The 72089-nt window shown below is 40.0% G+C and overlaps 1 protein-coding gene across 1 annotated transcript; it reads right to left on the bottom strand.

Moving 5' to 3' along the window:
* Window positions 1-13143: 13143 nt before the first annotated feature.
* SPPL3 (signal peptide peptidase like 3) lies at window positions 13144-71127 on the bottom strand. Its single transcript, XM_063454572.1, has 11 exons — window positions 70823-71127; window positions 23899-23976; window positions 23194-23282; window positions 21461-21580; window positions 21289-21367; window positions 19857-19969; window positions 19333-19439; window positions 17394-17557; window positions 15101-15300; window positions 14881-14990; window positions 13144-14378 (listed from the first exon to the last, which is right to left on the bottom strand). The coding sequence occupies exons 1-11, from the start codon at window positions 70843-70845 to the stop codon at window positions 14307-14309; spliced, it is 1155 nt and encodes a 384-aa protein (XP_063310642.1). The 5' UTR covers window positions 70846-71127; the 3' UTR covers window positions 13144-14306.
* Between the last annotated feature and the right edge of the window lie 962 nt (window positions 71128-72089).

The following is a 72089-nucleotide window of genomic DNA, read 5'->3' as shown; positions in this document are numbered from 1 at the left end:
TGCACAACAAAAATAAAGAATTTATAAAAGAAAAAAAAAAACTGCTGTCAATTTGCTCAATTTTTTGTCAACCAGATAATGAGCAACAAATACTGATGCACAATGTTTGGGACCCTAACTGAAAACAGGAAGGACAAAAAGGCTCAGCATTAGGGTGCACGTAGGAACAGCTAGTATGCCTGACACACCTCTGTTATCAAGATGTGAATAAGTAACTGCTGTCAAAACTAGCTTTTTATGGCCATATTCCACAACAGTTTTTTTTGTTTGTTTTTACATAACTTTTTTACCGTTTTTGCTCATACGCAAAGATTGTTTAATAAAACATTAATGGGAAGTTTATTTGGCATACACCTGTTAGTTACAATGTTCAGCTTTCTTTAGCATGTCTGAGACAGAGATATGCAATTAGAGAAGGAAGGTGGGACACTTCAATAACGATGCCAATACCCTTTGTGCTATTTTTACAGAGCCATTTGTGTTCTCAAAGAGAAATCTATAGGATTCACTAGGTAAACTCTTGCTGTTGTTTATGAAGCTGGGAAATGCGTTGGTTTAGTTAGGCTAGCTTAACAAAACTAGAGAAATTCTCCATTTTCTCCGCTCATTTATTCTGGCTTTCAATTTGCAATACCCCTGTCAATTCTCCAGAAATCCTGGTTTAGTGAATATCTGTCTAAAAACAAATGATAAACTTGATTTCACTTTTATTGCATTCTAAAGTTTTAATAGACAACCGTCTCTGTCAAGAAAATCGGATTAAATCCCCGTCTCACCACTTCATATAGATATATCAGAATACAGCTTCTTGTCTGCCACAATATCAATGTAATGCTTGATGATAGAGAGAAGGTCTACCACTGGACCAAGGAGTTTGAGCCCTTAAATTAAGAGAATTGAGCAAGTGTGGGGTTGATCCTAGATGATTAAAATATAACTTTTATTATGATTTGATCTAAAAAGGGAATAATTTATACAACTGCCACGTAAAGTTCATCTGTTTTATATCAATGCAGATGAACCACCTTAGAGAAAAATATTAATAATAATAATAACACAGTACTCAAAAGAGAAAAGAAAAAAGTACATAATCAGGTCAAGGACATGAAAATAAGGTTTAAGACTTAATAATAGAAATAATAATGATCCCAAGGCACACCAAGGTTTGCACATAAAAAAAGGGTTTATTCATGCTTGAGAAAATACATCAATAAGTTTTGACAGAAAGAAAATGCATAGAGTAGTGCATATCCAATCTATAATACCAAAACCACAATAACAATAAAGTGCTAAATGCAAACACCCATTAACCACTTAAGGGCACAACTTCTGGAATAAAAGGGAATCATGACGGAATATTTCCTTCATCTGTCCTTAAGGGCTTAAAAAGGTATACTGACCAAGAGCAGGAGAAATGAAAACCCCAATGTTTTGGCTCTGAAGCCTACCTCTGGGGGACCTCTCTTAAGACTTATTAAGACTTGTTAATTCAATAATCTAAACCTGATATTCAAGATAAATCAAGATTAGTGTAGTCCTTACATTGGCTTCCTGTATCCTATAGGAGTCCATACAAAATGCTAACCAATACCTATAAAGCACTGAACAATTCTAGCCCTTCTTATATTTCTTAGCAGATCCATAGGTATGCCCCTTCTCGGTTTCTCCGCTCTGCCCGTGACCTTCGCACCTGTACGGCCAACTCACGCTTGCAGGACTTCTAACGGGCGGCTTCCTTCCTATGGAATAACCTGCCTTCCGCCATCAGACTCTCCCCTAGTCTTCAATCGTTTACGAAGTGCACTAAAACCCATGTTTTTAGGAAAGCTTATGGCCTCCCAGAGTAACTTCTACCTCACATACCTGTCTCTTGCTCTCTCCTAAAGGGCAGCACTTCACTCTCACCTTATTGGATTGCTATTTCCTGTCCTAATGTGTTTTATACCCCACCTCCTATAGACTGTAAGCTCGTTTGAGCAGGGTTCTCTTCAACCTATTGTTACTGTACGTTTTCTTGTCCTATTTATAGCTAAATCCCTCCTCTTATAATACGGTAAAGCGCTACGGAATCTGTTGGCGCTATATAAATGGCAATAATAATAATTAATATTTTTTTTATTAATCACACGGGGCATACAAGAAAACACAGGTACCCTCACTTACAAAGAGGCTTACACATTCATATCACTGAAAGCAATACGAACTCCCTCTGAACTCGCAGAGCCAATGGTTTTTATTGTTATTGAGAAATGTTTAACTGTTTTCCACTGTTTATATAAAATATTAAAAAGTTGACTGCATACACTTAAGCAACGCCATACCTCTGAGCAATGCATGACTGTTATGTATAATCTCCTCATTATGTACAATCATTTGTGTGACACCTTGCTCAATTTAGGCTTCTGCGCAAGCCTCGTTGTACTCCACTGGCTAACTCTTTTGTCACCGCATAACAAAAGATTTAAAAAATAATAATAATAATGGATTTATAGAATGTGACGGCAGATAAGAACCATTCGGCCCATCTAGTCTGCCCAATTTTCTAAATACTTTCATTAATTTTTCCACCAGGACCACATTTGGCTACTGATATTGCTTTAATATTACCCTTTAGCCGTCCTCTTTTAGCTGACCTGTTCTAAAGTGACAGGTTGGAATCCATAGTTTTCACTGTTTAATTAAATATTTACTTGCATTTCTGTTGAGCACTGTTTTGTTCTTGTTTGTAATCATAAAATCATAAAATTCTAAATAAAGAATAAAAGCTGTTTATAACCCGAAGACAAGAGAACGCTTGGCATTTTAACTAGGTAGCAAACGTACTTCCTAATTTACTCGTACTATGAAATACTCATAAATTCTGTTGTAATTCCAACTCTGTCAAAATATATATAAAAAAAGTAGTAGCTAGTCTTATGTATAAGAAAAAGAAGGGCTTTGTCTTGTGTGGATCTACCTTTTGTCAAGTGGCAGCGCTCTATGGAGGATCTCACAGTCTCACGGTATCTAACCTAGACATCAGTGTTACACTCTCACGCCCTGTGCCAACGTTTGCCCCCTAACAGATGAAGCGCCAAAAGCAGAGAACCTTAATTAAATAGATGGCGGCAGGCACGAGGGACAGGTTCAAGTAAGTAAAAACTACCTTCGGATGCTCTCCATGGCCACTGGAATACAAGAGGAGCAGTCACCATTTGGGGTCTGGGCAAAATATTCAAAGAAGATGACAGAGCCATTTTAAGTACAGACAGGGTCCTTTAGTATAAATCTTATATTAAGATTTGGGGGGGGTGGGGGGGGGGGGGGTGGGGGGGGGGGGTGGGGACCAGAATTACAGTGAATCAAAAACTGAACGGAAATGAATTTAGACTAAGATAGCCAAGCTGTGACCATAATAACTAAAGTTGGAGAATTTTTCAAAATCACTTATTTTGGCCACATTTTGCAATCTGATTTTTAATTTATGGCTATTAAACCCTCTAGTGTAAAGTACATTTGTGCACAATCGAGCTTCAACTGCTACAGACAAATAAAACGCCCTTGGATGTGGGCAGAAATGATCCGATCTGGGATTTGTTTGTGGAGTCCTATTCATTGAATGAACAAGAAACCAAACATGTGGCATGGTTCAGATACTGTAAACTCGTTTGATACTACATCCTGAAGTAAATGGTATAAAAAGAAAGAAAAAAAAAAAAAACGCAAAGAAACAGGATAGGACAGACTTTGCTTTCACTCACTGGGTTATACACTAAAGTGACAAATGTTGGAAATACAAAGTAAAATTCTAATTTAAGGCGAAAACAGATGAACTGAAAACATAATTAGCTTTGATCATTTTTCCAGCTCCACTAATTCGGCCTACTTTTCAAACTCACTTTGAATTCCTACAATCCTCACTTTAGTAAATAATACTGTATGTTTATTCATAAAACACTGAATCATAGTGAGTGTTTAATGACCTGAAGTTCAAACCACGGGCTTAGTGTTTCAGCCAAGACGAAACTTGCAAGTACAGTGTTTGGCTATGAGAGCCAAAGAATCATTTTTGGCATTCTTGCAGGCAAATTTGTCCTCACAGTGTACCTAAAGGAAAATCAGGCGATTGCATGTTTACATTTTCATAAACATTTGATCAGGAGTCTATATTTGGTAAGCTATAACCTGGGCTGATTACAGAGAATGGTGCACTGTGACTCTTCAGAGTACCCATACATCAGAATGTCAGATCACAGATTTCCTTGCAGAAGAGCTATCAGTTGACATGGTGCCAAACTTTAAAAAAAATATTATTTTGGTTTCCGGTCTAGCAACGGACGACGACAGTCGCATGTCCGCAGAGCTCCCGACCTCAAACCTGATCAATTGCGGCAAAAGACACCCGACTACATTCCAACCCCCCCCCAGAGTACCCCACGACTTACCCGACCCTCATGGGCAGAAAAGCCAAAAAAACAAAAACCGGACAAGCCCCGTCTGGGCATGAACATTGGGGATATGTGGAAGCAGGCCCATGAAATGGCTGGAGCATCAATGGCGTCCTTGCACGGGGGATGTTCCGACTTCTCGGAGGGCACATCAGATGACGGGGAGGAGAGCTTCATGCCGACCAAAACCCCTCCGCCGCCTGTCAGGCCACGTGTACCCACACCAGCTCCCACACCGGTGTCTATGGAGGCTATTACAGAGCTCATGGCTGCCCATCACAGTAAAATATCAGCAGAAGTGGCCACGATACGAGACGACCTGAAAGGCCTCTCAACTCGATTTGGACAAGTGGAATACACCGCTAGCGATCATACGCGCCAGATAGGAGAGCTACAAGCAGCAATCCGCGATCTGCAGCAACAAACATCCCTCCATGACCAACAAATAGCTGCACAAGAAGACAAGCGACGGCAACTCAACATAAAACTAAGAGGGGCCCCGGACTCTATACCGGAGGCCGAGCTTCCGCACTATACCAGGCGGCTACTCACCGCGCTCCTCACACCGAAAGTGGCCAAATCCGTCCTGCTGGAAGGCATCTTCCGTATACCACGTCCACCTACGGCACCACCAGCAGCCACAGGGGACATTGTCCTCCGATTCCATAACATGAGGGACAAGAGGGCCGTCCTAGAGGCCACCAAGGGCCAGCTGGCCTACACGTTTGAGGACTCGACATTGTCATTTTACGCAGACCTCTCCAATGGAACGCTGAACTGGAGAAGATCTCTCAAACAGCTCACGTCCTTCCTGCTGCAGAAAAAGATCAGATACCGCTGGGGCCCGGGCCGTGCCCTACATATAGAGGGCGCGAACGGCCCGTTGGTGGTGTGGAACGTACAAGAAGCCACAAAGACACTGGAGGACTTTAGACTACCACTAATGGCATTGGACGCCGCAACACCACCGGCTGGAACCACAAGCAGCCTGGGGAAGAATGCGGTCAGGGCACCGATCTTTGTGCCGCGACACCCTCCCGCAGGACCGCACACAGCTGCCGCAACATGAGGTGGGAATCTAACCACTGGGACGCTCTCCTGCTTTCTCCGCTTACCGGGCACAAGCCAAGCCCACTACTCAACGAACGCAAATACCTTACAACAACGAGAGCACTCAACACTGTCCGACAGCAAAATCTTGCATGTTCCTTTTTTATTTTTTATTTTGTGTTCTCTACCTGATGTTTAGTTTTAGTTGTTTAATGATGCCGACTCGTGTTAATTGACACACCACGAATGCACAGGCACCCACGACCACAACAGGTATTTAAATACAAGGCCCGTACCAACCCCATAAGCAACATCTGCATGAGGTTACACAAGGCTATTCATACTAAATCCCCAGCTTGTGCTTATTAAGACACCAGTATTTCTTACATTATACCTCAGCCTGCACTTATTAGGCCCCTAGCATATGAACAGGTGACAAGTACCCACTCGATCTGGCTGACAAGCACTCCAGGGGGGCCCCACACCTACCACTACTCACACATGTGAGGTTCGTTTTATACTAACACAGTACATCTCACCAGGCAATGTGTTGAAAAAGTTTATTGTATATAGTAGATTTTAACTCTAATATACGCAGAGTACTAGCTATACCACTGTTAGGTTTGTCTAGTTTTGTTATTCTTACATTTTCGTTACTCAGGTGCAAAGCCTTAGACAGGACGTAGTCTTAAACTGTCAACTGAATGCTATGTTGTCCTGGCTGCGCCAAAGCTCGTACATTATATTATCTACGATTGTGTGATCTTCGATGTGACATAGCCTATATAGCCTAGCTTATTTAATCAAATTTAACTGATATGTTAAGCCTGTCTCCGACGAAAATAATAATAATATGCATATACTCCTGCCACGGATTTACCGTGCTTACCTCTATGTACGCTGTTGTGGCGTTTTGCTTCTGCTTTGTACTCACCTGCATACCAAAAATAAAGAATTAAAAAAAAATATATATATATTATTTTGAAGATAGTAGATAAATTAAACATACTACCAGGGGTGGATCCAGAACCAAATCTCGGGTGGGGCACTGGTGGCGGGGTGAAAAGGGCTTTGGCGAAAGGTTAGGGGGCATATATAGAAAAACAGATAATGTTTTTACCATCCTGATGAAAGCCCAAATATGGGGCTGAAACGTTGATTTGATTTATTTTGAACATTAAAAGTAAAGTTTTAGTGATATTTACAAGTTCCTGAGTGCGGTCATTCTCTGTTTTTCTATGCTATTTGCCTGACCAGCACTGGGCACATTATTTACCTGTTCCAGGAGTGCAAGCAATTTTTGTATTTTTTGTATATATATATGTGTGTTATTTACTTTTTCACTGACACACATATGTACACATGCACCGTCACACAGATACACACTGGCACACACAAATTTGCAATTTACATTTGCTAACCACCCACTGCTTCCATACCTTTTTGTTGCAGGTGGTGACTTCCTGGGGCTGGCTGATGCTGATGGGAGTCAGCTGCCGAACTCTCCCTCCTCTCACAGCTCTTCCTCAGTGTCCTCCCAGCCGGCGCGCTCTGTAAGCTGGGAGGAAGATACAGTTACTTCCTCCCAACAACATTAAAGGGGCCCAGTCTGCCAAAGGACTGCAGCACCTGTGCGGCCCCTGATGAGGTAGTTTCCCCTATGAGTGCTGCACTATTATTATTATAATGCAGGCATAGGCAACCTTCGGCAGTCCAGATGTTTTGGACTACACCTCTCATGATGCTGTGCCAGCATTATGGGTGTGAGAGCATTATGGGAGATGTAGTCCAAAACATCTGGAGTGTCGCAGGTTGCCTATCCCTGCTATAATGTATATAGTATCCCATTTTGTATGCCTGAAAGGCATGATATTATAAGGTATCTCTCCCCTGCTTGTCCATTTCTAGGGCACATTTGCTATTCCCCAACATTATCAAGATAGTCATGAAGTACAAGATACAATGGAAGGTTTTTCCATGATAATTTTAAGGATCCAGAATCTCCTGCAAGACTGTCATTCTATCCGCTGCTACTCAGATTATAAGATGTTAGTTTCCCATGTGTACCAAAATTCTGCAAAAGACATCTATATTTGAAAGCACCTAGAAATACGGTAAATGTATTTCACATCACAGTACATCCCAGAGTATAATTAATACAGCATTTAACACGGACAGTGTACACAGCTCATTTTGGTAATATATACACATGTAACCCCCCCTCCTGTTCAATTCTTTGAAGGTCCACTTTCCCTGTCATCCTAGTGAGGTGGGTACAGCTGGTATCACTGATATGGTGGATCAGTACACCAACTGCTTACAGTGTTTATGAAGCCTAAATGGGGCTATTATGCCATCAGAAAGCAGTTTACGCGAGTCCTGTGTTCATGTTTAAGCTTGTCTGCAAAAGTACTTATCATACACTATCTGCAAGCTTTCAAGGCATGGTACTTCCATTTTCAAACCACTCCTTTTGAAAGATTACACTCACACACTTCTCCATAAAGGATCAATCCTCAAAAAAAAAATTCTGTTTTGTTAAAACAGTTTTTTTTTTTTCTTTTATTGAAGCAGCCATAGCTGGCACAGATTTCCCTTTAAAAATAAATAAAAACAGATCCCTTCATAAGGTTGGGGAAGTGAAGGTGGAAAAACCCCTTCTGGATAACAAGTTGTTCCTTTGTATAAAATCCTTACAAATTCAAAGTCACCTGCATCATATTTACTCAACTTCTTTGGCATTATGTGCTAGCACAGTCTGATACAATCTTTCCAGACAGAAGTCTATGTATATACAACTATATCTCTAGGGTCTGTTTTAACCCCTTCACCATTGTGGGTGGCTCCACAGCATTCTAAAAATATCAATTAAAGGGACACTATAGTCATCAGAACAAATACAGCTTATTGAATTTTTTCTGGTGAGTATGGTCAGTCTCTTCAGGCTTTTTGCAGTAAACAATGGTCAGAGAAAAGACATTACAGCCTAGGGATACCTCCTCGATGTCTGTAATCGTCAATGTGTGTGTGTCTCTGTGCATCAGTGTGTGATTTAATAATGGGCACACTTGCTTTAATATTTATTAATGTGCAACGTACAGTGGTATTAATAAATATCACAGTAAGTTTGCTAATTAATAAATACCTCAGTAAGTTTGCCCATTAATAAATGCGCAAACGTCTTGTGGCATTTATTAATGGGCAAACTTAGGAAGGTATTTATTAATTGGAAAATCTACTGTGATTAATGGGCACCTGGCTTGATTTAAGCTTTTAACCTTAAGGTTTAATGGGCAAATTGACTGTGGCGAGTTTTGTAGGGCAAAATGACACTGTTCTGTGTTTGCACTTTATTACTCCTTTTTTGGTTTGTTTGAATACATTTTTGCTTGTGGTCGTGGAATGTTGTAAAGAGCTTTGGTGAACCTTGGGTGAGAAAAGGTTGAGAAGCTCTGCTGTAGACTATATATATATATATATATATATTCACTCTACTAGATGCAGATGATGTTTCAATGCAATACAATGTAGCAGATGATCACTCAACATGTAACAGCTAGCATCTGAGGGCTCCTGCCACTAATAAAGCTGAAGTCACCGCAAGAAATGCTGATATTTTAGTACCTAAAAATGGAGCCCACAATTAAACCCTCCTGGATGATTCAATTGTTTGCATGTCAGCTAACCACCAATAATTTTGCAAAAAGTTAGAAGCATGTAGTAATGCGGGATGTGTAAAGACACTTGTATCACCTCTACTCCTTCACTTTTAGCCAGCAAGGAGGGAGTTCGGGACAGCTTTACTTGCTGTAAGTGCTGTGTGCGTTCCACTGTGGATACCTTCTACGTTCCACTGCAGCCTCTCTGCTGTACAATTGTAAGTCCTTTGTGAACAGCCTAGCTCATTTCAAGATTAAAATCACTTCCTTAGAGGCTCACAACTGTTATAAGGATTTGTTTCTTGAGGCCGTGGACAGGGGGCTCAATTTAGCAGTTGAGCTAAGGGTGCAGTTTTGTGGGTTTTTTTTGTTTTGTGTTTTTTTTCCCTAAGCCTTTTGGGATTAGAGATTGTTTGTATTTCTTTTCCCATATCTTGCTGATAATACCCAAACCTCCTCTGCCCTTTTGTCTGTAATCCACCCCTTACTCTCTTTGCCCTCCCTGAACAAATTACAGATATTTCAACACTATCAATTTTGCATTAAGATTAGTACAAAACAAAGCATCCTTTATTACATGTTCTATGTAGTATGTTTGTATTTTGTAAGATTAATAAAATGTTGAGTAACCAAAAAGCTGCAGCAATTTCTAATCAAAGAGTTGAGGTTGAATTGGTTTGAATCTGAATGTCCTTACGCATATACCTTAGACTTTTAGAAGGCCTAGTCTCAAATGGCAGGGATGGAGCTGCAGGTATTTCTAGAAATTATTACAATTATAACCAAAAGGCAATAGGGAAAGAGGGACATGGAACCATTACCTACACAAGGATCAGTTTTCAATCTCCATATAAGCATTTCCTTTCATGTCCAATTTTTTCCAGTTGTGTCAGCCACGCGTGGAACCGTATAGAACACTTAAGCAAAATAAAAAAAATAAAAAAACTTTTTACTGAAACACACTGATCTATATCTTGTTTTGAAAATTAGGTAACCTCAGACGTTCATAAAACACACATCAACTTTCATGCTAATGAGGTTATAAAAGTTAATACCAGAACTTTTCACTTAATTGCCCTTTAACTAATTTCCTTATTACATATGTGACGCAAAAGGGTTTAGTTTCAAAGTTGTAAGATATATATATATTTTTTATTTATTTATTTTTTATTTTTTTTTTTTATTTTTTTTTAAGGTACGGGCAAATCTGCTTTTCTGTTGGCAACATGCAGAAAACCTCAGTTTTTGTCAAGATATTAGAAAATGGTTTATCAGAAAAACCAACATTGCTACCGACTCCTTGAATCATAATCTCAACAATAAGCTGCAGTTGTTATGACACATTAAGTTTTAAAGGAACAGTATGTGTATTCCTAAGGCTATAGTGGCCTGTTAAATGTTTAGGTCCACTGCCCACCTTGTAAGGAGGTAAAATTAAATTTGAAATGACCTTTTCTCCCACATGGCACCAGACTCCACACTGTTGCCTCAAATCCTTGGTTGAGGACATGGAACCATTACCTACACAAGGATCAGTTTTTAATCTCCATATACGTATTTCCCTTTATGTCCAATTTTTTCCAATGGTGTCAGCCACGCGTGGAACCGTATAAAACACTTTAGCAAAAAACAAACAAACCAAAAAAAAAAACTTTTACTGAAACAAACTGATCAACGATCTCCGTTAATCCAATATTTTCCCATAGGAAAGCATTGGGAGGCCAGTGCACATGTACAGCAAATGCACGCTGCTCCAATCAGATGCTCTCTGTGCAGAAGACTCTAGAGACATTTAAACCCCAGAATGTTTTCAGTTGCAGGCTCGAACAAAACAGGGACATGTTTCTTTAAGTTTATTTGCTTTTGTTTTGCATCAGCTAAAACAAAAACAATTTGATCAGTGGTGGTTTTAGAATTGTAAAGAAAAGAAAATTTTTTTTTACATAAAATGTCTTTCAGCTCCTGATAATATACCAAAAGAATTTACCAGTTTAGGACTTCATTTTTAGCATGTGTACTTTGGAATAACTCTTTGTAAACAAATATAATAGTTCAGTGATTAAATACATGAGCTCTAAAATACTAGATCTGATTTCTCATAATACCAGGCTTGTATTAGGTCGTTTTCAAATATATGTGTTCATTTGTAGCAAAATAAAGCAGTCTTGACAATCACCTAAGCATTACGATTTCAACCTTGCCGAATTCTATGAGCAGATAATCCCACTGGCTCATTTTGTAGTATAACGCTCTGGTATAGTTCATAGAAGAAAAAAAAAGGAAACAGTTTAAAGGGACACTATAGTCACCATAAAAACTTAATGAAGCCATTTTGGTGTATGGACCATGCTCCTGTAGTCTCACTACTCAATTATCTGCCATTTAGAAGTTAAATTACTTTGTTTATACAGTCCTAGTAACATCTCCCTGCATGGGAGTTTAAAAAAAGTCTTCCAAAACATTCCCTGTAAAGAGTAATCTAATGTTTACACTTCCTTTATTTCACATTCTGTTTAATTTAGAATTTCTTATCCCCCCCCTGCTGTGTTAATGCTGTTAGACCCTCTAAGGCAGGCTTCCCCAAACTACGCCCATCCAGATGTTGCTGAACTTCAACTCCCATGATTCTATGAATGAAATAGATAGGCTGAGAATCATGGGAGTTGTAGTTCAGCAACATCTGGAGGGCCAGAATTTGGGGAAGCCTGCTCTAGGGGCCTCTTATGGTCTTAAAGTTCAATTTACAGGAAATAAAAACTTTTGAAGTTAACATCTGTATGAAAATGAAACCATTTTGTTTCCATGCAGGCTGTGTCAGTCACAGCCAGGGGATTTGTGGCTAGGGCTGCATGAACCAAAACATTTTTGTTTTTTTGGCAGAGATTTGGGCAGTAAGACTTCAGAGGCATGATTTGTACACAAAAAAACTGCTTTAATAAGTTTAATATGTTTTGGTGACCATCGTGTCTTTTTAAGAAAGAAAAAAAATTGTAATTTGGCAATATTGGCATCATCCATGACTGCAAAAAATAACTGAATTCATGTGTATATTACAGATAAATATTTTATCATATATATGTTCTATGTAAAGATGTCATTTTTATAGCAAGAAGCTTGCAGGTGTTTGCCAAGGTGGCACTAAACCATATGACTAGTAGCATATGTACCAAATTCTAAATGAATAGTTATCGGAGGTTAGTCACCTGTTTCCAGATGGGTATAATGTTTCACTAGAGCAAATGCAAGGAACCCTCTGGTGCCAGGAGTCCCTGGTGCTGGATTACCCTTTAGAAGCTAAACCGTTCCGAAAAGTTTGACCACAGTCTTCTCTCCATCACAGTTTAGCTGGTGTCTTCAACCAGGAGGCTCAAACCTGGAGGCTTCAGGCATAAAAATGTCTTATAAGTTTATCAAGGCATTTCATGAATAGGGAACTACTGATTGGCTTAGAGTGTAGCGTCAGCTGATTTAAAGGGTGCCGGAGAGAAAACGGTGGGGTTAAACTGTTTCTGTACATTTTTCAAGTAGCTCTGTGGTAGACCTTCAAGTATTACTTCTAAATAAAACAAATACATTGTATATTAGACAAAATAAATAAAAATATAAACCTTAGATTATCCTTGCTTAAAGAATAAGCATCAAATCTGAATTATGTTAACTTATATTGCTGTTTAAGCAGGTGCCACGGTTACATGCTATACATGCAGTTTTCTACATTGATGAGATAATGCATTTAAATATGGACCACAACTGACTAGTGTTAAGGAGCATAAATCACTAGGTTTACATAGCATGTTTTATAAAAGTGTGCTTAAATGCACCATTCTCATGAAGGTACATAATATGTACATGTAATTACCTACCACCTTTTCAAAAAGTGAAATTAAGATTTCCCACACCATACAACCTCCACCCTTTGTGATATCTGAATAACACCAGTTTTGGAAAATATAGAAAGTAAGCTTGAGGGCTTGATAAATAAGAAGCAAAAGGACTACAACACCAAGAATGGAGTAGTTTTTTTTTTTTTTGTAGGGTTTTGTTTCCATTGGAAGGAGTCACATGAGAGGTTCAGAAATACAGCAGACAAAATGAAACAATACTAAAATACCAAAAAAAAAAAAAAAAGTAAAATAAAAAAGAAAATGAACAAAAAAATGTATTTACAAGAAGATAACATTATGATGATGGAGGGAGCAATGAGCGCAGCAAGTCAGACATGCAAAAGTCCAGGGGGAACCGCTAAAAATGCTGCGCGCAGATGAAAAGACAAAGGGTTTGGAACATTCCATCTGCCCTAGATCACTACATTGATCAGAACCAAATACAGTCACTAAACAGCCCATGAATACATCAGAACGAGCACACAATACACTGGTTTGGAACTGAGGCTTCACTTTTGCTGGGATGGATTAGTCATATAAAGCCGAAGATGAAAGTGCAGGACATGCGACGGATCACAGTAGGCCTGACCCAAACTGGCCTCTTCTGTGAATATTTATACTATCCATAGAAAATATATATCATCTCAGTCTTGCCCTCTGCAACATGAAATGGGAGTGAAATGAAATTAAATACAACAGACTATGTATATACTGCGAGTAACTCACACTGGCTGAGATCTAAAAAGTCACTTCACACCACAAAAGATATTTAACTAAAAAAAAAAAAAAAAAAAAAAATAAAAAGAATCAATAACAGGAGGGGTTAGCTGGTTAGAGGGCAATGCCATTCCCCATGTGGTCTGGTTCCTCAGGATTTAAGGGATTTGAGTCCATATCAGAGAGGCCTTTAATGTCCATGCTACAAAGGCTGTGGGCCAGTCAGATCTCAAAAGATTCAGTATTTTATCCTTTGTATGGTTTTTCTGGCTTCCTGGCTCCCATATTAAAGTTAGGTTTGTCTTCCCCATGAGTCCAGAATGCGATATTGAGAGTATTGTGAAGGGTGGTGACACTATGGCCATATAGTGAAGGGAAAAGCCCCAAAACCCTTTTCGATGAATGTGTTTTCTTTTTTGATATTTTTCTTTTTTTTCTTTTTTACACAAAATCCATTTGTTCGAGGTCCATCAGCTGTAGCTCTGTGTTACATACTGAGTTCTGCAGAGGTGATAAAGCCAAAGAAAACAAATCCTGCCAAGTTTGGCCTCATATGTCCTCTACTCCCATCATACCTCCAGGAAGCGGGAGCTGCTGGCCTTGGCATGGAATGGCTCGGACCACATTCGACGAAGGTCACCCTGAAAGAGAACAGTATATAATGAGCAAATACGGAATTCAACAAATCCAGACTCTGTAGAGTCAACACCACAGGGATTATAAAATCGTAGACATATGCAACAAAATCACAACATCCTAATCTAGTGGTCGGAGCATGTTTTCGCTTTTCTTGGACAATGTGAAAGATTTCTGTTCTCAGAAATGGCAGTTAACATTTGGCCGCATAACATGCCTCCAGTGGCTCTCCAAAAGTTTTTGGTCAGTTGCACTGGATAGCAGCATATGTCACTCATGCACTGTAGGTCTGCAATGCTTCCCTATAAAAAAAAAATCACTGGATTGGACCAGAGAAAATGATTAAAGTTCTCACTGGAAGATCAGGCTGCAAAGAGGATTGATTCTCAGGACTGGATTACAAGTTGAACTGCTTTCTGACATTTTTTTTACTAAACTTAAGGGACAAATCCGATTTAAAATAAACATTCAATATTTTTATAAAAAACAAAACAAAACAACTCATACCTTTAGATAGGCCATAGTAAGTAGCGGTAATAAAGTAAATGGGACCAAATAGAGCAAGGCAGGCTGGGCAGCTCTGTGAATACGCGAGGCCACTGTTGCTGTTAACAGTCCTGTTAAGTAACAAAAAAGTTCATGGATTATTAATATACGTTAAACTGCTCACAAAATATGTTGTTTATAGTTTCAAAAAATGTTCAAGAGTTCAAAATTATCTACTCACCTACAAAGTACCCAATTAGTGTGCAGTGGAAGTAGGAAACCTTCTGCATGCGCCCAGAGATATTGGGGATCCCTTGGGCATTGCAGGCATCACTGGTTGCCTGCTTTTTGTAGTTATCATAACGTAGGACGAAACATAGTAGTAGACCAGGCATCACAATGTCTCCAATCCCGAGCATTGAGAAGTGACTCCCTGTGGAACTGTAAAAACACTAGTGTTACAATTTGACAGCTAGCCCATTCACACACGTGTACTAGACATAATGAAGAGTCAAGGGTTAGAAAGTCAAAAGTCCTGCACCAGCTCATATCTGTCTGCATATTAAACAATCAAAGTATAGACAATTCTGTTTGAGAGGGTGTTAATTTTTTATTTTTTTTGCTGTCTGTTTTCAATTCTTTATTTTTTTCAAATTCTTTATTTTTGCGAGTTTTTGCATATGATACAACATATTTCGGGGAGCAACAGGTTAAAAAATAATAACATTACTTGTATGCAAACGTCACCCAGCTGGGTCAACTCCTTTTTATGTTTTGTAGGGGCTTGCGCTCCCAGGCTCATCTATGGGTGGTCCTAGGACGAGTGGTTTGGGGGTGCTGGGGTCGGGTCGCATGCGCCTTATGGCTGATCTGTGGTGCTCCTTGTCCTGTGAGCTATACTAGGGCACGTATTTATGGTGTGCGTGGGTATTGAGATACGCTAGTCTGGGTCTGCGTGTTCACTCGATATTGCTGGTCCTATAGCTTTGGGTCATGTGCTGTGTAGTCTGGGGTCTGCTGTTTTTGCGCACTGGTGTCGCTTAATAACCATGTGCTGCGTAGGGGGGGGTCTTGGTATCTTAGTGTTAGAGCTACTCCTAAGGCTTTCGGAGCCGGCAACTGTACAACATAGGCATTATTTATAAACAGTATTCAACAATGCTAAAAATTAAGTAAAAAACGATATTTGTAGAACTGTGTAAGGAACATCTTGTGTAATATGATGTATAGGTAAGTTCAGTCCCCAAATTCAGGGTGGCAGGTCCTCTGCCGTCGGTGCTTCCCCTCTGTGCACAAATGGGGTGATGTTGGCTATGTTCCAAGTCGGGTGGTCCGCCGTCGGCGTCGTTGTCAGGCCAAGGGCTTGCAGGAATGTTGTCACCTCACTGGTGTGCAATATTGTGTGGGTCTTCCCTGCTTTGTCGGCGATTAATCGGCGGGGTCCCCATTTGTAGACTATGGATTTCTCCTGGAGAAGCTGGGTAATAGGCTTGAGAGATCTCCGCCAAGAAAGAGTATGTCTGGAGAAGTCCCGGAAAAAAGCTAATTGTGCTCCTTCAAAGGATACTGTAGGGGTGTCTCTCACTGCTCCCATAATAATACCCCTGTCAGAGTCCCGCACCATTTTGAGCAGTACATCCCTGGGTACCTCTTGGGTTGCGTTGGTCGCCTTGGTGAGCCTGAAGCAGAAGTCCACCACCAGCTGTTTAGACTGTTTGGGCATGAGTAGGGTGGCTAGTAGCCTCCTGCAGTAGTGAGGGAGTTCTGCTTCCGCTACTGTCTCCGGCACCCCCTTGATTCTTAGGTTGCGTGCCCTGGCTTTGTCCTCGAGGTTAGCAAGCTGAGCCTGATGGTCGGCGCACTGCTTCTGCAGGGCACCAAGGGCTGTATCTGTGGCCGACTGTGCCAGCTTGTGGCCCGCCATATTCTCTTCCACTTTGTCCATGCGTGTGGTAAGGGTGGTGAATGCCGCTTTAATTGGCGCCAGATCTGCCATGAACATGGCTTGGATTTCTGCCTTTGTGGCTGGGGTCGAGTCGTCCAGCGCTGCAGTCTCTGCTTGCCCTGATCGCCGCCTCTGTATAGGGGCGAGGTCGGCTCTGCTGCTGTCCTCCTCCGAGGACATTGTGTAGTCAGATGCGGGCGCCATTTGGCGGGTGCGGGCTGAGCGCATATAAGCGCCGATATCTTGCGACCCCAGTCCCGGATCAGGTCGCAGCTTGTGGTTCTTCGGATCTGGGATTATTTTATCAAATTAACCCTTATTTTCTACCAAACTCAGATTCCTCCACTCAAACAACATACCTCCTAGTAGAACCAAACTTAAATTTTAGATTACCAATTAAACTTGCTAGGGGCATAATTCAATGTGATATGACTCCCTCCCTAATTAGCACTCATTAAAGTTTCTCAATTTCTAACAGATGCCCATTTTGTAATTGAAAAAGGCATAATAGATCAAAAACCTCTGTGAAAACACTTAGTTCATAGCACTCTTAAAGCATGTTCAATGTCCCAATTCTCCAATATCTCACCTGGGAAATACTAGTTTCCCTGGCAGGGAAAGCCGGGGAACATCCCTTCCAACATTGGGTCCCAAATGAAGCTTCCTAGATAATACATCCAGAGGATTGTCTGCTGGTTGCGTAGCCACTTTTACCATTACATTGCTGTTAAATATGTAGGCAGAAAAGAAAACCTAAAAAAGAAGTGGTTAAAAAATAAATTGTAGACACAAGTTATAGAAAAAAAAAAAAAACAACACACTTGGGGATGTTGATGAATATAAATGAACTAAAAGGTACAAAAGATTAACATAAAATACCTGAAAATGTGCCATCTTGCCTACATACTGTCCCAAAGATCTCATTTTAAAACACTGTCAAAGCAGATGGACACTAAATGAAAAGATAATGAAAGCTTATATCCAGGAGGGATAAGCCAAATGGCTAATGATTTAGGTAAACTAGAAAAATGGTCAGAGTTGTGGCAACTGACTTTTAATGTGGATAAGTGCAAGATAATGCATCTTGGACGTAAAAACCCAAGGACAGAGTACAGAATATTTGATAGAGTCCTAACCTCAACATCTGAGGAAAGGCATTTAGGGGTGATTATTTCTGATGACTTAAAGGTAGGCAGACAATGTAATAGAGCAGCAGGAAATGCTAGCAGAATGCTTGGTTGTATAGGGAGAGGTATTAGCAGTAGAAAGAGGGAAGTGCTCATGCCATTGTACAGAACACTGGTGAGACCTCACTTGGAGTATTGTACGCAGTACTGGAGACCGTATCTCCAGAAGGATATTGATACTTTAGAGAGAGTTCAGAGAAGGGCTACTAAACTGGTTCATGGATTGCAGGATAAAACTTACCAGGAAAGGTTAAATTGATCTTTAACATGTATAAAGGGAATCAACACAGTAAAGGAGGAGACTATTTAAAATAAGAAAAACTACCACAACAAGAGGACCATCTTAAATTGGAGGGGCAAAGGTTAAAAACCAATATCAGGAAGTATTACTTTACTGAGAGGGTAGTGGATGCATGGAATAGCCTTCCAGCTGAAGTGGTAGAGGTTAACACAGTAAAGGAGTTTAGGCATGCATGGGATTGGCATAAGGCTATCCTAACTATAAGATTATGCCAGGGACTAATGAAAGTATTTAGAAAATTGGGCAGACTAGATGGGACAGATGGTTCTTATGTGATGTCACATTCTATGTTTCTATGCAAACTGTAAGTTAATTTTTATCACTACGTTCTGTTTCCAAAACAGACTGCTGAAAAAGTCCAGGCATTAGAAATAGGCAGTTTGAGAGCTCCCCTGATTACTGCTAATACGAATTAGATAAAGTGCTTTTCACACATTTGTGTAATGAAATCTGACTGCGTGTGTGTATGTCACTTGCATTTGCTACATCCATTTCTTTGCATGGGAAAGTATTGATTTGCTGAAAAATGGCCAGTATTCTGTATTTTTTCCAGTTCAGTATTTTCAGTATGTGTTGCCTAGAATCCTTTGGCATCGTCCTTTTCCTTAATATTAAGTATTTTAATAATATTTTGATCTAAATCAAAGGACTTTCAGTGCAAAATTGACAATAATGTAGTGGTATCAATTCTGCAATATTAATGAGAATGAGATGGGGTCCCTATGCACCAAAAAAAATATATACTTATACTTCAACACAGGCAATTATAGAGTGGTGCGTCTTACCTTTTAACTACTTAAGTATTAACTATTCATGTTTCAGACCTATCACAGACTATCTGGAAATAGATACAGTCAAAAACCCATATTCTAGGCAAGAAGCGAACCTGACAGGAAAGTATAAATTGTCAGGGCTTGAGGCCCTGACAATTTTTCATTCTGCATTCTTAGGATTTAAGATGTTTCGGGGCACACTGTACTAAGCTTTCATTTAAAGATGGCTTTTGCACCCATTCCTTGTTTGGGAACCCATTTACTTACCCAAAAAACATCGTATATGAGAAGCCCAGAAAGCAGCAGACAAGACACCTTCAAACTGGGCAGACGAACAAAGGCAATCATTGCCACACACAGTCCCATGGCCAAGGCTGTAATAAGTAAAATGAATAAATACATTTAAAAAGAGTGCTAAATCCCTTTAATATAAACATAAGATCCAGCATCCCACCAAAGAAATTGCACAAACACTTATCAAATTATTCTAGAAATTAAACGGTAAATTACAAAATTGCATGCACAGCTACCAACTTTGTAGAGCAATTGCATACAATACGGATTCAGTCATCCCTGGTTTAAATAATCAAATCCCATTCATGGAACTAACTTTACAATCCACCCATCAACTACACAATTAGCTTAATGACTGATATGACCAAGATTCCCGAGGTATGATGAATAAGATTTGACCAAAGCAAACATTGAGGACCCACATTATGTGTGCCAATACAGAGGCTACAAAACCATTGACTAAGATTTTTCTGACCGCTTTCCCAGATGTTACTCACCATCCATGAGCAGCCAGTGACCTGTGAGCACCCAAATAAGGACAAGCATCACAGAAAGGGAGAATGACAACAGCTCAGCAACTGTGAAACGGCCGCAGCATCCAAAGGATATCCTGCAAAACACAAAGCAAGTTTCACAAAGTCCTTAAAGAACCTTTGAAGTAGTAATAATGGCTATGTTTATAAAGTGATCAGTTAAACACCTAAAGTTAAGAAAGTGCCAGTGGGTTCCTGGCAACATTCATTTTTATGATATGTTATGGTGCCCTGACTGTTCCTTTAATCAGGTATCCAGATTATTTTCTAGAGCTCTGTGGAAATTTTGGAGTGCATACAATAGTTTGCATAGGAAGAAGGTTGCTGCATTAAAGCAGTACAGTTAACCAGTGATATTACCAAGCAGGGTTTACAAAATAACAATTGTCAAGCAATCTTTTTGAAAGGTTCAGAAGGAAAAATAGCAGCACTCTTAGAAACTAAAGTAGTATTCCTAAAATAGTAGTATAATATTACAAAAATGACATGTCTCAATGATATTTGTAGTAAATTCATTCCTAGGTTTAAATGTATTTTTTTTTTTAATGCAAATGCCAAAGCTGCAAGTATCAAGTCTAAAAATGGGCATGTATAGTGATAATGTGTGTCAGACATGCTATACTTGTGGGACTTCAGTAGTTAATTGAGACATACCATTGTTATAAAGGTTTAAAATGGTTTAACATCTTTAACAAAGTCATTTCATTAATGCATTTATTGCTGCTTATTAACAACTCCTATAATTCGCAAACAGCCAGGAAGACTACAATATAGCTGGCTAAAAGCTATCCCTGTAACTGAACACTCGGCACCATGTTTGTTTTTTAAACCATTGCAAGAAAACAGATAGAAGGAATAAAATGGCCAACAGCAGGTTCAAATCTAGTACTAAAAATATCTTAAAACATACCAAACATTACTATTTAAAGCAAACACTACAATGAGACAACTATGCATCTATTTTTCACAGTAACATTATGCACTCCTTAAACATTTGCAAAGAGGACAATGCTTTTTATTTGCAATCTCGAGAAAAATAGCATATAAAAGACGTGCAGAGGGGTGGAGTGATGAAACAAGTGACTGCATTAATGCAGCAAGAAAACAATGGGGCACATTTAATACCGAACAAACACTGGGGGTGGTGAGCAAATGAAGATTACATGGCAAGGAGCAAAAAAAAATAATTAGCCGCATGTTAATAAGCAAACTGTCTGTAGACAAACAAAGGGATGACAGAGAAGGAATGGTTAGATAAAAGATGAAGGCATAAATAATATAGTAAAGGGTAGGAAAAATGTCTCAGAACAAAAAAAATAAAATAGCCTAGATACAGGATTTAATAATATGTATGTACACAGACACTAAGAATTTTGGTCTATTAACCCATACTCACTTGTTCTGAGTAGAACAGGGCCTGGTTAAATACTGGCACATTGGGAGCAGAAGGAATGCAAATGCTATTGTTGCAAGAACTGTGAAAAGAAAAAGGGGGTGGGAGAGAAAGAGAGATGAGTACCTAGTTGTTACCAAAGATTTTTACAGTTGGGTTGACCTGGAAGACTCACCAGCAGTGCAAATTGTAAAAACGACTTGTACAGAGTCAAAGAAGAAAAACATGACCAGCAGAGAGACAGATGCGCCAATGGGAAGGAACAAAGCCTGAGTTGAGTCAATAGTTTGAATACCTGAAAGAGAACAGTTTTGTTAAAAGTTTGGCAACATAAATTGTACACCCGAACGTCACTTTTCCTATATTCATAATTCATCACTTACAAAGTCTTCAGGAAAACTCATTCACAAACCAGTCAATATATATTGAAATGAGTAATCTCTAAATCCAATACTTTGTTGCTCCAAGGACAGCTCTGACAATGTAATTTAAAGGAACTTACATCACTTTGAGACAGCTTAAAGGCTTTAACGTATACTTTCACACCCACTGCAAGGGAGACAATTATCTAATCAGGGTTTTATCCCTAGGAATGTAAAAGTGCATTGGGCATGCCTGCCAGCTTCACACATGTATAGTTGTAAGATCTCTTCACCTTGCAACATCCTGACATGGAGTTTGAACAATGTGATTGTGCAGAGCAGACTCCGGTGTCTGGTTTCTCTCTTCCTGTTGCTGCATAATGATGCCCAGTTTCAGTCATTAGTGGGCTGGTCTTAAATTTAGATAAGTTGGTAAGAGGAGGGGGGGAGAAGGGGGCTGCAGAAATGCCCCTAGCTGAAAAGTATGCCTAATAAAGTAATCTGATCAAGTTCATAAGCATTTATTAAGCACTTTTCACAGGTCTTCTTGCTTTATCTTTGTATATTTGTATATATAAAAAATAATTGTGAAATGATACATTTCCCTTTAACCGGGCAAGCGAAAGACTTCTACAGCATGTGAGGATCTACTTTTGTCTACCTTAAGTCAAGAAACCATAATAACAATGAGATCCGTAACCATGCTACACAAATTAGCCTGTTAAATATTTGTTATCTATGTTAATTTATGTTGCTATAAGAGGGAATGCTGCGGTCGACAAATGTGGTTCTGTTTTCTCCAGACCCTGTAAAGTAAGACATTACTTTTAAGAGCGCAGCAACACCAGAATTCTAGGTTTCATTATTAAGAGTGTGTAGGACTGCCTAAGGAAATAATTTAAATCATACGGCATTTTTGCAGTTTAATGTGGGAGAAATATAAGATTTTACTTGTCATTCAAAGTGGTTACTAAGACTATTTTTATAGATTAACCAGAAATAAATACAGAAAAAAATGAATGGATACCAACAAAACTATGTGTTATATAGCAAAATAACTTTTAGAGTATAGGTCTGAAGATAAAAATATTAACTTGGTGATGGAAAAATTAGGGGGGAAAAAAGTCTCTATACAGAACACAACATAAATAATCAGTCGTTTTGTCCTACTGTGGGGAAAAAAGGATGCTGATGTACCGGTAAATCATTTAATCACTTTATATTGTTCACAAAAGCCTGATTCAGGATGCTGGCATCCACACATATTTTGTGCTTTTATTGCAAGTATCAGTTGACAGCTAACTATAAGAATCATTTTATAGGATTGCGCACAGGATTAAGGCACCTGAACCTAATCCTACCAGGCAATGGTCAGAAATTAATTGGATTAAATGCTACATCACTGCACAATAATGATTCAAAGGTCATGTCATACGCTCAGCTTTGCAACTAACCACAGCAGACATGCAAGACACCATCTACAAAATCATTGTGTATTATAATTGTGAGCCTGTCTGGCCTGCCATCTTTTTTGGCCTCCTCTTACTATTGTTGGTGCTGTTCCCACTAAAGGTCCCAGGGGAGCTACTACCATCCTTCTCCTTGTCTTGATTTTCAAAATCCATGTTGAGAGACCTACAGAGAAGACAGAAAGATTGAAAAAAAATTGTAGTATTCACAAATATAAAGTAAGAATAATTCTGTTGTATAGTGTTGCAAAAAAGTGAAACCTTAGAACAGTGGGATTTTCCTTTTTTGTTACAATTGTAACATTTTTAAAATAGAATTACCGGTACTCTACAAGTATAAATTCCATACTGTACTTTTGAATTTACATAAATAATACATCTTGGTGGCTATAATTCTAACCATGAAGTCTGTATCGAGACACGTGTACATGTTCTGCCCATAATATAACACTGGCAGATAGTAATATCCTGCAGCAATAAAGGACTTGGAAATGAAGAGGTACACAGAGCTCCGAATGGTCCGTGATACAAAAAGCTTCTCTTTTCCTACACAATCACAGCTTCCAATGAGTAAAATACCCACTATGAGGATGGCAGTGTTCCAGTGACTACTTTACACAGTGGCTGTGTTTTGCACACAATAGCTGCATGAATCATGCATTTAGGCACAGATGCAGCAAATCCATGAAATAGGAAAGGAGACAGACGTTGATAAACTGCTCCAGATTGCGCTGTCATTCCAGTGCTTACTGCGGGTGGCATAAATGTTACCAGATACACACCTGAAGCTGCCATAGACTATAAGAAGGATTGAAATCAGGAACGTGGAGACTTGACTAGAATCCACCAAAGAATAAGCCCTAAAGGAAAGAAGAAGAAAGGCTGAGTTAATACAACATGACACACTCAATAAATATTCACTCTTTTCTTTGAGATCTACATAATAAAAAATAAAAAAAATATTAAAAGCACAATATAGTTATAGGCTGAAAAGAGACCTGTGTCCATCAACTTCAGCCTTCCTATATGTCCTGTATGTCCCCGTAGAGAAAGCTTAACACAAGCAACAGTCAAAATGATACAATCGTGAACATAACATATTGGGCAATAGCTTGATACCAACATGCAGTAGAAAAATTAGCAAAAGGTTAAGTAGGCAATAACGCACAGTATTTCGCCAGCAAACAAGGAGAGATTTTGTATGCTTGCAGTGGTAGACCTCAGAGGTTTCTCTGTCCTAAAGGTACCAATGCCAGCACAAAATGCTACAGTGTCCTAATCACCGTTCAGGTGACCCACCCAACCAAAAGGAGTAAGTATATTATTCATCTTATCTCTGATGCCGCAGTGCTAGCTACACAGTTGGCCACGCCTCCTTGGCGGAGATGCAAAATCTTTATTATCTCAATCGTTTTCCTATAGGAAAGCATTGTGAGGCTAATGTGCCTGCACAGCCAAACGCCATGCTGCACAAATCAGATTGTCTCTGAGACCACCTGATTGAAATAGCAAAGTTTTACTCCGTAATTTGCTTCAAAACAACTCTACAGACTGTCAATATGTGGGAATGACAAATTTCTCTAAAGTAGTAAGAATGTAACAAGAATTCAATCATGTGCATTTTCAGCAGCTAATGCAACTAAAAGCCTTGGGGGGGGGGTTGGTATTATGGGCTTTACCTTTATCTTAAATACACAGTGTCTATAATTCTTCTTTAACGGTTAAGCAGAAGGAGAGCAGCATCCAGCATGCAAATTCGAGGAAACGCAGGAGGAGGATAACTCACTCTTCACCACAGGAGCAGACAATGCCCCCAAAGAACAACCTTGAGTGCTTCCACCAACCATCCAGTATGATAATCTGATATACTTGGGTAACTCAGAAGTAAGAAAATGGATTTGGGACATATGTTTATGCATGAGTACTGCAACTCTCCAAAGTATACTGCACACTGCAAAACTCCCTATTTGATACAAAATATTCTGATGCCCTTCTGTTTTCCATCTTTTTACTGTGTACCATATTCTAGGCTACACTGTGGCATAATAATACTGACTTTTCGGAAACCCACAGTTTTTGCCTACTTCTCAAAAAACTAATAATAATAATAATAATAAATTAGGTATGCTTATTTGGGGAAAAATCTAACTTAGTAAACCAGAAAAGATAGCTTGATCGGAGATGAAATTGAACAGTGTTACTATAAGTAAATAAGTGTTACTATAAGGGAAATCACTATACAGTTTTTGATCATTTACTTTTAAGACTTACTGTGAGTGGTATATTATAAAGGGGGGGGGGGGGGTGTTTATGTGTATAACATTGTGGATGCTAATAATGTTACAGAAGTCTAAACAGGGAATCTGCAAGTTTTCTTGTAAGAACATCATTGAGTGTGTTAAAAACAGAATGTGGACTTCCAGTACCACATAGATGATAGCAACTCTTCCAACGATCTCCTTCTTTGATTGTGTCTCCAGTTGCTTCTTTACCATCTCTAACTGCATGTCTGCTCTCTTTTTGAAACAAACCTTTTCAAATCAGAATTTCTTCACTACTTTACTTCAATAAGCATGACCCTTTCTATGCCAATAAAATACCCAAAAAGGCTTCTTTTTTGACTGACAACTCGGTAAACAGTAAACCACCACATCCAATTGCCTTAGTTTGCCAAAAAAAAAACTCCATTTGCCATTTTCTAATTTAAAATTAATTAATACGGTTTCTTCCCCTATGAGCAGTCCTTAAAACCAAACTAAAAATGCAAACACACCAACCTCTCCATAGCTCTACACTAATTTACGTATCCTTGACATTAATTAAAAACACACTCTCACCTCTTCCAATATGCTGATGAGAAACATTGGTTGTCTCTTTTGTGAGCTTACATTCTATTTCTCGGTCATTACCCACAGATGTGGAAATCCACCATCAGGCTCCCCCCTCCACTGATCAGTTTGTTTCACATAACCTAAATTGTCTGCTCACTGAGGGTCTAAGAATTGTCATGTTCTTACTCTACTGTTCCGTAACAAACATTTACAGGAACACTGTATATGGTCGACACCTATGTAATCTTCGTTTGTGAGTATATTTTATTCACTTGCCTATCGTGTAATTAGCACCCACTCCCTTTAGCGAGTATGTTTGTTTGGTAACTGCCTTTGTCATCGTTTGCTCCTGTTTGCAATGCTTGTTTTGTCACTTACTTGTAAATCGTGACAAAAAAAGCTAAGCAAACAGCACATTTAAAAATATATATTTGCACTACATAAATACAAATGAGAGGTGATGTCAACTGAGTGGAATTTAACATTTCCCATGAACTAGAGATTCAAGAACTGTCAAAAAATGCAAAAGGATGCAATCTAACTGAGAACTGCAGTGCTAGACTATCTGTCCAATAACTTAGAAGAGCACTGCATTTTCAAGAAAAAGCAGTAATCTATAAAACCTGTGACAGGTGCATATCATAAACAAATAAACATATTAGATTTTATAATTTATGGGGACATATAAAACGTAAAACAATTCTTTAAAAAGTAACATTTGATTTAAAAAGTTATACAATCTTGATCTTCTAAAACCCCACATTTGTGTTGGCCAAGAAGTCAGCAACATTATCACAATGCAAGAATCTTAGGGCAACAGTTTAAGTGGATTTGTAAAACTATGGTTTGCAGCAACATTTGTGAAATGTGCTAAACAGCAGCATCCAACCCACACACTGTGAGCAACGCCTGCCATTCACAAATAAAAGAACCAACCAATGTTATCCCTGGTTAGGCAATTTGCAGCCCAGGGAGATTTTAATAACTGTTATGCAGTCCCAGAACTATTTGTGACTGCTTTACAAGAGAGGGTTTCCATCACAGAGCCTCTGTAGAAATGCCAGGCTGAGACACAGAGCGCTCTGTCAATGTTGTACAATGGGCACATTCTTTACGGTTAACCACAACAGCCATTCACCCCCACCACTGTCACCTTCTACAGACTGGCACACTGAAAACAGCCCTGGCTCGTAACCCCGAGCCACACAGCACATATCACACACTGGTGTCAAAAGGTACATATTCCAAAGCAACGGGTTAAACAAAACAGTTTTCTGTAAAAATGTACTGGGTGTTGTTGAGGTCCTATTTGGCATGAAAACAGATGTGAACACTGGATCCTGAGACGGTTTACAGATTTATACTAGTAGAAAACACGATCACACTTGCTGAACACCTTAGGCTAAGCAAGGTCAACCGTCCCAAGTGTATTTTAATTTGTAATTATATATCATAAGCACAAAATACTATTTAAAAAAAAAAACCACAAAGAAAATGTGGAAAATCAAGTTCTAAAACAAAGGAATTTTTTAATCAAATAGATTGTGTGCAATTGAAAACATTGGGCCTTCATAAGAAAGAAGAAAACTACCACAACAAGAGGACATAGTCTTAAATTAGAGGGGCAAAGGTCTAAAAATAATATCGGGGGGGGGAGGGGGGGGCGGAGCCAACAGCGCACCAAGACAGTTGCCATTTCTACTAGCTCCGGCCAGCCAGCGCATAAAACGGGCGATAAAAGTAATCTCACGGCCCATAGACGAAAACGGAACACGGGCACAGATTCTAGGCACCCTGCCGAACCTGCATATTATTTTTTTTCAAACGCCGGGCACTAAACACCGCGCCAAGGGAGCTGGGGCCTACAGCACACGCGACCAGAACCTCGCCAGGGAGGTCACATCGTGGCTGGGAGCAGGCTCGCATGTTGCCACTGCAGACCCCTACTTCTCGGACGACATGGGGAAGAAGTCCCACAAACCCACGCAAACGCCTCACACCAAGACATAGGCAGCATGCTGCAAAATCCCCCACCTGCACGGACCAGAGCCGCCACGGCAGTCACACTAGAGAGATCCGACGATGAGGACTCTCTGCACAGCATGCCCGCGGTTGAAACTGACAGACCGCACACTCAAACCACAGGTGACATGACCCCAGCAACTAAGCAGGACATCCAGGCAATGCTAGCTGGACTGCAAAGGAACCTCCAACAAATGTGGCAGGCAGACCTGAAGGGGCTAGCAGCGGAGGTGCAGGCGGTGTCGGCCCAGGCCACGGCACAAGACGTAAGCGGTCTGCGCCAGGACCTACTCTCGATGCAAACCAATATCGCCCAGTTGCGAACAGAACAGGCGAACAGAACAGGCAAGTCAATGTAATTGATGACAGGGGAAGGAGGAAGAATGTAAAGATTAGAGGGGTATCCGAAGCAGTACCACTAGAGGAATTACCCCACTTTATCAGGCGTCTAGTGACCTCAATAATCCCCAACAAACAAGTTTACGTAACACTTTATGTTTGACGGCATATATCGCATCGCCAAGCCGCAACAAGCACCGAAAGCGGCCCCACGGGACATTATTTTACGCTGCCAAACCCTGACGGACAAAATAGCCCTCATGACAGCCTTAAAAGGAATGACACCTTATAATTTCGAATGCACAGACTCTCCTTTTTCCAGGACCTAAGCAGGGACACGCTGTTATGGCGCAAGAGCCTGCAACCAGTAACCACCACCCTGCAAACGGCAGGACTCAAATACAGATGGGCGACCAAAGGCGAACAACATTACAAAATCACCACCATCAAAGAAGGCCCAGCCCTATTGAACACATTGGGACTTTCCAACCATACCACGGGACCAGACACACAGCACCCGGAACCTGCGACCTGAATCCTAAATTGAGCTTCAATTGTTACTGTTATTAATGTCCATGTTACCTGTTAGACATGTTTTATTTACAAACGCTAAACCACTGACACACCAATGCACCCGAGGCACCCAGCCCCGCAAACAGCAATAGAAGGCCCAAGTCGCATCATATGGGTGACTGGATTGCGCTGGGGCTCCCCCCCCCCCTCCCCCAATGCCCCGGGGTCAAGTGGCATAGCAAACAATGGAGTGTCTATCCACTCGAGACGTACTAGCCCACTGGTGCCACACAGCCCCACTTCCCAACCACAACAACAGAGCCCTGCAAAGGCACACACCCCCAAGCTCCAAAGGACAAATGGACTACACAGACAACTATTTCGCACCTAGCCCTTAACACACAATCCACAGTATGGCACATAGCAATAAGGGATAAGAGGCTGTCCAGCATCAAACCTATGCCAGTGTCACAACTTGGTGATCCTGACTTACTAACGAGACGCTAGCCTATATCCACACGCACAACCCTGACATAGGAGACCACTCGATATAACTACACAGACCATAGCAACAAAAAAGGTGCACAGATTACCCCCACCCCAGCAACAAAACGTTCTGACAAATGTTATATCTCATACAGTCGCTGTTGTGGCGTACTCATACAAGTTTGTACTATTGATAATGCACTGCAAAATAAAGAATAAAAAAAAATAATAATAATAATATCAGGAAGTATTACTTTACTAAGAGGGTAGTGGATGCATGGAATAGCCTTCCAGCTGAAGTGGTAGAGGTTAACACAGTAAAGGAGTTTAAGCATGCGTGGAATATGCATAAGGCTATCCTAACTATTAGATAAGGCCAGGGACTAATGAAAGTATTTTTTAAAAAATTGGGCAGACTAGATTGGCCGAATGGTTCTTATCTGCCATAACAGTCTATGTTTCTAAGAAGGGCAGTGCTACTTGTTCTCCCCTCAACATTTAATATTTTTTATAATTTTTACTGTAATGGCCATCATCACACAAAGCACCTGTGGTTTCAGCCACTAGCACATCATAATACTCTGTCTTATCAACATAACTGTTCTGAGCATTTTGGGAACTCATCTAAACTCCCTCCTATTACTATTCCTGATATCAACACCAGTTATAAATGGAAAAAGAGCTGTGAATCAGGAAAAGCTTGTGTGCAGTCTAGGAAAAATGTTCTCAGCAAAAAAAAAAAAAAAAAAAAAAAAAGACTAAAATCCAAGTGAGAATGTCTTTCTAAAAATATCTTAAACTGCTGAACTTTTAAAATATTCTACCAGACTGTTATTTGTGCTGTAGTGATGAAATATATATATAGTTTATTTAAGGTGACAGATTAGCTTGTTTCTTAGACGCCATCTGAGCCAGGCTGTTCATCTCTGTTTGGGACCAGGGCAGTTAGACTGCAACCTAGACACTTTGGGCAGAACCTCAGCATGAAGAGTATGTCTTCTGGGCACACAAACAGTACACACAGAGGAGAAAGTCACAGCCATAACAGCAATAACAAACATCCTTCAGGCTCAGCACGTACCAAAAAAAAAAAAAAAATTTAGGTTGAAATGCTGCTAATCTTGTAAATACATCACTTTGTTATTGTATACTTTTTCTGTAAAATTAGGCAAATAGCTTTAAATAGAAGAAAGTAGAACTTGTACCAATGATAGCTTGTTAATTTGGGAGGTTATAGATTTTATTTTTCACAGTAAATAAGATTTTCTTTTACAATCATTACATATTAAAAGAGGCACCCTAGGTTATAGGGCACTGGAAAGGTTATTCCTGGCACCACCCCAAGTTAATCTATCAGACCATTTGTAACAATGATTAAAGGGACATTATAGTCACCCAGACCACTTCAGCTCAATGAAGTGGTCTGGGTGCAATGTCCCTCAGGTTTTAACCCTGCAGATGCAAACATAGCAGTTTCAGAGAAACTGCTATGTTTACATTGCAGGGTTAAGCCAGCCAGCATTGAAAAATGCTTTCCTATTGACTGCTTGAATCCACACGCGGCACATTCGGCTCCGCTGACGTTGGCAGAGGGAGCTGACGTTGGCGGGGAGGAGAGGTCACCAGCGCCGAGGGAGCCCTGCGCTGGAAAAAGATAAGCTGCTGAAGGGGTTTTAACCCCTTCAGATCAGCGGGAGTGGGACCCTGGCACTATAGTGTCAGGAAAACCACTTTGTTTTCCTGACACTATAGTGATCCTTTAAAAGATACAGTAGACACAAAGCACTTGATAATGACATGCTTTGTGTGTCTGGAGAAATCAGCACTTTTATAAAACGTTGTTGTCAGACAACTGGGAAGGTTATCCTGTGTTTCCATTAGCCCTACAGCACCAGTGGAAGCCGTAGGCCTGCTGGGCTAGTTCGCATCTGCCTTCCCCCTGTTCAATGAGTTATGCTACAGTTCACAGAGGCCGATACAATTCCATGCACACTACTCCAGCACAGAGAATTCTCTATGGTAAGCATTTGCTTGAAAGTCTCTACCAAAAAAAAAAAAAAAACACACGCAGGAATCACTTGTTTAGCTTTGTTGGGTGTCTGATCCTTCTAGTCTGCAAATATATGCTAACGCAGATGCTGATATTTTCGCATTAGCATTCGAACTTTGGAAATGAAATTTATTGGCAAAGGTTGTCATATATAAAACATGAATTTAATAGATGAAACAATCTGTTTAAATAAAAGTCAAGATATGAAGGTCTATCTGCCACTTGTCTTGATCAAAATGGCTCTGTCATGCCCCCTCGCCCGCCAGCTGAAGTGTCAGAAGAAGAGGGCCTTGTGGAAAAAGATTGTTGTGCCTTTGCAAATTATGGTAACAGAGCCACTGTAAGTCTATAATGTGAAGAACCTTTAAATGGACATACTAGAACATGAGACTGAATCACTATCATACACGTGGGTATATGTCGTCACATAGTTTAATTGCAAGAAAGATGTGCAGAAGGATTTCATAGAGAAAGAGCCATGGGGTATCGACTGAAGGAAACAAGAGAGAGAAGGAGCTGCCATATTTTTAGAATTAGTCCAATGACCATTAGATTGTAAACTTACCTGTCACGTCAATGGTTAATAAGTAGGTAGGGATTTAGAAAAATACCTCTGTCTTTTTTTTTTATTCTTTTTTTTTTTTTACTTTACTTTAAGCTGAAAGCAACAAGGTGAATTGCTAGTGTAGGACTCACCTAAAGGGATTGCCTTGACGTGGCAGGTGAGCTTACACACTAATGGCCATTGAAGTGATACTAAAAACCTCCAGTTATTCAAATGTGCATTGGGATTTGAGATTGAGTGCAAGTAACTCTTTTCTCTGTTTTATTGTATGTAATTGAATTCAGCAAACACTGCATTTAGGAAATAAAAATCAGAGCTGTAGGGTTTGAACAATTATTTCAAGGTGAATTGACAGAGAATGAAAGCAATAGGAAAATCAGCAGGCTACCTGATTTTTTTTTTTTTAATGCTTTGGCAGCAGAAAATCAAGCAGTACCAATGCGACTTTACCATCACGCTGATATCACAATGACTAATACAAAAGGGTTCTCACCCCTAAAAGGGGAAACCCTCTAAGTCAGAACTTACAATTTCAGGTCCTAAGCTACTTGCCAGACAGTTACTCGCCAAATGTTTCAGCTTATGGCCTTGCTGTGCTATTACGCACTTGACCTTGCATATGCTTCACACGAGAAGATAGTTTGTATAGACTTTTGTTCTTGTTCTCCTACTGGCACGTTATGCATGCCAATCACGTGTGTCATCTCATAAAGGGACACTATAGGAACCCAGACACTTCAGCTCATTTAACCCCTTAACGACGCAGGACGGTTCAGGACCGTCATCGGCATTTTTGCGTTGCCGACCGACGACTGTCCTGAACCATCCTAAATTTAAGAGGTACTTACCCGATCGCCGTCGTTCCCCCGGCGGTGCTCCCGTTGTGGGGAGACTGCCTGCAGCCCAGACAGTCTCCCCATGGCGGATTAGGACCCCTGTGGCCATGTGATCGCCCAACAGGGCGACCACATGGTCACAATAGGTGTCCTAGTGTCTGCCTGCAGGGGGACTGTCTGTGCTGACAGGCAGTCTCCCTGCAAGTGTAAAATCATAAAAAAAAATAAAGTTAAAGTGAATAAAAAAAAATTATTATTATATATGTGTGTGTATGTATGTGTGTGTATATATATATATATATATATATATATATATATAGACATATATTATACGTCTATATATCATATATAATGTCATACTAAGTGTATTTTTATATTAATATGTACATATATTAATATAAAAATACACTTATAATTAAATTACACACGTATATATATATATATATATATATATAATATATACAATAACTATATATATTGTATATATATATTATAAAATACAAATAAAAAGTAATTTAAATTAAATTAAACATGTAAAAATAATAATAAAAATTTAAAAAAATTATATATCTATACGAAATTTTATTCTAACTGTATTTTGATATTAATATATATATATTTATATCAAAATACACTTAGAATGAAATTGTATATATATCTATGTATATATAAATAAATAAAAAGAATACGAACTATTCATATGTCCATATACAAAATTACATAAATAATTATATAAATATACACGTAGACTTCAAATATATAAATATGCATATATATTTAAATTCTACGTGCGTATTTATGTAATATTTTTACATAATTAAGTTATTTTATTGATTGCAATTTAAGGGACCTGCCTGCCAACCCAGGCCGAAAGTCCAGAGAATTTAATTTGCTGTCACTGTATTTTACCCTGTAACGTTCTACGACACCCTAAAACCTGTACATGGGGGGTACTGTTTTACTCGGGAGACTTTGCTGAACACAAATATTAGTGATTCAAAACAGTAAAACATATCACAGCGATGATATTGTCAGTGAAAGTGACTTTTATTGCATTTTTCACACACAAACATCACTTTTACTGATGATATAATTGTTGTGATACATTTTCCAGTTTTGAAACACTAATATTTGTGTTCAGCAAAGTCTCCTGAGTATAACAGTACCCCCCATGTACAGGTTTTATAGCGTTTTTGAAAGTTACAGGGTCAAATATATGGGTCAAATATTTTTACATTGAAAATGGCCAGGTTGGTTACGTAGCCTTTGAGAGCGTATGGTAGCCCAGGAATGAGAATTACCCCCATGATGGCATACCATTTGCAAAAGAAGACAACCCAAGGTATTGCAAAACAATGGCCAAAATTAGCGTTCAATTTAGTTTTTTACTTTTTTCACACACAAACAAATATGAACGCTAATTTTGGCCAGTGTTTGCGACTAAGTGGCTACTAAAAAAGTCTGGACATACCCCATATTGAATACCTTGGGTTGTCTACTTTAAAAAAAATATGTACATGTGGGGTGTTATTCAGCGATTTATGACAGATAATAGTGTTACAATGTCACTATTGATACATTTTTAAAATGTATGTTTTGAAACCGCAATATCCTACTTGTACTTATAGCCCTATAACATGCAAAAAAATAGCAAAAAGCATGTAAACACTGGGTATTTTTAAACTCAGGACAGAATTTTGAATCTATTTAGCAGTTTTTTTCATTCGCTTTTGTAGATGAGTAAAAGATTTTTCACATAAAAGTAAAAAAAAAAAACGTGTATTTTTTTCAATTTTTCATCATATTTTTTCATTTTTTAAAAATTAAATTACATGAGATTATATAAATAATGGTATGTAAAGAAAGCCCCTTTTGTCCTGAAAAAAACAATATATAATTTGTATGGGAACAGTAAATGAGAGAGCGGAAAATTACAGCTAAACACAAACACCACAAAAGTGTAAAAAGATGCCTGGTCGCAAATGTACAACATCGCAAAAACAGTCCGGTCCTTAAGGGGTTAAGTGATATTGGTGAACATTCCCAGGTCCCTTAACCCTGCAAAGGTAATTATTGCAGTTAATAAACTGTAATGATTACCTTTGTGGGTTAACTCCACCTCGCTGTTCATGCACAGTAAGTGAAAACTGGGATTTAAACTGAATTTCAGAACTTTAAGAAACATTTTCATTGCTTACTTGTACAGTAAAAGTACTGCATTTAAAATATTCCAAATAATAACCGATTCAATGTAGGCAGATTTTACTTGTAATTTAAGAACAAGTGCTTTTACATCTATATTCCAAGTATAAGGGATACATCTTTTATAAATTTACTGCAAGTGGAACAAATTGTGAGGTTACACAAAGCATGCAAGATTGATCAAAGTTTAATTGAAATTATATAAAATCTGTAAACTCAGAACAATTGATAGAAATGGATTTGGAAATCAAGACTAATTAACCCCTTAAGGGCTGAGCCAATTGTACAAGTTGTGATCAAATCAAAACGTAAACAAAACCTTGAATTTGCGCTGTCTGTTCAGGCGTAATTCACCTCTTTTTATATTATGTGTACCCACACTTACATATTTTGTTCAGGAGAAACAGGTCTTTCATGTCACATCAAATATTTGTATACTAAGCATAATTTAATATGAATAAAATATAAAAAAAACTAAGTGGCTACTAAAAAGACTGGACATACCCCATTTGCAATACCTTGGGTTGTCTGATCTGGTCTTGAAAAAAGTCCAGATAGGACTGAAACGTCAACACTTTTTTGTAATATTTGATGCTTCAATAAACCAGCATGATTGAATAATATTATTGAGTCCTGTGAGTTCACGTCAACAAGGTTTCATATACATAGATATACACACACACACACACACAATACCAGTAGAGAGCACTCAGGAGTCTTTCAAAGTAAATTTCATCTGTTGCTTGAGCAATTACAAATTCACACAACGTTCTAGTCAACGTTTCAGTCTGTAAAATATATATATATATATATATATATATATATATATATATATATATATATATATATATTCCAAGTACTTTTATTTACTTTATTAAACTTTAAAAACTTTTTGCAGGCATTGGGGGACTGCCTGAGAGCTCAGGCAGGCCCCCTGCAGGCCCTGCATAAGCCGGGTATTCTGGCCATGTGATCACAAGGACTCCGCAATCACATGGCCGGAAAGGGCAGAGCGGGTCTGCCTGAGCTCCCAGACAGACCCCAGGATCGCGACCCGATAAGTACAAAGGATGGTGGGGTCGTTCTACGCCGGCCGCTGGTGTTTAGTACTGCCCCAAAAAGGATAGCATAGAGCGCCCGCCGTCCTTAAGGGGTTAAGCGTTCATATACAGTAATGGGAAAAAGATAGTACACACTAAGAATTCAATGGTTTTAGATATCAGGACACAATAGCAATCTGTTCCTTAGCAGGTCTTAAAATTAGGTAAATACATCCTCAGATGAGCAACACACATTGTTACATGATTTAACAAAAATAAAGCCAAAATGGAGACGCCATGTGTACAAAAGTATACCACTACTGCTTCCATATTCCAAGTAGCAGACAGGTGCTGCTAATCAAATGCCCTTGATTAAAGGGACACTATAGGCACCCAGAAAACATCATCTCATTGAAGTGGTCTGGGGGATGCAGTGTCCCTGTCCTGTTTTTGAGAAACTGCTACGATTACTGTGCAAGACTAAGACTATCTCCAGTGGCTGACTATCGGACATCTACTATAGGCAATTCAGAAACAACGCTGAGCATCCTTGCACTCTGCATTAGGATATCCAGCAACAGTGAAGTACCAATAGATAAGCATCGAGGCAATGCTTTCCTATGTAGATAGCCTAATGCGTGAAGTGATGTATGGCCACAATGCACAGCGCCATGTTTGGCAAAAACTAAACAGCATATAAGAATAACAACAACAAAGTGTTTAACCAGGAAAGGTACATTCAGAAATTCTCTGGTTCCAAAGTACTTCCTGGGAATGTTACTTTTGACCAACATCCATGGGATATTACGATTACCCAATTTAATAGTACTCATTTTATCTACCTCGGAAGGATGAAAGACTGAGGTAACCAAGCTGGGAATTAAACCTGCAACCCCCAGGGGTTGAGCAGATACTACTGATGATGCATTATTTTACTTTGTTATCTTACTATCAGGACAAACACCTCATACTAGCTTTCAAGCATGGTGATGATTTGGGCTTATTTTGTAGCCACAGGACTTAGAAACCTTGCAGTCATTGAGTTGACCATGAACTCCTCTGTATACCAAAGTATTATAGAGTCAAATGCGAGGCCATCTGTCAGACAGCTAAAGCTTGGGCAAAATTGGGTCATGCAACATGTAGAACCAAATTCCTACTAGAGGGTACTTTAGATTCACCTGCTGTCCAACATACTACTGGGTCTTAGCAGGACAAGTCATGGTGAGCTTTGACAGGCAGCTAGCGGAGAGAAGAAATGAGCTCACACGGACAGCATGTCTGTATGCAAAATCATGTGTTCTCATCAGGGGTTTTATAGACATTTTATTCAATATATTGCAATTAGTGGAGCAAAGCTATACAATTTCATTGGCTAGTATATTTGTCTTTTCCAGCTCCATTTCATAGAGAAGGGTGTTGCTGGACTCACTATGCAACATGTAACCCTTTCTAGATGAATATAATTAACAGGACAATGATCCCAAGCACACCAGCAAATCTACAACAGAATGGCTGAAAAAGCAAAGAATGAAGGTATTAAAATAGCCCAGCTAAAGTCCAGACCTCAACCTGATTTAAAAATGCTGTGACCGTAAATGAGCTGTGCATAAACAAAACTTAATTTTTCCCATGTCTGTATATTCAGATTAAATTCATATAGTCTAAGAATTGCACATGAAATTTGGAAAAACACGAAAGAGAAAAGGAAGTGGTAAGAGATATGTTGTTGTGGAACCACTACAAAACTTTTTGGCTCTAGTAAATGCAGTCCCACCAAGCTCCTCACTATGGCATCACCACAACCTTAGCCTCCAGACCAGCGACCAGGAATTCCCACTGGCTGCGTGCAACTCTGCTTTTGGAAGATAACAATGGCCGGCTAGAACTTCAACCAGGTGGAACGCTAATTATAGAGGACAGAGAGCAGAAGAAGAATCTAAAGCTGCCCAGGACTCTGAGGTGCTCCCCACTCTGAGGCCCCAGAAACACCTTTTCCCTGACCGGGATTAAAGGACCACACCATACTTCCAACACCCCACAGTTTAGTAAATATACCTCCAATGAATACATGCATGCATATTTTTATGTATATATTCATTGCGAGTCTAAAAGTTTGAATTAGCTGCAGTTTTTATGATGGCAGCATTTGTGAACCCTCCTCTTTTTTCATGGAAAAGACTTTCAGTCTCTTCACAAAGAAATAACCAACCAGAGGTTACTCATTGAGAAGCCTCTGACTTGGTCCCCGCGTGCACATGTGCCGGTTCGTGCACATACGCATCCCGGTGCGTTTGCCCTTCTTAAGTCAAGGAGCTGGTCTGAGGTCTGTGAGGGACACTCGTATAGCGTGCCTGCCACTTCCGTAAGTTCAGAGGAGCTAACGGAAGTAGGAAGGAATCCTCCCTGCCTGTTTGAGTGAGAGCCGGTGGGGGAAGTTCCCTAGTTAATTTATAAAAGTGCTGATTTCCCATTGAAATTAGCACTTTAATTAACTGGGGTTAAACTAGGATACCCCTTATTTTGTGTTGTGGAGTGGTCAATTAAGCAACTGCACGACTGGAACTCGACCCGGTTACAATGTAAAGTGTTGTAGTTTGAGCTAGGAACCTACGATCCGGGCATTAATTGGACTGTGTGTGGGTGAGTCTGGGAGCTACCTGGCTATGTACAATATTTGGGGAATATATATTGGTAAGAAGAAGAACTAAACAGTAATTGAATCGGCCTTTGCAACCTAGACTGCTGGGGAGGGATTGTTCTATTGATTACCCCTTGCGGCTGTTCCCCCTCTATGAATACGTGCTTGTTATGCAATAAAAGTTGTACTAAGTTACGGCTAATGTATTCGGAAAGGACTATTATAACTATTACTGTATTATGTGGATAGAAGGAGAGAAAATGGAGATACTCTGGCTGAGTACTGAGCTCCGCTGCAGATGTTTCTTGCTTTTGCCAAGTGTTTGTTCCACCCAGATTTTAACACTTTCTTATTAAGTGCACCAAGACATAATACATATTGACTGGTGGGGCAAACTACTTATAGCATATAATTATTTTCATACAGGTTTTATTTGCTGCCGGAGGTAGAATAACAGATTAACGAAAGGGCACATGTCTGACTGTACGGATTGCAGAGATGGCTGTACCCATGATCACTTGTTATGACAGATTTCCAGTTGCTCTTTTTGTGAAGCCTCTATCGAGGCATTTAGTAGAGCACATTGAATGGCTGCCGTACATCTACTTTCTCAAAAACACATAAGTGGTAGAGCCAAACCCTGTACGGCAGCCATCAGAATGGAGTCAATGTTTTTGTAAAATAACAGGATTCTCTCTGAACACACCCTAACAAAATGTGCACACCTATACTACACTTTGGCATATGTTATGAGAGAAACCGGTTAGTCATGTTATATGATGCAGGCTATTTGTTAAAGTGAGAAACAAACAAAATTCCTAAATCGAAAATACTGAATTAGTGCTAAAATTAATAAACAAGAAATAGTGTATCTGAGGGGAGGAGGGGAAAAACTGGGAAAAGAAACTCTAAGAGTGTCATACAAAATACACTATAGAATACAGTGTGAGGTATCCCGGAGCTAATCAGTAGTATAGATGAATAATAAATATATGCTTAATCTTAATGAGATGTTAATAAAACACTTTGGCATCCTAACAGCAGTATAAGTTCAAAGCAATGAAGGATGAATATGTATGGTGCAGGTGCCACTAACCCTGCTTATGAGAATAATACAGGGTGGATGGCACCAATGCCAAATAATATACTTTTAAAAGGATACAAGATCAAGATAATGTCATTATGTAGTCAAGCATACCAGTATATGGAACTGGTTGCTGATAAGCAATATTAGCAATATCGCTAAAACACTAAAAAGTAAGAACAAGTGGATATATTAAAAAAACTGTTTATTAATAAAAATGTAAAAATGAAGATAAAAATAACAGCACAGTGTGATAACCAGTCTATAGGAGATGAAATAAGCAAGAAAACCTTAAAACCATACAGTGATGGATGAGGATGATGGTAAGTTTGTCCTCTGTATCCCGACTGCCGGTGAGGACGGTGTCCATGTCACAGGGCGTTCCACTACAGAACTCACATCGAGGAGTAAGCACTGTTCTCACGGGATGAAGATTGCAGTAGGTCCTTATAAAAGTATATTATTTGGCATTGGTGCCATCCACCCCGATTTATTCTCATAAGCAGGGTTAGTGGCCATACATATTCACCCTACATTGCTTTGAACTTATACTGCTGTTAGGATGACAAAGTGTTTTATTAACGTCGCATTAAGATTAAGCATATATTTATTATTCATCAATTCTACTGATTAGGTCCGGGATACCTCACACTGTATTATATAGTGTATTTTGAATTGCTTTAAAAAGGTTTTGGTGAACCCCTTTTTTCCTTTCCAGTTTCAGAGCTACTACCTTCGGTCTTAATTCCTCTTTTCTCTGTATATTCTATGTTTGAATATCAGGATATTTTGCACTCAACTTATCACCATATATAGGAAAATAAAAAAAAATAAATAAGTGTTATTAGTATATTACAAACGTGCTTCTGAACAACAGGTAAGTGGTCTAATCGGCAAAACAGAAAATTGTACGCCGTAGAGACCTACGTAGAGTATCGTACTACTGGTTGCTGTGGGGTAGCAATGCACCCTTTTAGGGAATCATGTACACGGAAACGAATACTGGTATAGATATAGCCCTGCACACGTCTATCAGGGTATATAACCGTAAGAGAGAGCACAGAAGTCCTGACCGTGAATAGCAGGAGAGGTAACCTAAACTGTTAGTATGCAGTGTATCTGAAACAGTAATTACACACTGGTGGGTTCTCTATCAGATAGAAGAAAATAGCTAATGTCCATATGCTAACTCAAATAGTAGATGGGTTAAATGTTAACTGGACAGTATGTAAAGATATTCGGTCTATACTATTGAAATAATAACTGTAAATACCCTTGGTGCTGAAGCGGCACCTAGAGTCTAGGTCTTAAAGGGACACTATAGTCGCCTGAACAACTTTAGCTTAATGAAGCAGTTTTGGTGTATAGAACATGCCCCTGCAGCCTCACTGCTCAATCCTCTGCCATTTAGGAGTTAAATCCACTCAATCTAATACACTGTCCCCTCATCCCCTAAATACACTGCCTTCCCTCCAATTTATCATACTACCCCTCCCACCACTCTAATACACTGCCCCCTCCCTCCCTACTTCAAATGAATACACTGCTCCCCCTCCCCAATTAATACACTGGCACCCTCCCTCTCCCAAATTAATACAGTGCCAACTCCCTACCCCAATTTAATACACTGGCTCCCACCCGTATCAAATCAATATACTGCCCCCTCCCTCCCTCAAATTAATACACTACACAGGAAGGTCCCCCAAGCCCCCTTCCCTTACCCCAAGAGGAGTCGCCTGTCCTCCAGTCCCAGCTTTGCTCTTCTCTGCTCAAACAGGCCAAACGCTCCTCTGGCACTGCGAGCATGAGGGAAGGGGGAGTGGCTGGCAAGCTTTGCTCTCTTGTGGACCGCAGGTTTGACATGCTTGATGTATGCAATTTACATCAATTCCCAAGACTTTAAAATAGTAAAATTCAATATAATTGTGTTGCCTAATGACATGTTCGGTCTGGAAAACAAAGTATTGTGTTTTTTGTTTCTTTCTCAATTCTTTATTTATGAGATTAATAATGCAAACAATACATGCATCAATTTAAACATGACAGGACCAGTTACTCATACACTGCTCAAAAAAATAAAGGGAACACTTAAACAACACAATGTAACTCCAAGTCAATCACACTTCTGTGAAATCAAACTGTCCACTTAGGAAGCAACACTGAGTGACAATCAATTTCACATGCTGTTGTGCAAATGGGATAGACAACAGGTGGAAATTATAGGCAATTAGCAAGACACCCCCAATAAAGGAGTGGTTTTTGCAGGTGGTGACCACAGACCACTTCTCAGTTCCTATGCTTCCTGGCTGATGTTTTGGTCACTTGAATGCTGGCGGTGCTTTCACTCTAGTGGTAGCATGAGACGGAGTTGGAGGTCCCACCTGCAACAACCCCAGGGGATTCCAGGCAGAAACCCGCAGCGCCGGTTAGGACCCAGAGAGGGACCTGGAGAGCAGGGAGAAGGAGGTGAGGAACCCGACGCAAGCTCCAACACCCCAACACTTGACCGCGGGTGAATCACCCACAGTCTCAACAGTGGCTCTCCCCAGGGTTACCCCCTAACTACTACTCTCTCATGCATACTGTACCACCTGGGAGACGGCACCGCACTGATGGGCCCCACAGTCAAAGGCAAGTCATACCCCAGATGCACACGGGACTCCCTAATACCTACCATCCAAATGCACCAAGAGCCCCAGCGACAGGAACGAGCAGGTTCAACGCCCAACGGTCAGGGACACTCACTCTCCCTACTCCTCCCAATGGCGGCTCCATCAACAGCATGACAATGAGGGCAGCAGAGGACGACCCATCAAACAGGCCGGCGGGACTGTATGGACTACTTCCTCTCAGAGTTGCCGGCCTGCCATTAACAGGCATCGGCTAAGCACCCCAGTGTGGACTCTCAACAGCAAGGCTCACTTGAATTCGCTTTTATCTTTCTTTTCTTATTTATGCAGTTGCCTTCTTTATAGCATGATTACATATATAATGTATGAATCACCTCATTGCCTGACATGTCTAGCAAGCTCCTTGTTTCACACAGGACAGCCATGTTCTAGGGATTCCTATCTCAGGTTTTTTTTTTTTGCTTTGTTAGTACCAAGCCTGTTGCCTATATATCCCAGTATTATTATTTTCTTTTAGAATCTGATTCCATAGGCTCTCAGTCATCACTGAAAATAGCAAGCTCATAGGTCTCTCGTAACAATAATGGCAGGATTTGTACCCAGTCCGAATGCGAAGAATAATTACCCATCCGCAGACATACCCTGCATAAGCATGTTTCAACAATTTAGTATTGCGCAGTAACAGCCAGTTATATCTTGCTAGCCCAACATATGTTCATTTTACTAACCAATAAGCAGAGCAGAGAATGTTATGCCTAGTGTTTATTTTATTTTCAACTCACACAAGGGAGATATGCCTTAGTTAACTAAGCTGGCACCACTAGCACCTCACGATGGGTCAGACCGCTAACCTGACGCAACACCTCGTCTTCCTTTCCTTACAAGTAACGTGCTGGTTCAACCAATGTTGAGACCACTTTAAAACTTTTATTTTATATCCAGCTAGACCTAATCTACATACCTTTTTTTTGTACCTCACTCTTACTTTATATGTGTACTACACCTTACCACGAATGCTCATAAGTTACGTTAAGCTTGTTTATGTACCAAAAAAAGTGTGCATGCACTCATGCCACTGTTTCAACTGTACACCATGTGTACGCTGTTGTGGCGTTTGATCTTGCAATGTACCTACCTGCACGACAAAAATAAAAAAATTAAAAAAACTAAAATTGCCATTACTTTCTATCAGAACATAATGACAGGCCATGCACAGATTCTAAACTCCGTTACAACTAGAATCACATTAAATAAAAAAAAAAAAAGTTTTTAAAAGGGACAAAGGGCCTCCTCAACAGAAGGCCACCAGCAGTGTCCCTTGATATTTAGTGCAGCGGTGTTAACCTTTTTGTTTTTCCCCCTCTTTAAAAATTTACTTTTCTAAGGGACTAAAGCAGTAACCCAATCTACAAGCCTGTCATGACAACTGTCTAAAACCCTGCACACTAAAAGTTCTGCACAAAGAATTTTCTCCATTTAAATCCAAAAAAACAATATATATCTGATCTGGAAAAGTTTTGCAACTCCACTGTAGTCAAACTCATTAGTGAGCCCCGGACTACAAGGGAATGATAACTAGTCTGCACCTGCCGGAGGTGAAGACCACATGCTCTCTGTCCCTACGCCAAGGCCACACCCAGGCCATGGTGTAGAAGCCCTGCCGCTAGCGCACAGCAGGACTAAAGGCGCAAGAAGAAAAAACTGCTTGCCTAGCACCTGAAACGACATGTCTCAGGCAATAGGTATTCATATTTCTAAGTTTTAGTGGTCAGCAACTGTTAAACACTGAACATATGTATTCCAAAGGGCTGAAACTGTATGTACTTTGTTTTTATTATTGTGTTTCTCCATTTCCTTGGACTACCAAGTTTAAACGTACACATTCCTGAGTCTAAGCCTCTCTCTGCACGAATACCATTAGGAAACAGGCCATGTAAACTCAGAATGGACGGGACTGTATATACTTTGACTTTTTCTCCTTTTCCCTGTACCATCAAGTCTACAACTTCATACTACTGGGCCTCCACCTTTCTCAGCGTGCATAGCCGTGTAGAGTATAAACCAATTAATGTGTACATATTTCTGCATCTGTTTTGTATTGTTAGGCCTCCTTGAGCGAACAAGTTAATACTCAACTTTTGGGTCTCCTCCTCTCTGAGCCCTAATTGTAGTGCAGTTTCTATGCGGAACTAACCAGCCATGAATATTCTTTTTTTCTTTTTCTCTCATGGACAAACAAGCTCATATTTACACACACCTCGGCATCTATCTTACAGCAGGTAAAATGCAGACTAACATGGCAGCAGACTAACATGGCTCCCGGCCCAAACAAACTAAACTGGCTCTGAAACGGCCACAGAAGGCACAAAGACCAGGTGAAATAAAGTGAAGGATAACACCAGCTTTAATAAGATACCAATTAGACCCTAAAAGAAGGCTGTGAGCACCGTAAAGGACTTTCAAGGCCTACCCACGGCCGCAAGACCAGACTCGGGTGACCATGAGTCGGTCAGAATAGGCCAATCCTCCGCGCCTGGACACAGATGACTTAAAGAAAAACAAAAGCAACTTACCCAGGCAATCCTCCCCAACCCCCCAGTATTACTAGTACCGTTATTTATAAGCAACATAAGTACACATACTCTGTTATTACAAGCACGATTGTTATGGGCTAGTAAATTGTGATTAGTCAAACCAGAACAAGTTATTTCTGTGTAGTGCACTATGCCGACATTGGTTAAACGCAACTGATCTAATAATGCCTATAAAGGTAGCCTTTTATGCCTCTGCGCAGGCGACCAAACGCAACATATGTCTATTCTCTGATTTATAATGCCTCTGCAAAGGCAACAATGCATTAATTCTTTGCATATGATCTATATCTACTACCATTTTACGTGCAAAAAAAAAAAAAGGCAGAGAGGAGTTAGCATGCAAGAGATGACACCAGAGGCAGAGCAGGAGGCTGCACAGACCGACTTCATATTGGAAACAAGGTAAGTAAAAGTTATACAATCTAAATATTAAAAACTTAGAGGGTGGGACATCAAAATAAGCCAATACAGAAAAATATACCGTATTTACTCGAACCTAATGCGCACTTTTTTGGAAAAAAAAGTTTCCAAAATTTAATTGCGCATTACAGTCGTGGCACAATTAGACATTTAACAGCAAATTGCATTCCAGTGAAGTAAAACTTAGCTTAGGTGAATTTTGTTCCTGAAGCAGGGCTTAAAAAAACTAATAAACTAAACATGTACCGTATATACTCGAGTATAAGCCGAGTTTTTCAGCACATTTTTTGTGCTGAAAAACCACAACTCGGCTTATACTCGAGTCAGAGTCTGTATTATGGCAATTTGCATTGCCATAATACAGACCGGGGGAGAGGGGGGCTGGCAGAGCTGTACTTACCTTTCCTGCAGCTCCTGTCAGCTCTCTCCTCCTCCGCGCCGTCTGTTCAGCACCTCGGTCAGCTCCCAGTGTAAGTCTCGCGAGAGCCGCGGCTCTCGCGAGACTTACACTGGGAGCTGACAGAGGGAGCTGCACAGACCGCGCGGAGGAGGAGAGAGCTGACAGGAGCTGCAGGAAAGGTAAGTACAGCTCTGCCAGCCCCCCTCTCACCCCCACTGAACTACCAATGACACTGGACCACCAGGGAAGGAGCCCCCCTCCCTGCTATGTATCAAGCAGGGAGGGGGGACGAAAAAAAAAATAATAATAACATTTTTTTTTAATAATAATTCCATTAAATAATAATAATAAAAAATATAATAATATTAAAAAAGAAAATAATTAATAAAATAATTAATAATATATCAAAATGCCCACCCCCACCAACACATACACAAACACACACTGCATCACACACACTCACACTTCATTCATATACACACTGCACTCACACACACTGCACTCACACACACACTGCACTCACACACACACTGCACTCACACACACACTGCACTCACACACACACTGCACTCACACACACACTGCACTCATACACACACACTGCACTCACACACACACTGCACTCACACACACACTGCACTCATACACGCACACTGCACTCATACACGCACACTGCACTCATACACGCACACTGCACTCATACACGCACACTGCACTCATACACGCACACTGCACTCATACACGCACACTGCATTCATTATATACACACACTGGAAATAAATATTCAATTAATATATACACACACACACACTGCACTCATACGCACACACACTGCACTCACACACACACACTGCACTCATATACACACACTGCATTCATATACACACACTGCATTCATACACGCACTGCACTCATACACGCACTGCACTCATACACTGCACTCATACGCACACACTGCATTCATTATATACACACACTGTAAATAAATATTCAATTAATATAATTTTTTTAGGATCTAATTTTATTTAGAAATTTACCAGTAGCTGCTGCATTTCCCACCCTAGTCTTATACTCGAGTCAATAAGTTTTCCCAGTTTTTTGGGGTAAAATTAGGGGTCTCGGCTTATATTCGGGTCGGCTTATACTCGAGTATATACGGTAACACTAAAATTGAAATGCCAATGTTACTATGGTATATGGCAAACATTTTCATTGTAGCACAATGTTGTATAGTAGTATCTTGTATAAATGCGCATTACATTCGGTTTCCAAAATTGTGATGCGTATTAGATTCGATGGCTCATTAGATTTGAGTAGATACGGTATTCTAGTTTAACTCTACATTAACCCCTTAAGGACCGGACTGTTTTTGCGATGTTGTACATTTGCAACCAGGCATCTTTTTACACTTTCGTGGTGTTTAGCTGTAATTTTCCGCTCTCTCATTTACTGTTCCCATACAAATTATATATTGTTTTTTTCAGGACAAAAAGGGGCTTTCTTTACATACCATTATTTATATAATCTCATGTAATTTAATTTTAAAAAAATGAAAAAATATGATGAAAAATTGAAAAAAACACGTTTTTTTTACTTTTATGTGAAAAATCTTTTACTCATCTACAAAAGCAAATGAAAAAAACTGCTAAATAGATTAAAAATGTTGTCCTGAGTTCAAAAATACCCAGTGTTTACATGCTTTTTGCTATTTTTTTTGCATGTTATAGGGCTATAAGTACAAGTAGGATATTGCGGTTTCAAAACATACATTTTTAAAATGTATCAATAGTGACATTGTAACACTATTATCTGTCATAAATCGCTAAATAACACCCCACATGTACATATTTTTTTTAAAGTAGACAACCCAAGGTATTCAATATGGGGTATGTCCAGACTTTTTTAGTAGCCACTTAGTCGCAAACACTGGCCAAAGTTAGCGTTCATATTTGTTTGTGTGTGAAAAAAGTAAAAAACTAAATTGAACGCTAATTTTGGCCAGTGTTTGTGACTAAGTGGTTACTAAAAAAGACTGGACATACCCCATTTGCAATACCTTGGGTTGTCTTCTTTTGCAAATGGTATGCCATCATGGGGGTAATTCTCATTCCTGGGCTACCATACGCTCTCAAAGGCAACGTAACCAACCTGGCCATTTTCAATGTAAAAATATTTGACCCATATATTTGACCCTGTAACTTTCAAAAACGCTATAAAACCTGTACATGGGGGGTACTGTTATACTCAGGAGACTTTGCTGAACACAAATATTAGTGTTTCAAAACTGGAAAATGTATCACAACAATTATATCATCAGTAAAAGTGATGTTTGTGTGTGAAAAATGCAATAAAAGTCACTTTCACTGACAATATCATCGCTGTGATATGTTTTACTGTTTTGAATCACTAATATTTGTGTTCAGCAAAGTCTCCCGAGTAAAACAGTACCCCCCATGTACAGGTTTTAGGGTGTCGTAGAACGTTACAGGGTAAAATACAGTGACAGCAAATTAAATTCTCTGGACTTTCGGCCTGGGTTGGCAGGCAGGTCCCTTAAATTGCAATCAATAAAATAACTTAATTATGTAAAAATATTACATAAATACGCACGTAGAATTTAAATATATATGCATATTTATATATTTGAAGTCTACGTGTATATTTATATAATTATTTATGTAATTTTGTATATGGACATATGAATAGTTCGTATTCTTTTTATTTATTTATATATACATAGATATATATACAATTTCATTCTAAGTGTATTTTGATATAAATATATATATATTAATATCAAAATACAGTTTTTTAAAAATGTTATTATTTTAACCTGTTTAAATTACTTATTTTATAATAATATATATATATACAATATATATAGTTATTATATATATTATATATATACACGTGTGTAATTTAATTATAAGTGTATTTTTATATTAATATATGTACATATTAATATAAAAATACACTTACTATGATATATATATATCTATATATATATATATATAGATATATATATATGATATATAGACATATTATATAGGTATAATATATGTCTATATATCATTTATATATATATATATATATATATATATATATACACATATATAATTGTTATTTTTTTATTAACCATTTTTATTTCTGATTTTACAGTTGCAGGGAGACTGCCTGTCAGCACAGACAGTCCCCCTGCAGGCAGACACATGGACACCTATTGTGACCATGTGGTCGCCCTGTTGAGTGATCACATGGCCACAGGGGTCCTAATCTTCCATGGGGAGACTGTCTGGGCTGCAGGCAGTCTCCCCACAACGGGAGCACCGCCGATCGCCGCCGGGGGAACGACGGCGATCGGGTAAGTAAATCTTAAAGTTAGGACGGTTCAGGACCGTCAGCAGTCGGCAATGGAAAAATGCCAATGACGGTCCTGAACCGTCCTGCGTCCTTAAGGGGTTAATAAATCAATAAGCTGGAACAGTTATCTTCCAAAAACCAAACATTAGTAGGAAACCCCATCTTGTCCTATTACAGTTCCAAAAAAAATAAAAAATAAAAAAATTAAACACACTCAAGAGGTAGCCTAATAGTTTTTGCTGAACAATCATAGCAAGACAAAGGAAATACTGCTGGAAGGCTTTTGCAGTAACAAAGGTAAAGAATAAAAAAAAAATTACATTTTTTTTTAGTTATAGATAGATATTTTTTTTCATTCCACAACTCTAATATTAAACAAGACTTTACTGCAGCTACTACTACTGGCCTCACAACTTTCTGTGTAGGCATTTTTCACACCACACATACCAGTATTTATCCAAAAGCAATATACAGGTATACACATCAAAACATGGTATCAAAAACAGATGTATTTGCATATACGGTTTATTTTTCTCTTTAGAAAACTTAAAAGTGGCAATAAAATCCCACATAATAATGTGGCTCCTAAAAATTTCAATTCTTTATTATTTACTAAACAATAACACAGATCTTACTATTTCCTTGGTTCTCAAACGCTCCCTCCAAACTGCAGCTTCTAAAGTACGATACACAGTTAAACCTTTGAAGTACTGCTATTACTTAAAATTTAAAAAAATAAACATAGGAAACAAAAAGGTACTTGCGCACTATCCTAAATCCCTACGCACATTTAAATACAGAATGAGAAATACAAAAACAAAGGAAGCAGCCCTAAAATAAACCAATACCCTCAGTGTGAAAGGCAGCAAAACCTCAAAAGTGGGTTCCCTCTAAACCCTATTAACAAAAATAGTACAAAAGACAAAGCAAAGAGAGGTTGCACCAAAACAGACAATGATTGATATGTGTGGAAAAGTCCAAAATCTGGAATATCCTAAAAAAAAACTAGAGATAAAATACCGAAACAGAGTCCTAGATTATGCCAGATGGACACCCAATGGTCTATGTAGGAAGATATTTTCTACGTGGACTGGATGGAAACAAATTCTTCGGATCCGTATGTGGAGAGGGGAGAGAATGGTGTGCAATACGTCAAGTACAGAAGGTAAATGTATAGACAACAGAGTCTATAGTATCCTACTCGCGTGTGGTAGAGTTTGGACTAGCTCTAGTATGAATGGCGTACGGCGGTACAATCCCCACTTAATTCACAGTTTATTTATGCTTTATTACCGTATATACTCGAGTATAAGCAGAGTTTTTCAGCCCATTTTTTGGGCTGAAAAACCCCAACTCGGCTTATACTCGAGTCAAGGTCTGTATTATGGCAATTTGCATTGCCATAATACAGACCGGGGGAGAGGGGGGCTGGCAGAGCTGTACTTACCTGTTCTGCAGCTCCTGTCAGCTCTCTCCTCCTCCGCGCCGTCCGTTCAGCACCTCGGTCAGCTCCCAGTGTAAGTCTCGCGAGAGCCGCGGCTCTCGCGAGACTTACAGTGTGAGCTGATAGAAGGAGCTGCACGGACGGCGCAGAGGAGGAGAGAGCTGACAGGAGCTGCAGAACAGGTAAGTACAGCTCTGCCAGCCCCCTTCTCCCCCCCACTGAACTGCCACTGGACCACCAGGGAAGGAGAGCCCCCCTCCCTGCCATATATCAAGCAGGGAGGGGGGACGAAAAAAAAATAAAATAAAAAATAATAATAATAATAAAAAAAATAATTAAAAAAAAGGGGGTATAAGGACCACTGTGGGAGGGGGGGGGGGTATAAGGACCACTATGGGAGGGAGGGGGTGGGATAAGGACCACTATGGGAGGGAGGGGGGGGTATAAGGACCGCTATGGGAGGGAGGGGGGGGTATAAGGACCGCTATGGGAGGGAGGGGGTGGGATAAGGACCACTATGGGAGGGAGGGGGGGGTATAAGGACCGCTATGGGAGGGAGGGGGGGGATAAGGACCACTATGGGAGGGAGGGGGGGGATAAGGACCACTATGGGAGGGAGGGGGGGGATAAGGACCACTATGGGAGGGAGGGGGGGGATAAGGACCACTATGGGAGGGAGGGGGGGGATAAGGACCACTATGGGAGGGAAGGGGGGGATAAGGACCACTATGGGAGGGAAGGGGGGGATAAGGACCACTATGGGAGGGGGGGGGGGATAAGGACCACTATACCACTATGGAAGGGAGGAGGGGATAAGGACCACTATCGGAGGCAGGGGGGTGGGATAAGGACCACTATGGGAGGGAGGGGGGGAGAAAAGGAACACTATGGGAGGGAGGGGGAGAAAAGGAACACTATGGGAGGGAGGGGGAGAAAAGGAACACTATGGGAGGGAGGGGGGGATAAGGACCACTATGGGAGGAAGGGAGGGGGGGGATAAGGACCACTATGGGAGGGAGGGGGATAAGGACCACTATGGGAGGGAGGGGGATAAGGACCACTATGGGAGGGAGGGGGATAAGGACCACTATGGGAGGGAGGGGGGGGATAAGGACCACTAGGGGAGGGAGGGGGGGATAAGGACTACTAGGGGAGGGGAGGGGAGGGGGAAGTAAGGACCACTAGGGGAGGGGAGGGGGAAGTAAGGACCACTAGGGGAGGGGTGAGTCAGGACCACTGGGGGAGGGGGGTGAAGGAACACGGGGGTGGGGAGGTAAGGACCACTGAGGGAGGAGGAGGGGAGGTCAGGACATATGGGGGGGCAAATATCCTTGCACCGGCCCTGCACACACTGCATTCATACACACACTGCACTCACACACACACACACACACTGCACTCATACACACACACACTGCACTCATACAGACACACACTGCACTCATACGCACACACTGCATTCATTATACACACACTGTAAATAAATATTCAATTAATATATTTTTTTTAGGATCTAATTTTATTTAGAAATTTACCAGTAGCTGCTGCATTTCCCACCCTAGTCTTATACTCGAGTCAATAAGTTTTCCCAGTTTTTTGGGGAAAAATTAGGGGCCTCGGCTTATATTCGGGTCGGCTTATACTCGAGTATATACGGTAATATTGCTTATACATCACCCTAATAAGTTAATATCCCCAATACCCTTGTCAAAGAATAGTTTATATTCCCTTTAATGTATCCCCTTCTCCCATTTTTTTTTTTATTTAAAAACCCTTACATCATTGTTCTGCCCTAATGGCCAGATACCCTGCACACCACTCATAACATTTCTGCCACTTTCTATGTATATTACACGCCCCTTCACCTCTTTTACTAAAATCTTTGCTGCATCCTAATCCACTGCTCGCAGTCGTTGACCACGCCCCACGGCCGCGACCACGCTCCTTCACTCCGTCTCTCTCAATAGAGACGCCTTCCCTTTTCCCCTTAGTTCGGCCCATCTGGCCGTGAACTGCACGCCCCTCCCCCTCTGCACTACATTTCCCAATATACCTAGCGATATGTCACGTGGTGCTGCTTTAAACACATTTGTAAAGCTCGTTTACAGCCATAATTTACGGATAACCACCTTAAATTGTAATCTATGCATGTGTGTGTTTATTGTATTTTGAAAATGTAATTTAACTATGACGTCATTTGGGTGCCAATTTTTTAACTGTTTAGTAATCAGTCCCCTATATAAATCCTACCTAACCAAGCATGTTTTTTCTGTCTCCACTTGAGAAAGCCCTCACATGTGAAACGCTTTGTGGATATTTTAAAATTTATTGTGTGTTCCAATAAAGGTATTTTGGCTACTTTTAATATACTTTGTGCCATTTTACTTTTTTAAAGGAACACTATAGGCACCTAAATTACTTTAGCTAAATAAAGCAGTTTTAGTGTATAGATCAGGGGTAGGCAACCTTTTAGCAGCACTGTGCCGATATAGGATTGTGATGTCCCGTAGCGTGCCGGTCCTATTTTTTTATAAATCGAGGTGTGTATGCTGCCGTATTCTGCTTGTGTTATTTTTACTGTAATTGCTTGTATCGTTGTATTTGTGCGTATATATGCAGGGCTGTCTTTAATAATGACTGGACCCTGGGCAAAGCATTTGCTTAGGGCCCCCTGGACCCTGTCCCCCCTTCCCAGGCATGCAATCACGTCCTCCACCTCAACACAGTGGCGGACCTAAAGTAGAGAGGTGCAAGAATTCTTGGCGGTCTCCCTGTTGCACGGTTGATTAAAAGGTAGATCCCCATCTGTCGTGCAACTCCAGAATAGCATTGACAGCTGGGGCTCTACCATTTACTCATGTTTGCAGGTCTGTATTTAGCACTAAGCAGTTTTTGTGTTTTTGTGGAATATGTTTGTATGTGGTGTTGGCGTGATTGCAAGCACACACACACACACAGATATACTGACACACACACAGATATACTGTCATACAAACATACTGACACAGACATACTGACACACACAAAGACATGCTGACACACACAAAGACATGCTGACACACACAAAGACATGCTGACACACACAAAGACATGCTGACACACACAAAGACATGCTGACACACACAAAGACATGCTGACACACACAAAGACATGCTGACACACACAAAGACATACTGACACACACAAAGACATACTGACACACACAAAGACATGCTGACACACACAAAGACATGCTGACACACACAAAGACATGCTGACACACACAAAGACATGCTGACACACACAAAGACATGCTGACACACACAAAGACATGCTGACACACACAAAGACATGCTGACACACACAAAGACATGCTGACACACACAAAGACATGCTGACACACACAAAGACATGCTGACACACACAAAGACATGCTGACACACACAAAGACATGCTGACACACACACAAACATGCTGACACACACACACAAACATACTGACACACACACACAAACATACTGACACACACACACACAAACATACTGACACACACACACACAAACATACTGACACACACACACACAAACATACTGACACACACACACAAACATACTGACACACACACACAAACATACTGACACACACACACAAACATACTGACACACACACACAAACATACTGACAGACATACTGACACAGACATACACTTTAAAACTGGTGGCTGAGGGCGTTGGGAGTTGGGGTCTAGAGCTCTTGGCCAGCCCCCCTCCAATCTGCCTAATCTTCTTTCCTGCGCGCTCCTCTCTTTTTGGGAGGAAGTGATGCGTGGCCGTCACTTCCTTCTAGCCTGCTGCCGAAAAGCAAGGGGCCCGCTCGCGCGGTTAAAGCACCTCAGCGTGTGACCGGGTCCCTGCTGACAGAAGCCCAGCAGGTTGTCCTTTGTGCATGGGCCACCCGGTGGGCCTCCTTAGTGTGCAGATTACCAGCCAGAGGGTTAGAAATAGTTGAGGCCAGCAGGGCTCACGGTGCAGCTGCCCAGTTTGCCCCGCGTTAAAGAAGGCCCTGCGTATATCAGCTATTATATTGTTTATGTTCATGAGTAGTTTATGGTATTGTGTATGATACATATGAATGTAAGCTGTGTATGGGTGCTGCTTGTGGAATTGTGTGTGTGTGTGGATGGATGGATGGATATGTCAAAGTGTGTGTTTGGTAGTGTGTGGGGGTTGTTTGGGGTATTGCATGTGGGGTTGTGTGCATGTATGTGGATTGTTAGTGGTGTTTCAATTGTGTGTGAGCTGTCCGTATTATTTGTATGAGGGGAGGGTTATTCTGCATTTCTGTGTATATCTAGCAGTGTGGGTGGCTTCCCTGGGTTCCAGTGGGGACTAGTCCGGCCAGGTACATGTCAAGGACAGGAGCTGCAACAGCAACTGCGAGCTGCTCTACTACAGAGTGGCTTCCTATTCACAAGTGCTGGGAGGAAGTGATCTGAGATCACTACCTCTACGTGCTGCAATGCATAAATTGAGGATTGTCCTTCACCACCTTTTCGGATTAGCAGATATCTGAAGTTTTACTGGGACTCCTGATAGGCCAGAGCCTGTTTGACTCTAGCAGCCTTGAGTGCCGTGCAAAGACACCTCGAGTGCCGTGCATGGCACTAGTGCCGTAGGTTGCCTACCCCTGGTATAGATCCTTCCCCTGCAATTTCACTGCTCAATTCACTGTCATTTATGAGTTAAATCACTTTGTTTCTGTTTATGCAGCTCTAGCCACACCTCCCCTGGCTATGATTGACAGAGCCTGCACGAAAAAAAAAAAAAACTGGTTTCACTTTCAAACAGATGTAATTTACCTTAAATAATTGTATTTCAATCTCTAAATTGAACTTTAATCGCATAAAGGAGGCTCTTGCAGGGTCTAGCAAGCTGTTAACATAGCAGGGGATAAGAAAATCTTAATTAAACAGAACTTGCAATAAATAAAGCCTAAATAGGGCTCTCTTTACAGGAAGTGTTTATGGAAGGCTGTGCAAGTCACATGCAGGGAGGTGTGACTAGGGTTCATAAACAAAGGGATTTAACTCCTAAATGGCAGAGGATTGAGCAGTGAGGCTGCAGGGGCATATTCTATACACCAAAACTGCTTCATTAAGCTAAAGTTGTTCAGGTGACTATAAGAAAAATGCCCACAATATACACAACTCAAAAATACCACAAAAACACCAGTTGGACACCCCACTTTTACCCTGCAAAAATATACCATACCACACATACTCTGCAAACCCTCTTCCCACCCCCTCATTTTCACATAGTCTGAATGCAACAACACATTCTCATACATGCTGCGCAAATACACCGTCACAATAATACAAACTGCCACCTGACTCAGCAAAAGCACAATCAGGTGTTCTGCAGCAAAAACTGATTGTCTGGCGTGTAATTTGTACAATTTATCAAGTGATCCTCAAAAGAAGAAAACAGCATGGCCATAAGGTTAGTTGAGTTTGAGACCTTTAGTTTAGATCCTCAGCAGGGAAGTATGGCTGTACCCTCTAAGCACAGTGAGCAAGGGCTACACTTACAGATTACCTCAAACGTTGAGCGATAATAAAGACATTCAAAAGACAAAAAGAAAAACTGTTTATTTGGGGGGTTGGATCTAAAGATTATCATTATAGTTTGACTTGCTCAAAAAATAAAATTGAGTGATCTTTGGACAATGAAAGCTCTAAAAGTTACTAGATATGGTTAAATTAACACTGGCACCATATCTTCACTGGAATTAATTTGTTAGGATGTCAGGAGGTCCCTGCCATCAAGCATAATGTTAGTGAACAGTTTACCCCAAAGAGTTTTTTTATGAAGGGGAAGGTACTGATTGACTTGGAGTGACAGCTAAGAAAAAAAAATAATAAGCCATAATAAACGAGTGCTTCAGTTTCAAAATTAAAGGTTTATTCCACAAGGTATTAAACAGGAGAAAACAAAAGCCAAAGAACAATCTTCCTTACATGTTTTGGACCAACCGGTCCTTAGACATAGAAGTAATTTGAGTGCCAGTTAACACCCTCAGCCAAGCACCTATTTCTAAGGCTTCAAGAATTAAAGTTTAAAATAAATAAATCTGAGAAGCAGGACAGGGACAGAGCTAAACAGAGTTGGATTTAAGACTTTGGGGTGAAACGGTTTGTGAATATTTTTACCCCTAAAGATAAGCCAGCATCAGGGACTTCCTGGCACCATAAGAACTTTATTCCGATGTTCCCTTTTATTTCGTTTAAAAAAAAAAATTAAATTAAATTAAAAAAAAGTCTATTCCAAGGAATAAACCTTGGTATCAATACCAAGATGAAATGTTACAGCTCAAAACAGAGATAAATAAAATAAATTAGGTGTGTGTCCGTATCTGAAATGAGGTTGAGACAGGTGTGTGAAGTTCAGAAAGTTTTATAAAAGAACACTCCACACAAATAAAGTACTTTAGCTAGATGAACGGCTTTGTGTGTCTGGAGACTCATATTTGCGACAGATTATAAAGATATATTATTCTGCACCTTTATAATTTGGGGTAGAAACACCTCATCTGAATGAGGCGTGCAGACGGCTGACTGGGTGCAGATGCAGGTGGCCAGCCTGTTCAGGGAGAGAATAGGGGGGTGGCAGCCGCAGGCCAGCCAGCACAGGGATAGTAGAGGTGGTGAGGGAGCTGTAATCTCCAGTGACGTCACTCAAACAGCCCTAGCGAGAAGAGAAGAAAGATGACAGCATCCCCACTGGACCCAAGCGAATGCTGTTCCACTCCAGCTCTTCCAAGTGTAGGGAGGTTGGGTGGACACATTAAAATAAAAAAAAGAATAGATCCTCGACTACACCATCGACTCCATGCTCCACTTACCTACTTCTTACACATCATACCTCGAATGGGAGTAGGCCAAGACAGCCTTTGCAGCAGCAGTCTCCAACAGAGTTTCCTATGTATATCCCAATTTATAGCTTGTTTTGGGACCTTTGTGGGGGTGTTTTCTCAAAGTAAAATCTATTTGTCCTACTATCAATATTTCAGTTCTTGGCATATGATTATGTACTTTGGCAGTATTGCTACACTTTAAATCTAGTCTTGTGTTAAAGTGCTCAGCTAATCCATACATTATCTGCAGAGATGTATGTTGACTTATTTTTGTCTAAAGCAGTTCTTTATTATGTACTATGCAGCACTGATTTTCTTATGTTCTGGTCTTTTTACAAAAAATTGTGCAGAATATCACTCATGCTCGTGTTGTAATAGTAGTTATTTTACTTGTTCATAAGGAAAGTCATGGTGAATGAAACTTGGTTAACTGCTTGCACAACAAAAATAAAGAATTACAAAAAATAATTTGTGCGTGTGTGAGAAAATGTGTGTGAGTGTTGCAGTATCAGTGTGTCACATCAATGTGCATGTCAGTGAGTGCGGGTAAGTGACCAGCCCCCTTCAAATCACATGGGAAAGATTACTCACCATTTTTCCCATGAAGTGCCCGTCTCGCCACAGCTGTCTCCATGGCTAAATTCAATCTCGATGATCTCCACCAATTCAATGCTCGCACATATACTGAGCTGTAGTGGTTCTGGTGTCCCTTTCAGAATTATATTTTTGACAAACTTTTTTAGCTGGCTCCTAGATTCCAAGCAAATTTTTCAAACCCTACTCTAACCAAGTGAAACTATTATCAGAGTTCAAAATTAGCTAGCATGCACTCATGTATGGTCATGGAAATACACCAATTCCTCACTAAAATGAGTTTGAAGAATTATAAAAAAAAAATGGGCCTAATCTTATTGTTTAAATGATTTTGAACTGGCAGTGGTTATGGAAAAGGGAAACCGTTTATTTTATAAATATAATAATGCAGGGCTAGTCTTCTACTTTACAGTACATAAAAATATGCCAAGCTATTGCTGAAGATGCTTTACAATGGTTTTGCACTTGATACATTCCAGAAGCTGTTTCAGACAGTTGGTAGTCTCATTCTTTTTCTTTGTTACAATATGCTTTAACCTTCAATAGTCTATGTATCTGATAAACCAGCAAGTTAAACTCATCACTTTGGGCTTCAAGCCCATGTAACCGCTTTTGGTTTCAGCCAGGGTTACACATTTTCCTTCTGGTTCACCGGAGGCGTTCACAAGTCTATATTCTGCTTCTCTCTATACAGAGCACCATTTTAGCTCTACTGCACTCCCATACATTTAAATTTCTTAGAAGAAAAATAGTTACCGTTTATCAGATGATGCTGTGTTTTGTTTTAAATGTTTTTGCAAGTTTTAGAAGTTAAAGCAACACTCCGGGCACCATTACAACTATGAAGGTGTGATGGTGGCCAGGAGTTCAAGTTCAACTCCATGTTGCCTCACAGAGATAAACCATATATAAACAGGGGGGGGGGAGGGAGGGGGATTTGCAGCAAGCGCTTACCTACCTTCCAAGCAGCTCCCTGTGGAAATCTCGCGAGTCCCGCGGCCGTCAAAGCGTTGCCATAGGGAGATTTACATAGGGAGCTGCTTGGAAGGCAAGCGCTTGCTGTGGGCCCCCCACTGTACTTCCCATGCCACTGGACCACCAGGGAATGCTATATCCCGCCTCCCTGGCCAGGTAACAAGCAGGGAGGAGGGTCTAAAAAAAAATGCCCCCTCCCCCCAAATTACATCCCTACAGAAACACACACACACTGCATTATATAAACACACTGTATATGATGCAGTGTGTTTGTGTAGTATGTTTATATAATGCAGTGTGTTTGTGTAGTGTATGTATAGTGAATGCAGTGTGTATATAATGCAGTGTGTTTGTGTAGTATGTTTATATAATGCAGTGTGTTTGTGTAGTGTATGAATAGTGAATGCAGTGTGTATATAATGCAGTGTGTTTGTGTAGTATGTTTATATAATGCAGTGTGTTTGTGTAGTGTGTGTGTGTGTGTGTTTATATAATGCACACTGCATTATATAAACACTGCACTCACTATACACACACCACACACTGCATTATATAAACACACTACACAAATACACTGTATATAATGCAGTGTGTTTGTGTAGTGTCTGTATAGTGAATGCAGTGTGTTTGTGTAGTGTGTATTAAACACCGTGTAGTGTGTTTATATAATGCACACTACACAAACACACTCTACATTCACTATACACACTCTACACAAACACACTCTACATTCACTATACACACTCTACACAAACACACTCTGCATTCACTATACACACTCTACACAAACACACTCTGCATTCACTATACACACTCTACACAAACACACTCTGCATTCACTATACACACTACACAAACACACTGCATTCACTATACACACTACACAAACACTCTGCATTCACTATACACACTACACAAACACACTCTGCATTCACTATACACACTACACAAACACACTCTGCATTCACTATACACACTACACAAACACACTCTGCATTCACTATACACACTACACAAACACACTCTGCATTCACTATACACACTACACAAACACACTCTGCATTCACTATACACACTACACAAACACACTCTGCATTCACTATACACACTACACAAACACACTCTGCATTCACTATACACACTACACAAACACACACTGCATTCACTATACACACTACACAAACACTCTGCATTCACTATACACACTACACAAACACTCTGCATTCACTATACACACTACACAAACACACTGCATTCACTATACACACTACACAAACACACTGCATTCACTATACACACTACACAAACACATTCTGCATTCACTATACACACACTACACAAACACATTCTGCATTCACTATACACACACTACACAAACACATTCTGCATTCACTATACACACACTACACAAACACATTCTGCATTCACTATACACACACTACACAAACACATTCTGCATTCACTATACACACACTACACAAACACATTCTGCATTCACTATACACACACTACACAAACACATTCTGCATTCACTATACACACACTACACAAACACATTCTGCATTCACTATACACACACTACACTTTGGTGAGAGCCTCAGATGAATGATCCACTGCAAGGATATATATTTTTTTTTTTTTTAAAGTGTATATTATGACAGGTATATATATATATATATATATATATATATATATATATATATATATATATATATATATATATATATATATATATATAGGGCCAGCATATTCTGTAGTGCTTTACAATATTATTGAAGGGGGTGATTTAACAATAAATGAGACAATTACAAAAACTTACAGGAACAATAGGTTTAAAGAGACACTAGTCACCTGAACAACTTTAGCTTAATTAAGCAGTTTTGGTGTATAGAACATGCCCCTGCAGCCTCACTGCTCAATCCTCTGCCATTTAGGAGTTAAATCCCTTTGTTTATGAACCCTAGTCACACCTCCCTGCATGTGACTTGCACAGCCTTCCATAAACACTTCCTGTAAAGAGAGCCCTATTTAGGCTTTATTTATTGCAAGTTCTGTTTAAGATTTTCTTATCCCCTGCTATGTTAACAGCTTGCTAGACCCTGCAAGAGCCTCCTGTATGCGATTAAAGTTCAATTTAGAGATTGAAATACAATTATTTAAGGTCAATTACATCTGTTTGAAAGTGAAACCAGTTTAAAAAAAAAATATATATATATATATATATATATATGCAGGCTCTGTCAATCATAGCCAGGGGAGGTGTGGCTAGGGCTGCATAAACAGAAACAAAGTGATTTAACTCCTAAATGACAGTGAATTGAGCAGTGAAAGTACAGGGGAATGATATATACACTAAAACTGCTTTCTTTAGCTAAAGTAATTTAGGTGACTATAGTGTTCCTTTAAGAGGGCCCTCTAGATATAGCTGCCGACATTTTTGCCACTGTTGTATTGCTAGCACTGTGGCCTCACATTCTACACAAGTATATGATTTTATTATTTATTGATTTTTTTTTTTTTTTAACAGCAATCATGACATCGCCAGTAAGAGTGGCAATTTCCTCCCTCACAGTAGCCATATGTTCTTGATACATTATCAAGATGTCATTTTTAGTACCAGAGGTTTTAATCACAGCCTCGAATTCGGTGTATGATGTATTCTAGTGAAAGTAAGCATTCCTTGGAGACTCCAGAAGAGAAAGATCCAGCAGGTGTCATCTTGGGTATAGTAGGCCGATGGGTCTACTACAAAAAATAACTCATAGCACAAGAGCAGAATTCCACAACAAATCTTTCTTTATGTCCAATGTTTATGTTTCAATGTCCAAAAGCTTTATGGTCAAGAATAATCTCACAGTGGAACCTAGGAGTATGGTGCCCATTTCCTTTGAGCCATAGCCCTGCCTCTACAATTCTTTTACATAATTTGCTGTTTACATGCAGTCTCAAGCGTGTAGACTCCTAAGCTTCTTCTTTAGCACACATGAACAGTATATTAACATTTAGTAAGCAAATGAGGTCTTTGGAGTATCCACTCACAAATTGAGCTTGACACTGAAACCGCCCCTTAGGACGGACTTCAATAGAGTGACATGACACTTGGGACAAATCCGATGAAGCTGGTAACCTGGAGAAACGAGTCATCCAACACTGTGCGAGACATTATCACGTTTTCCCCGCCTCCCAGAAGGACCTGCAATGAGTGCGGACAGCCCCCAATGCGAGCCTGTGCAAGAGAAGCAGGCGGCACCAAGCAGAGGGACTGATCCACAGAACTGTATATCTGGTTGTAAAGAGGCTTAGCTGTTTTGTGCAGCTTTTATATGTTGTTGTAATAAAGACTGTTTTCTGCACCAGTGGCTTTGAAGTCCAGTTCACTCGGATATGCCAAGTAGATGCTTATATAAGCGATTATAGTTAGAGCAGACTTTCCTGCGCTCTATTTGTGAGTGGTTTTATTAATATATTTCTACACTTTTTACCCTAACAATATTATACTATATATTTTTTCTTTTCATTTTTATGGCTCCCTGCATATAATGAATATCAAACCCTATTAAGGAATTTTTTTACGTGTCTTTTAGATTGCACTTAAATAGAAATACTTTGCACATTCAAATTGCACTTTAGTAAACATTATTTTGCACAGAGTGAATAGCACCTTTTGTTCAAACTACTCACATATATTTTGCACTATGCTTGTACTCACTTAATAAAGTGTGTTAAAGCATATTATTGTCTTATAGGCACAGTGCACCTTAAAATATTTTATTTCTTTTGAGTGGTTTTTTTTTGGACTATATGCACTTTAAGGTGCTGCTTCTTTTGCACGACTGTATATTTACGACTGTATATTTTTTGATGTATCATTTATTTTAGCGCCTATATCACTTAAGTAATATTAATATATTCTCTCTGTGATGACTGTTCACTTTATCTAAAAGTGTAAGTACATCAGATTACAGTTTGCATGTGCCCAAAAGATGCATGCAACTTCCTGGAAGGCTGCAGCAACTTACCTGGCTAATACAATGTAAAATTTTAAGGAAAAAAACAAAAACAAAAAAACAGATCCCTGAAGCTCTACTGTCTTGTTTTGTTTTTTAATAATTTTTTGTCCATTTCCCTTAATTCCATTTTTTGAAATTGAGAGTACTTTTTCCATAAAGACCATGGCAATGGGTAAAGTTTAAATAGACACTGTAGGCACCCAGACCACTTCAGCTCATTAAAGTGGTCTGGGTGCAATGTCTTACATCCCTTAACCCTACAGTTGTAATTATTGCAGTTTCTAAATAGGGTTAACTCCTCTGGTTGCTGTCTAGGCATGAGGACTTCCTGCATCTCCGGAATCCCAATAGGAAAGCATTGATTAAGGTTTTCCTATGGGGAAATAATAATGCTAGCATGGCCATTGCCACGTATGCACATTTGGTCTCCCCCATATCAGCTGACGTCAGCCGGAGGAGTGAAGGCGGACCCGAGCAAGCGCCAAGGGGCATCGGCGCTGGACCCAGGTAAGTGACAAAAAGGATTAACTGGCATGGAAACCTTCTGCGTTTAGTACGCGCCTTATTGTGCTAACTGAAACCTCAGTGCCTGTTATCACCAAGTTAGGCTGCTGGTCTTTTGAAGTCACTCGAGTGCTTATTCACAACCTTCTTAGAAATCTGGTTGCAGCCATTGATAGCTTCCTTTTTCTACACCGTCCAGGTAGTGTAACCACTGTTGCTTCAAATTTGAACTTTAGAACAATGCTTCCAATGGTGTCTTTAGGCACATTCAGCGCCTTTGCTATCTTTTTATATCCTGTTCCTTGTTTGTAAAGGGCAATGATCTCTTCTCTTAACTTTGTGTACCATTCTTTTGACTACTATTGCCAACATGCAGTCAAAGGTGACACTCAACAAACCCCCTAGCCAGTTCAGGGATTTCAAGTATTTCAAGTATTTCAGCTCAAGCACACCTGGTGAAATGAATTGATTAGTTACATCAAGTGTGCTTGAGGACTGTGGTGTGAAAAAAAAATTTGAGACTAGAGAAGTCATAAGTTTCATGTTCAGTTGAATTTGGGGACACAATTCGAAGCATTGGTGGTGTTGAGCCATTTCAATGGTTTGATTTGTTCACTGCAAACAGTTCAAAGGCTTTACATTTTGGCAAGAAATCTGATTTTCAGTGGGGGTTGAATAATTTTTATTGCGCGTATATATATATATATATATATATATATATATATATATATATATATATATATATATACATACATACACACACACACACACATATATACACACTGAACAAAATTAGAAACACTTATTTTGCCACCATTTTTCACGAGCTGAACTCAAAAGATCTAAGACTTTCTATGTACACAAAAGGCCTATTTCTCTCAAATATTGTTCACAAATCTGTCTAAATCTGTGTTAGTGAGCACTTCTTTGCCGAGTTAATCCATACAACTCACAGGTGTGGCAAATCCAGATGCTGATTAGACAGCATGATAATTGCAAAGGTGTGCCTTAGGCTGGCCACAATAAAAGGCCAATCTAAAATGTGCAGTTTTATCACACAGCACAATGCCACAGATGTCGCAAGTTTTGAGGGAGCGTGCAATTGGCTTGTTGACTGCAGGAATGAATTGCCCGTGAATTGAATGTTCATTTCTCTATATAAACTGTCTCCAAAGGCGTTTCAGAGAATTTGGCAGGACATCCAACCAGTTTCACAACCGCATACCAAGTGTAACCACAGGACCTCCACATCCAGCATCTTTACCTCGTCGTCCTCATCAGGGTCTTGACCTGACTGCTGTTCGTCATCGTAACCAACTTGAGTGGGCAAATGCTCACATTCGATGGCATCTGGCACTTTGGAGAGGTGTTCTCTTCACGGATGAATCCTGGTTTACACTGTACAGGGAAGATGGCAGACAGCGTGTATGGCGTCTTGTGGGTGACCGGTTTGCTGAGGTCAACGTTGTGGATCGAGTGGAATGTTTGGGATGCTCTGGATCGGCGTATACAACACAGTTGTCCCGGTCCTGCCAATATCCAGCAACTTTGCACAGCCATTGAAGAGGAGTGGACTAACATTTCACAGGCCACAATCAACAACCTGATCAACTCTATGCGAAGGAGATGTGTTGCACTGTGTGAGGCAAATGGTGGTCACACCTGATACTGACTGGTTTTCAGGGCCCCCCCCACCCCCGGCCCCGCCCCGCCCCCCCCCACACACCCCCCGATCCTGCAATACAGTAAAACTGCACATTTTTTATTGTAGCCAGCCTAAGGCACACCTGTGCAATAATCATGCTGTCTAATTAGCATCTTGATATGCCACACCTGTGAGGTGGATGGATTATCTCGGCAAAGGAGAAGTGCTCACTTACAGATTTGTGAACAATATTTCAGAGATATAGGCCTTTCGTGTACATAGAAAAAGTCTTAGATCTTTGAGTCCAGCTCATGAAAAATGGTGGCAAAAACAAAAGTGTTGCGTTTATAATTTTGTTCAGTGTATACACACACTGATTTTTTTCAGCAACTACACAAGTTTTGATCCAGCTTCAATCAAATTTGCTCAACACGGATGGCTGCAATAATCCAGCCATCTTCAGTTTTTCCATTTTAAAATGACTGCGAGAATTAGAAAGCATGCTCGCATGGATCACAAATAAAGCCTTTATTATATCCTTTCACAACTAAATTACAATTTAATTTCTCTTTTCAATGTTATACAAAGTGTAGCTGCAATGAAAGTTTGAGATTATATATATATATGTCATTTTCCATTATCCTACATATTCTTGCTTTTAAAAATTCTTTGTATAGTGTGTCATAAATTATCTTATTTAATCTGCAAACTGTAGTAAGATAAAATCCTAATGTATTAATGGCAACAGTTTAACAGTTTTTCACTTCTATTTCACATTCATCATAACTCAAATAACATCCTTTTATACATCCTTGTCTGCCTAAAGAAACACATAGATTAAATTTGTTTTTCTATTATGCCGAAGTTTTAAGATTGAGGTGGGACTGTAGATATGAGATTTGCTGAGCATTTTGGAAAATACCAGGTACAACATCAGCAATAGTACGGTCACTGCTGTGAATAGATTTTCCTTTTTTTTTTATATATATTTTTTTTAAGACATACTTGGTATAATATTTTTGTTACACATACTTTTTTCAAATTTTAGGTGTCAACATATTAAGGACCTGCCCTACCTTAATTGCATCGAACAAAACATTTTCTAATAATTCAGGAGCTTTCATTTCTGGTCTTAAAGTCTACCTCACCCTTTTTTCAGAACACACCTTTCTTAAGTATATTTAATTTACCATGTAAACTCCATCAAATAATTATTACTCACCTTAACATTACTTGGAAGTAAGAGACCCTGTCTTGATCTAGGTATGAACAATCAGACTGAACCCATTAATAGCAAATGGTAAAGTAAAACAGACATTGTATATAAAGAAAATAAAATGTTAGCCTAAATTTAGAAAGCACAAACTCCGCAATTAACATACACTGTGTACAGAAATCATAACGCCTAATTCCATAGCATCCATATTACAGCCAGCAAAATACTTCAAACCGAAAAACAACAAAGTTACATTTTCTACGCCATATCTCAGGTTATCTACAGATATCAAAATGGTCCCACTAGATTTCTAATTGTGAAAAAAAAAAAATTGGCCCTGATCACCATGTTCATAGAACTAAAGTTAGGACCCTTGTGCATATAATGTAAAATGAGGTTCATGTAAAAGGCATCATTTACATGTGGGTAAATCACCTTGGCTGTGGACTTGTCCATTGTATTTATATGCATGCCTCCATCTATACACTGGTAGCATGCACAAATGTTATAGGCCTTGTTCAGATGCATACTCTGCAACTAAAGCCTGTTGGCCCATTACAGGTTACTATGCTACTCGTTCACATTATGAATGGGAGTTAAATCATGCACAGAAGGCTTACATGTACATACACCACTCATACCTTTCAGATCAAGGGATTTATGGAAAGGGGAAGAAGATGGTAGGCGTATCAAGAAGTCAGAGACTTCAGTTTTTTGCCATAATGAGTCCTTTCTAAAAACTGCACATTAAGGATTTGAGACGCTTTATGAAAGAAGGTGTGGCCCAAAACATTTTTTTAAAGAACCAACACTACAATCTGCAATGAATCACATAAATCTATGTTGTGTTAACCATGTCCTGGGCTGAATTATGCTAGGAATGATTGTATTAACATTTTATTAAAAGTCTGTGTGTAGCAGACTGAAAACGTTGATTTTTTTTTATTAAGAAGATTAAAAGTTAAGTTTTATATTTATTCAAGTCCTGGGAGTGCCATCTTGATTATCTATTTCTGGATTTTTCGCCTGACAAGCACCGGCCAAGTATATTTATCTTTCTATGGAGTGCAGGATTATTTTATATATAAATCTCAAGACCCAGAGGCATCAGTGGGAAAGGACTACAAGCAATTTTCATCACATTTAAAGGAACACTATATAGTGTCAGGATTACAAACATGTATTCCTGACACTATTGTGCTGGAATGCAGCATTAGATCCCAGCCACTCTCTAAAGGTGAATTTACTCAACTTTTCTCCCACGCCAATCTTGCCACATCTGGCCGTGCCTCCATGACGGAGATCATCAATTTTGATGATCTCTACAAATCCAATGCATTTTCATATTTAAAAAATAAAAAAAATGTGAGGCTACTCTTCTGCATGCAAAATGCAGCACTACGCCAATCAAAATCTTCTCATAGAGATGCACTGAATCAATGCATGTCTATGGGGAATGTTCAGTGCCTACTCACAGTCAGGAAGCATCTCTAGTGACACTGCCTGTTCTCTGAAAAGGCAGTGTTTGCGGTGGTAAAACTGCAGGGACGTGCTATAGACACCAGAACCTCTACAGTAAGTAAAGGTTCTGACAACCATAGAGTCCCTATAACTTGCACATCATCTGTGTCTGAAAGGTGGACAGAGTGGGAGCATCATCAGATGATTTTTTTAAACATTAAAAATAAATGTGTTGGTGTCCAGAATGACTATGGCTTTTCGAATATCTACTCACAAGGTTGTTCACCAAAGTGAGAATTCAAGGTGAATTTCAAATATTTGGTCAAAATATCTGAACAGGAAAAGTTATTTAAGCCAGCTATATGTTTAGATTAGCCACTGTGGTCTAGACTTGAAATACACTTTAAATTCTCACTTGAGTAAACAACCTCTGCACTCCAGATATTGTGGACTACAGCTCCTTTAACACTTTGCCAGCATTAAGAGAGATGTAGGCCACAATATCTGGGGTGTTGATTGTTGCCTATCCCAGGACTTGGCAGTGGGACATGCTTTATGGACACAAGTTCACTCAAAGGGTTACTCCAACCACCATAACCACTTCAGTCATTTGAAGTGGTCATTGTGGTAGGAATTTGGATATGCAGCATTTCTGCTAGAAACACTAAACATCTAGAGATCTTGTTACACCACAAGTATACGCGACTTAGGCAACAAGAACTCTATTCTGGGCTGCCCAATATCAAATATGTGCAAAAATTAGGTTTGTCGTCAGCATGCTGGCAACAGATATTTTCTTCCTTTCAGGCAGCAGGGTGAACTTGTTCTCCCCTTTCTCCATTTGTATGCTCTATCCTGCTTATCTTCATAATTTACATTTAAATAAAAAATAAAAATCTTTTGAAATTGTTTCTGGGTCAGACCATGTACGTGCTTGTGAGAAGCATTTTGATTGGACAGCTCAAGGCCCTTACTGACATCAGACAAGGCATGGAGAGGAGCACCAGTAGCTATGCAAAGCAAGATCCACTGGATTTCAGGTAAGTTTTAAAGTATTTTTTTCAGTTGACTTAGCTAATATTGAACTTAAAGCATGTGAACATGGTGAGATACAGCATTTGCCTAAAATAATATATTTAGGAGCCAATGCATACTGCACACAGTAGATAAAATGGTGATTTGTATTGTTATACATGCCCATATGTAGTATAATACAGCATTTTGATACTGCTAAACAATGTCGTTATAAGCGTTACAAAAAATACTGATGTGGGCTTTGTACCCTATGGTTTCAAGCCCACGTCAGAGCTTTCTACAAAAAATTTTATGACTGTCTAGACTTGTGTAAGCTATTCTTTTAGATATAAATCAGTAAATTGTAGTACTCAATACAAGTGTCTGTATTTTAACAACGATCACTATTTTATATACACATCCATATGCAATGGTACTTGCATTATTACTATAAATAAAATATGATAATCGCTCAGCCCAACGATCATTTATGTAAGCAATATAGAACAAAAATCAAGTTTTCCCACACACGTGTATAAATGTAATTGCTGCATAAATATAAGATATACGGTGGGGTTATTAAACTAGTGCATTGTGGTGAACTGAGCATGAAACTACAAAATCAGGATAAAAATGTATGATTTTATTATTTTGAAAGATTCATCAGCTCAACTATAGATACAGGGGTATATTCCCTAAACTTCAAATTGTAGCAAATTTAATCAGGCAACATCTAGGTAATAGTTAATTATTTGGGAACATTCTCCAACCTATGTTACTGCTCATATTTTGATTTGCAACAATTTGGAATTCAGCCAAATGCCATTTTTCTAACTTGGTTTCCAATTCATTGTTCAAGGTATAAATCCTTAAATACTCAAAAGCTGTAGATTTCAGTGTAACCACCCCCAAAAAAAACAAAACAGTTGTCCTTCCTTTTAAAAACACACATTGTACAAACTAAATTTGGAATTCAGAAAGTATATATTTAACCAGTGTGTCAATGGTAAACACACTTTGTCACACTCACCACAGAGGACCAATTTGCCCACAATGTTCAAACAACAATAGGAAACAAAATCTGGTGTCTGTGTGCGGAATGTCAGTCTTTACTGCTCTTGTTGGGTATTGTAAATTATATCAACCCCCCTCAGACAAAAGCTGCCTCCAGGCATTACAAATACATTGTGAGGATCCTATTCACAGCACCACAAAGTGTTGTGTGAAATCCACTGGTTTGCAAAAGGTTGTCACCGTGAGATCAGACTGTTTCGCTACTTAGTATCAAATATATAAATATATATATATATACACACACAGACATACATACATACAAACACAACCTTTCAATTAAGTAACAAAGATGGAGAGCTGGATGTAATGGTATAAGGATAGGGAGACTCTCAGGCTAACAGTAGATGGCTGTAAGGCCCATTGTACATTATTTATGGCACTGATTAACCTTGACACCACTAGATGTTTCTGAACTGCATTTCCCATAATCCTCAGGCAGCCCAGATGGCTGTGCACAGGGAAACGCAGTTGCTGTCGATCTGGGTGTCAAGGTTAGCCATCGCTGCCATATCTCCTGCTGGAGGCCTGCGAGAGCTATGTACAAAGCAGGAGATTGGTTTTGAAGCGGCTCTCTCTGAGCCCAGCCACAACAAACAAATTCCGCAGTGTGTGATACAGAGCAGGCTGGCTACAGGCACTAGCCCACTCCGACCATCACTAGCCCACTCCGACCATCACTAGCCCACTCCGACCATCACTAGCCCACTCCGACCATCACTAGCCCACTCCGACCATCACTAGCCCACACTGACCATCACTATCTCGCTCAGCCCTGGGTATAGCAGGCCGCCCGTGACACACAGCTAGCGCACAAACAATGGCCAGGCCCAGCACCCTCTCACACGGACGGGCAAAGCCCTCTCACCAGGAATAGGTCTGCTCAGCCATGGCGGCGGCTCCTCCAGGGGGTCAGGGCTCGGGCCCGGTGTCTGTCAACGGCGGCTCTGCGGTTCCGCACACAACATGGCGGCCGGGGGCACTCAGTGCTGGGGGGGTGAGGGATTCCCGGAGGCTGTGCCCATGGCAGGAACTGGCGGAAGCGGCGAAAACACCCGGTGGTTTGCACACAAACGGAGAGGGGGAAGCCGCGGTGTCGCGCTCAGTGTTTTCGGGCCCGGTGCGCGCTCCCGCAGACGTACGACTGAAGGGGGCGTAGACGAGCGTTTTGTGGGAAGCCTGTCACGTGACGACCGTTGGGCGGATCCGAGCCGTTGGCCACGCCTCCCCTGTGGTGTAGCCCCGCCCACGTTATGTCACTGGGCGAGGCTTCCATTGTAAGCTGGTATAGCAGTCCATGCTGCATGTTTACAGGTATATGGCTGGCCCCCCTGGACAGCTTACATGGGAGATGGGAATACAGGGTACATTGCTGGAGGAGAGAGGCAGGAAGGATGCCCTAAAATGTATGGCTGTACCAGTGATCAGTCAACCTGAAGCATTTAGTAAATATTTTACAGGAAATTACAATGCATGTTAAATTCTAAGAACAAGGTGATGTCTGGAGCTGAAATTAGAAAATAGATTTTATTAAAGACACGGAGGCTCCTATTATGCATAACTCTTTCTTTATTCCCTCAGCAGCAAAGATAGAGGAATATAAATATTATCAAAATGAAAGAAAAAACTGTATAGGCTGGCACACTGGCAACCAATCACATAACAGATGAAGTGACTATAAAAGGCCTGTGTCTCGCACAATCCCCCTCTTTCTTTGCTGCTCCCTCAGACCAGCTAAGTATATTTTTGTTCCTCATGTGATTTATATTTTCCTTGATATTCCTATATCATGGTCATTTGCATTGTGTTTATTAGTTTATAGCACTGCTGTGTTGTTCTGTTGTATTTCTGCAAGGTGTGCCTGGTGGGGATTCCCTTTGGGTGTGCGTTTTTTCCCGTCGGGGAGATTTCCCCTTACCTCCCTGTGGCATCTGCCTCTCTCACTGGGTAGTGCGCGGGCCACGGACGCCTCTTTGACGCAGCTTCAAGCCCTACTGGATGCCACTATGGCCTCATCCTTACAGAAGGCCTTTGCCTCTGCCATGGGAGTGGTGTCCACATCGTTCTCCCAGTCCTTGCAAGCCATGTTATTACCCTCTATGGCGGCCCCCGCCTTCCTGGGTGCCGGGACCCCC

This window comes from Pelobates fuscus, chromosome 5 (genome assembly GCF_036172605.1).
Source record: "Pelobates fuscus isolate aPelFus1 chromosome 5, aPelFus1.pri, whole genome shotgun sequence".
Lineage (NCBI taxonomy): Eukaryota > Metazoa > Chordata > Amphibia > Anura > Pelobatidae > Pelobates > Pelobates fuscus.
Note: the sequence above shows the minus strand (reverse complement) of the source record. Positions and strands in the feature narration are given on the sequence as shown.

Coding starts and splice junctions, on each gene's coding strand:
- SPPL3 (XM_063454572.1), bottom strand. CDS start 70,845: ATGGCTGAGCAGACCTATTCCTG. Junction 17,558..19,332: donor TCATATACGATGTTTTTTGG/GTAAGTAAATGG, acceptor CTTCTTTTTTAG/GTTTTCTTTTCTGCCTACAT. Junction 15,301..17,393: donor GGGAAACTAGTATTTCCCAG/GTGAGATATTGG, acceptor GTGTTTTTACAG/TTCCACAGGGAGTCACTTCT.